At 43.5% G+C, this 72,089-nt stretch overlaps 1 long non-coding RNA gene across 1 annotated transcript; it reads left to right on the top strand.

Moving 5' to 3' along the window:
* The first annotated feature begins 27,865 nt into the window (after positions 1-27,865).
* Positions 27,866-44,075, top strand: LOC148774552 (uncharacterized). Its single transcript, XR_016035726.1, has 3 exons — positions 27,866-28,014; positions 38,154-38,254; positions 43,300-44,075. It is a non-coding gene; the product is annotated as an uncharacterized LOC148774552 (long non-coding RNA).
* The last annotated feature ends 28,014 nt before the right edge of the window (positions 44,076-72,089 follow it).

Raw genomic sequence — 72,089 nt, 5'->3', positions numbered from 1 at the left:
GGCAGGAGGAGAAGGGGATGACAGAGGATGAGATGGTTGGATGGCATCACTGACTCGATGGACATGAGTTTGAGTGAGCTCCGGGAGATGGTGATGGACAGGGAAGCATGGCATGCTGCAGTCCATGGGGTCGCAAAGAGTTAGACACGACTGAGCAACTGTACAACAACAACAAAATCTAACTCCATATTAGATTTGTTTCTTTCACTTTGACTTTTGAATTCATCCCCAAGTCCAGGACTTTTCAATAATTTCACCACATAAACCTCCATTTTTTGAAAAATAATTAACACAAGAAATTACTTGCTTGCAGTAAGGTGCCTCATTCTGGGACGGAGCAGGGGGAGGTAGAGCCCGGCTTTTCTTTCTAGTTGTGTGGCTGGCAGTGTGTTTATTGAAGACAGCCATCTTTGAAGTGCATGCCTTGGCAAGCAAAGCTTAAGTCAGTCATTTGTATTACAAAAACAAAAAGAAAACCCAGCTGTCAAGGCTGCACTACACTCCTTTCTCCTTTAGTTGCCTCCTGGCCGCCGCCCCCCCCCCCCCCCGCCCCGCCACCGCCCCCGACTGCCTGCTCTCATGTTTGTTTCATCATGACAGTGAAACTGTTCACAAATATACCAGTGACTTCCTCAGTGCTAGGCATAACTGACTCTCAACACTTTAGCCTGCTTAACACTTCTCAGCATTTGACCTTGTCTGCATTCTTGAAGGTATCAGCTAGTTTGAGAAATCTCAAGAAGAGTTCTTCTGTAGCAGAGGATGGAGACTCACCATCCACTGCTCTAGAAGGCTAAAAGTTTCAGGGAAGCAGGTTCTCTGTTAATGTGAGGAAGAAAACACACAAATATAAATGCTCAGAAAAGACTCTGTGACAGTTTGTTCAGGTCCAAGAGAGGTTTTGTTTTTCTAAATGTTTGTGTTATTATCATCCATGCTGTTGGCATCACATGGAAGAGATGAAAAGCAGGTGGAAATTGGGAATAACATTGCTACTCTTTAGAAAAAGAAGATTGATGAGATGGCAGGAAGATTGGCGGGTAGGAAATAGCAGTGCCATTTCAAAGCAAAATCTAACCATCTTCATGGCCAAGGAGAGGAGAAAAACTTGAGGACCCCTCTTGAGATGTCATTTTCTCTCTGTTTTCTTAGGGGGAAAAAAATATCTTACTGATTCAATCAGAGAAATCAAAGACCTGCCTATACAGCTTGCCTGTTTTAGTTATTTTAGAATCAAAATACTTTTCTTTGGTAAGTAAAGGTGGAGAAGTTATGGAAAGGAACCTGACTCTAACTATAAACTGAATAGATGGAAGAGTGGGAATAAAAACAAATTTAAACAATATTGCAATGAACTTTCAACTTTCATTTTAAAAAATATGATGATGTTTTTCAACTTTTCACATTCAACATATCAGTTCAGTTCAGTTCAGTCGCTCAGTCGTGTCCGACTCTCATGACAAAAATGAAAAATCAATTTCAGCTGTGTATATTTTAAACATTTACCTAAAATGTTTGAACTCACCAACCTAAAAGCCCAGATGAATGTATTAAACTGCTTATTGTATTTTTTATGAATTAAAACTTTATTTTATATTATGTTATAGACAGGACACAGTTCTGTTTGGTGACATTTGGCATAGAAAATTGAACTGAACAGTGGTCTAAATAGAACAGTAAATAATGTGGGTTCAATTAGCCCTTATTCCCGATGATAGACTTGGTCAGTTGCCAGATATTTATACTTTCTTTTCACTTGACTCTTGCTGAAATATTGCCTCTAGTAGGGCTGCTTCAGTTCAGTTCAGTTCAGTCACTCAGTCGTGTCCGACTCTTTGCGACCCCATGAATCACAGCACGCCAGGCCTTCCTGTCCATCACCAACTCCCGGAGTTCACTCAAACTCATGTCCATCGAGTCAGTGATGCCATCCAGCCATCTCATTCTCTGTCGTCCCTGTCTCCTCCCATCCCCAATCCCTCCCAGCATCAGACTCTTTTCCAGTGAGGGCTGCTCACTGTGCTATAAATAGATGACTTGGTAAGAAGCCAGAAAACCGCTGATGGTGAGACGTGGGTAAAAGTTACTGGAAAACCTCCTCCTTGCTAGGAGTCATTATTTCTTCATTTCACATTTGAAGGTCCTTTCTACAGATCCCGCTCTTGATTTAATTTGTTTTTTTTTGTTGTTGTTGGATGAGGTAACTTGGCCTAAAGGCTTAAGGAAATCTGTGTAATATCTTAGGGGAGTCCCTTGCTTCAGTTTATTAGATGTCAGGGTTTCCGGCATAAACTCTCCTGGCCTATAATGTAGAACTCACCTATGAAGTCCTGTCTGACTTGACCTTTTCTGTATATCAACAGGATGTGATTTTGTTTGTTTGCTTGCTTGTTTTCAATTAAAATATTAAAGTGTTGGCTTTACAAAAGAACTTAACAAAATGCAGAGACACCAATACAAAAGAAGTAAAAGAGCTCAGTATCCTTCCACGTAGAGGTAGCGGCTGCTAACATTTTAATTAACCTCTGATTCCCTTCCTAGACATGGACACACTTACCTGCATTAAATGTGGTAAGGCTTACATTCTTCTCTGATTATTGCCTTTTATACCCAAATTTTTAAAAACAAATTTCAAAATCCATAGAAATTCGGAGAAAACTAACATCCATTCTGACTTCATCACCACCTGACTTTATCAAATTAAATGTTTTGTCATGTTTGTGTCAGATTTTTTTAATGGGAGGGGTGGGAAGAGAATAAAATGTTCCATTGGTATTCCTTTTGTGTTTCCCCAACAGCCTTCACTCCTCATCTTGTTCTCTCCATCCTTAGAGGCATCTTGGTGGTTTTCTTCCAGACCATATGCTGTGCTTTTACTACTGCATTTTCATGTGGATATTCACATTTGTTGGTGTTATTTAGTCACTAAGTCATGTCTAACTCTTTGCAACAGCATGGACTGTAGCCTGCCAGGCTCTGTCCATGGGATTTCCCAGGCAAGACTATTGGAGTGGGTAGCCATTTCCTTCTCTAGGGGATGCTCCTGAGCCAGGGATAGAACCTGCCTCTCTTATGTCTCCTGCATTTCAGGCATAGATTCTTTACCACTAGTGCCACCTGGGAAGCCTGGATATTCACATACTTATCCCTTTATCTATAGGTGAGATAGAAAATGCTATGTGCATTTCTATTTTAATGTAATTAAATCTGTCAGTCTTTTCCTTTAGGATTTCTACCTTGGTTGATGTATCTAGGACAATCTTTGTTGCATCAAGTCTGTGTGACTTTTAATATATAACATTTTTTTTACTATTTTACAGTGGTCAAACAACTCCATTTAGAAAAATTATGCCCATTTGTTTTATTTAAAAAAAAAAAAAAACAAATGGGCATTTACAAGATATATGATTTTCTAACTAGACTTTATCATACTTCAGCAACCTCTTCCTGTCTGGAAGGCCTAGATATAGCACAAGTTTCCTTTTGCAAGGTTGAGTGAATAGTTGAGAGTAGCTTTTTCATATTACAGACACAGGCTTTCCACAAATGGACAGTAAGTCTTCCCAAAGGGCGATGGGCAGTAACTATTGGCTGCATGCGGTAAATTATTCCACCATTTCTATTAGTATCTTTCGACGTCAGGGTCTTGGTAGAACCACCACCAACTGCCGAACCGTTAATTTCTAGCCGTTGCCCATCGCGGCTCCGCTCCCCTTCCGAGCCGTTAAGGTCTTCGTCAGTCTCCACGCGTGAGCGGTCACCTCAGGTACCAGATCCGCGCGGCTCCAAGGCGTCCACACCCACGGGTGCCTGGCGGAGGCCTGGCCTAAGCCCTGCAGCCTTGGGCCAAGAAACCGGGCGGGTGGTCGGCGAGATCCGGGCTCTGAGCGGCCGCCGCCATTAGGCTGCGAGGTGAGGGTGAGGGTTAGGTTTGCTGCGGCTTCGTGGGTGGCGGTGGTGAGAGCTCTGAGGCCCCGCAAGACACAGCCAAGCTGCCCGAGTGAGTGCGCCCCCAGTTCACCTACCCACCTGGGGTCCCGGCCCAGGGGCCCCGGTTCGCCCGCCCGCAGGAGGTCCCGGCCTGCGGGCCCCTAATTCACCTGCCCACCGGAGGCCAGAGGACCTGGAGGGCGCCAGGTTGAAGGCCGCCATCCGCTTCTTAACGCGCTCCCTGCGGGAACTGTATGTAATATTCTTGAAATGCAAAGATTACAGACGTGTAGAACACATCGGTAATTGCCTGGTATTAAAGAAGAATTGGGGGTGGGTGGAAAGGAGATACGACTGTAAAAGGCAACTTGAGGGATCCTTGTGATAGAAGTGTTCTGTATTGACTGAATTAATGTCAGCCATACCGCAATTTAAAAATTGGTGGAGAAAGGATGAACATTCAATACATGGGGTTCAAATATGATTATTAATATCCAAAGGGAAAATATTAGAAAATGTCAATCCATTAAAGAATAAATTCCAGTTGGATTAAAATCTACTTATGAAAAGTAAATCTTAAAAAATTTAGAAAAAGAATATATAGAATATCTGTATGATCTCTGGGTGATGTTTGTGTCCTTAACTAAGATACAAAGGGCACAAGTTACAAAGGAAAATATTTATAAATTCAAGCAGGTTAAGCAAACACCTTTGTGTCATACAAATGTATACTATGGGGACTTAGCCTGGCCGTCCACTGGTTAAGACACTGTGCTTCAACTGCACGGCTTGGGGTTTGATCCCTCGTGGGTGAACTAGGATCCTGCATGCATGCCCTGTGGTGTCAGCAAAAAAAAAAAGGAAAAAAAAGAAAAGCATAGAGTGGGAGAAAATCTTAATAATAAATATAACCAATAAGGAATTAGTGTATGAGATATTGAAATACAATAAAACAAAAGCAAAGTGAACTAATAGAAGAATGGGAAAAGGATATAAACATGAAATTCACAGACGGGGAACCGGCATAGTCTAAAACATAAAAATATTAACCTCACTAACAAAAATGCAAAAAATACAAAGATATTTCATATTCTTCAGAGTGGGAAATTTTTTAGTTTAAAAATGCCAAATATTGGCCTTGATGTATAAAAACAAGAACTCTTCTGCACTACTAAAGGGAATGAAAATTGGTATTCCACCTTAAAATGACAGTTTGTCAGTATCTGGTACTAGTGAAGCTCGCAACGTCCACAACAGAGCAGTCTCACCAGAGTACATATCCCAGAAAATGAGTGCAAATGTACCCTTTGTTGTAGTTGTTCAGTTACTCAGTTGAGTCCTACTCTTTGCAACTCCATGGACTGTGGCCTGCCAGGCTCCTCTGTCCATGGATTTCCCACTCTAGAATGCTGGAGTGGATTGCCATTTCCTTTGGGGATCTTCCTGACCCAGAGATTGAACCCATGTCTCCTGCATTACAAATGGGTTCTTTAACACTGAGCCACCAAGGAGGCCTGAAATTGTAGTACCGTAGGTGACAGTATAAGATTGCTCATTGCAGAACCAACGTAAATCTTCATAGGCTTTTAAGAAAATTGATCAATAAAAAATGAAAAGAATTGATGAATCAGGCTATATTTATAAATTGGATTACTCTGGAGTCATAAGATTGAATGGGTTAGAATTGCATCTATCAACATGGATATTTTCAGAAACATAGTGTTGAGACAAAAAAAATCAAGCTGTGAAAGGTTAGGCAAACTATGATACAGTTTATTTTGTTACTTCTCACCAAGGGGAGGGAGGCAGGGGAATAGGATTGAAGAGGTTTCGCAGGGGGCTTCCACCATATTTGTAATGACACATTTCTTAAATCAGAAGAAAACTTTTAAGAAATGATGAAGCTTACTGGTGTGTACAAGAGTTTGCATTGTCCTCCTGACCTATTTTGGGTCTAAAATATTTCACAGTAAAGTAATTGTAGGGATCCCAAAACAGGTCTGTCCTAAATATTGCTACTATATTTAGAGTCACCATTCCTGAAGAAGTCCCTTTTTTTTTTTTTTTAGTATTTATGCAGTATTATTTAGTCTGTTTTGTCCATATCTTAACCTATATTTTAAATTTACTTTTGGGCCCAAGAATCTCCAAATTTTTTCTTGCTCCCTGAGCTCATCTAATTCGAATATATATTTGAAGATAGGGAAGATTCTATACCAAATATAAGAAAAAAAATTAAGTGGAAGTGTAGTGTGTTCTGAGGTATTTACAGGAAAACAAGTGTGTGGTGGAGGCGATCTATGTTCTTAGCTTAAAGCTCCTGGTACAAGGTCAGGCCTGTGATACACCCTCTCTTTCCATGATTCTGATAAGAAACAGGGGGAGTAACTTTTTTTCTCTGCATAAAAATTAGATTATTTCAGAGGAAAGGCATCAAGATCATTAATAATTCTCTCATCCCTGCTCCCCATCTTTTAGGCAGCCTTACGTGCCCACTCCCAAATTGAGATGTTTCACTGTAACTTGGGAAGTACTCTGAGTTTATTAGGAAGGAAATCTACTTCCCCTCGAAAGCTTATTAGGTCTCCTTATCGAACAGCCTTGAAAGTGAAAGTTGCTCAGTTGTGTCCAGTTCTTTGCAACCCCATGGACTGTATAGTCCATAGAATTCTCCAGGCCCAAGCCAGGGATCGAACCCGGGTCTCCTGCATTGAACAGCCTTAGAGACTCATTGAAAGTGAAGTTGCTTAGTCATGTCCGACTCTTTGAAACCCCATGGACTGTAGCCTACCAGACTCCTTCCTCCATGGGATTTTCCAGGCAAGAGTACTGGAGTGGGTTGCCATTTCCTTCTCCAGAGGATTTTCCTCACCCAGGGATCGAACCCAGGTCTCCTGCGTTGTAAGCAGACGCTTTACCGTCTGAGCCACCAGGGAAGTCCTATTAAATCTTCACAAATATTGAGCTTTTGTGATCAACTTTTCTTGGAAGAGGTATGTGGAGGGAGATTACATAAAAGCCAAGGAGAAAGCTATTCCAAAGCTTTAGAAACCTTTTCAGTGCTTTCTCTTTTTATCGATATGCTCCTTTAAATTCATGATTTAGGAGACGGCATGAGCATGGCTATTTTGCTCATGTATTTCTTTGTAGATAAAGTTATTTCAGAATTTGATTACATTTAAATCCACACTCAGTTCTTTTCACCGTGGACCATACACCAGCCAGAATGTCTCTTTCGGTTGCAGAAATTTGCAATTCGGTACTCTAGTCAAGTGCCAGCATGGGAAAGACAGGTTAAAGTTAACTACTATTTTAAAAGATTAATATATTTCTTTTCTTCAAAACATATGCTTCTCAGTTTTTAAGACACTAGTATTTGAGTCAATATATCAGCAAGTGAATGCAATAAATTATAAACTCTAGGGAAAAATTATTAATGTATTCTCATGTGGAATCAACATGTTTTTTATATATTTATAAAATTTATGGCTTCAAAAATCTTTGATTTCAGGGTATTATGAATGTTTTAATAGAAAATATATAATTATGAAATGATGTTCTTGAATTTTCATATACTACTGATAATCATTAGCTCTTGCAAATAATAATTAGAATGAAATTTAAAACTTGTAAGTCATATTTCTGCAGCTCAGCTGCTTTGAGCCAAAATAATTATTTCCACAATAAGCTGGCAGGTTCCTACTTGGAGAATTAGGACTTCAGTGTCCTTAGCTTTAAAATAACTTGTGTTTCATTTCATACATGCTTCATAAAGTGGCCATTCATTTTTGTGCTAATTTGTAAGCAAAGCATGCCACATCAATAGAGGCTAGTCAGTGGGTTCAATGTGTGTTAGGTTGGACAAAGTGAAGTAGGACGTGAAAAATGTCTGCCAGATGCTTGGATTAAAAAACCCCTTACTACTGACTTATTAAGGGAACTGAGAGATAACCTTCCTGTATCCTTATATCCACATTCTAGTACATGATAGGTTCACCATAAAAAGTCATTGGAGAAGGAATGTGTCCAAAATGGCACTTTATATTTTGAGAATTCATGAAATAAAATGCTCTTTTTTTTCATATAACTTTGCTGCAGTTGTAATGGGACTTTTAGTAGAGATATATTTACATTTTAGGTTTAGATTTTCAGGCCCAACACTCAAGATGCAAGTTAGTGCTTCACAGTTAGGATATAGCAGATGGTATTGCTCAGTGCTTATGAGACATAACCATAGCTGCCCATCAGCAAATATATGTTTTCCTTTTAGTGTTAAGTTTTTCAATATTAGTTTTGTTTTTCATTTAAATCATTAAAATGAAACAATTACTAAAAATGCATCTGAAAAATTATTTCTGAAGTTCTAACACACTTTTTAAAAAATATTATTCTAAGTTTCCACAGTTTTTGTGTTCCTATATTTAGATTAACTCAAATACAGTCTTAAACCATGTTTTTGTAATTTGCCTGCCTTTTGAAATTAGAATCAAAAGCTTTTTAGGGTTATAAGTCAGCATGATACAAGAAGATTTTGGTCATCACTTCCCTAAACTGTTAGTTGCTTTCCTCAGTTGGGGCCTTTCCAGAAAATAGCAGAGTACTTCAAATTACCCTTTCACTTTTCTTCCTTTATCCACACATAATAAGCACAATGAAATAAGTCATGTAGATAGATGACCTTGTCCACTGGCAAGGCTGTTGTTTCCCAGGAGAATGGAGCTGTATCCTTCTGACCAAGAGAGAGAGTTCTCCACCCTCATAAATTTCCCCTGCCAGACTCCCAGTTTGGTGCTTCTGGAATGTTTAAAATTTAATGTAGCCTGGCTGGGAGTTTAATAAATTTTAATTTATACCTTTGATGAGTCACAAAGATGGAACTATACAGTGTTAGAAAATACTAAGTTTGAGTCAGCCTATTGTGATAATATAGGAAGATGTTCTCAGTCCAGAGAACCTGGATACTTGTTTCTATAGGTCCCATGTAAGCTTATCATTCTTGCCTGGAGAATCCCAGGGACGGGGGAGCCTGGTGGGCTGCCCTCTATGGGGTCACACAGAGTCAGACACGACTGAAGTGACTTAGCAGCAGCAGCAGCAAGCTTATCATTAAACTTGCCACATCAATTTGGAGCTGTATCTTTGTATCTTAAAACTAATTTGCATTCATTTCTGTATCTCCAGCACTCAGCCCTGTGCCTGATAGTTTTGATTAAATGAATGATTGTATAACTCAAAAAATATATATCCTAATTCATTGTTTAAAAACTGGAACAGACATTAATACTCAGGAGTGCCACACTAGTTTAATTTGTTGCTAGTTTTAATTTGAACTAGTTCAATTTGTTGCCTCCATATTACCTCAAGGACAAGTAAATCTTACCATTGTTGAATTCTGCTATTTGGACCTTAAATTGGTGATTCTCAACCAGTATGAAGTCTGTAACTCTAATGTTATGGGTTTAGTTTTATAACATTCATCTTCATAATGTATAAGGGAATTAACACATGTATAAATTTTTAATATAAATATTTGAATATATTTTATATATTATATTTATATTATATATGCATATATGTTTTATATATTTTGTATTTTATTTATATAAATATTTATATATATTCAAATATAATAAATACAAAAAATTTTAAAAATAAAAAGAGGAAACTAATCTGTATTTCAGTTAAGAAATGTAACTATCATTTAGGTCATGCTTTTGGAGGCAGCCATAATGCTGTTCATTTCACTCCAAAAAGTCTTTCCTCCTTTATATTTTCTAACTCCCATTAGGGATTGCACCGCCCAGAAAATAGTTATGAAGAGACTAGGATATAAACTGCAATTGGAACAGAAAGTAAGGTGAGGATAGTTTGAGATGGAGATGGAGAAGGGTGAGTTCATGAAGGATTGCAAAGAAAGAAAAAGTGTATCAAAGTTGTTCCCTGGTGACCTTGCAGTTAGGATTCCAGGCTTTCAAGTTCACTGCTGTGACCCAGGTTCAATCCCTGGTCAGGAAACTGAGATCCCTCAAGCTGCACAGTGTGGCCAAAAAAAAAAAATGTATCAGATAATAAAATACAATATAGCCACTACTGCTGCTGCTAAGTTGCTTCAGTCATGCCCGACTCTTTGCGACCCTATGAACTGTAGCCCGCCGGGCTCTTATGTCCATGGTATTGTCCTGGCAAGAATACTGGAGTGGACTGCCATGAAGAAAAGCAGTCATGTGGAGGGATAGCTGTAGGAAATTTCTTGGAAGTATAAGAGAAGGTCAAATGAATGAGATATAAATTAGAAAAAAATCATAGATCAATAAATAATAGTAGCAGAGAAAAGGAACTCTAATTTAAGAATTACGGATATTCTTGGAACAAGAGCAGTAATCAAAATTATAATCTGAGAATAATATACAGTGCTGAAAATAAAGACCTTGAGTATCCAGTCAAAAAGGCCAACTATTTTAGTCAAAATAGATGAAAATAAACAACTATTAACAGGTATACCCTGATTGCAGTTTTTACTTCAAGTGCTAACAAAGCAAAGCCCTATGTTTCCATGCAGAAAAATAAAATACATATTAAAAAGTATAAAACTCAGACTTCTCTTCTGCAAATTTAAATGTCAAAGGTCAGTGATGCCTGTCTACAGTTTTGAGGGAAAAGGATCATAAAAAAAAGTAATGTATCTTGCAGCGTTGCATTTCCTCTGTGAAGTACAAAGGTCAGTAATGTTGGAGACATTTTCCCTTCTTGAAGAAACAACCAATCAAATAATACTTAGCCAACCAAGAGTTAAAAATGCATGCATGAAAAAGTCATAAGATAAAAAGACTGGTATTTGTTATCCATTTCTAGATATGTATCCTAAATTTGAACAAAAATGAAAGCATAAAGATGTTTAGCAAAAAGTTATTATGTAAAATAAGGAGACTCAGCAATCCCTCTTCTGAGTATTTACCCAAGAGAAATGAAAAGTTGTGTTCACACAAAACCCATGTGTGAATGTTTATGGCATTTGTGTTTATAATTGCTAAAAGCTGGAAACAACCCAAACATCTAGCTGGTGAATAGGTAAATAAACTGTGTGATACACACAGTGGAATACTGAACTACGAGTACACACATCAACATGAATGGATTTCACATGTATTATTTTAAGTGACAGGAGTCAGTCTCAAAAGACTATGTACTGTATGATTTCATTTACAGGACAAGGCAAAATTAATGGGCGCAGAAAACAAGTCAGTGGTAGCCAAGGACTGAGGGTGGAGAGAAGTTGGCTACAGGGGGGCAACCTGAGGACATTTATGGGATGAAGGATCTGTTCCACATGTTGATTGTGGTAGTGCTTACACAACTGTATGGGTTTGTTAAATCTCATGGAATTGAGCACCCTCCAAAAATTTACGTAAATTTTAAAAGTAGAGAAAATGAACAGACAGCACAGGTGCCCACAAAAGGTAATGTCTGTGTATGTGTGTGTGTGTTAGTTGCTCAGTCGTGCCCGACTCTTTGCAATCCCATGGACTGTAGCCTGCCAGCCTCCTCTGTCCATGGGATTCTCCAGGCAAAAATACTGGAATGGGTTGCCATTTCATACTCCAGGGGATCTTCCCCACTCAGGGGTCAAACCTGGGTCTCCTGCATTGCAGGTAGATTCTTTACCATCTGAGCTACCAGGGAAGCCCAGTGTCTGTACAACAATGTGAACATACTTACAGTCTTGCATGAAGAAGTGAAGTGAAGTCGCTCAGTCGTGTCCGACTCCTTGCGACCCCATGGACTGTAGCCTACCAGGCTTCTCCGTCCGTGGGATTTTCCAGGCAAGAATACTGGAGTGGGTTGCCATTTCCTTCTCCAGGGGATCTTCCTGACCCAGGGATCGAACCCTGGTCTCCTGCAATGCAAGCAGACGCTTTACCCTCTGAGCCACCATAGTATACTTAAAATTGGTTAGGATGGTAAATTTTATATGATATGTATTTTACCACAGTTTAAGAAAATTCAAAACTGTAAGACAGTTATTATATATTTATAATGGATTATTGTGAAGGCATTAAGCAATTTTTTCCAAGGAATTATTAATAAAATGGGAATGTGGTTATAATTTTAGATTAAATTGAATACAAAGTTGAATGGGCTATAAATAAATCTGTAAATAAATCATGGCAGAAACACTGGAAGAGGAAATGCTAAATTATTAAAGGTAAAGGTCTTGATGATGGGATTTTTTAATGATAGATTTTCCTCCTTTATACTTCTTGGCACATTATTAGTTTTCACTTATTCTTTTTGTCAGTTCAGTTTAGTCTCTCAGTCATGTCCAACTCTTTGTGACCCCATGGACTGCAGCACATCAGGCTTTCCTGTCCATCAGCAACTCCCAGAGCTTGTTCAAACTCATGTCCATCAAGTCGGTGATGCCATCCATCCATCTCATCCTCTGTTGTCCCCTTCTCCCACCTTCAATCTTTCCCAGCATCAGGATCTTTTCCAATGAGTCAGTTCTTCACATGAGATGGCCAAAGTATTGGAGTTTCAGTTTCAGCATCAGCCCTTCCAATGAATATTTAGGACTGATTTCCTTTAGGATTGACTGGTTGGATCTCCTTGCAGTTCAAGGGACTCTCAAGAGTCTTCTCCAGCACCACAGCTCAAAAGCATCAGTTCTTCAGCACTCAGCCTTCTTTATGGCCCAACTCTCACATCCATACATGACTATTGGAAAAACCATGGCTTTGACTAGACGGACCTTTGTTGGCAAAGTGATGTCTCTGTTTTTTAATATGCTGTCTAGGTTGGTCATAGCTTCTCTTCCGAGGAGCAAACATCTTTTAATTTCATGGCCACAGTCTCCATCTGCAGTGATGTTGGAGCCCCCAAAATTAAAGTCAGCTACAGTTTCCACTGTTTCCCCATCTATTTCCCATGAAGTGATGGGACCAGATGCCATGATCTTAGTTTTCTGAATGTTGAGCTTTAAGCCAACTTTTTCACTCTCCTCTTTCACTTTCATCAAGAGGCTCTTTAGTTGTTCTTCACTTTCTGCCATAAGGGTTGTGGTATCTGCATATCTGAGGTTATTGATATTTCTCCAGAATATCTTGATTGCAACTTGTGCTTCATCCAGCCTGGCATTTCTCATGATGTACTCTGCATATAAGTTCCTTCCTAGCTGCTTTCTGTTAATTAAACATAGCTGATTTTGTAAAACTTGATTGGTTTAGGGGGTTTAAGATGTTCAAGAGTCAGACAGCTAGCAGTTGAAGTTCCTGGAGCATGCTTTGGATGATAAGTGAGCCTGATGCAGGGGAAGTTATTTTTACCCTGCTCTCTTATACCCTCTGGTTTGGATTTCAAAGAATCAATATCGAGAAAATTGACCATGGTTGAGAAAAGTGGAGGTGAGATAATTTTATTACTGATAATCTTCTCTATGGCTATATGGAAGACAAAGCCTGTATTCCAAGAGAAAAATGTCATCCAATTTTAATCCTCTTTAATTTGATCCTTTCTTCCATAGGTGTGACCTTGGTTACGGGTTAATCTTGCTAAAACAAAGAAAAATGTGGACACAATATAAGATTTTATTTGTTTTTTTTTTTTTGGCGGACACAATATAAGATTTTAGATTGATTCACAATAAAGAAATACAACTAATTCCAGGGGAAAGTTTTTTAATTATATTTAATTTATTCCCTACCTACATTCAAAAAGGACTTGAGGTACTTTATGAAAGCCAAAAGCAGAAACACAGTAAAATAAAAATATCAAGTAGGAAAAGGGGATAAATAAAAGAAATTATATTTTAAAATTCTGCCTGGTAATCTGTTAATAACTATTTGCAGAAAAATAAAGTTTGAGTTCTACCTTAAAATAAATTAAAATAAATTCCAAATGGAATAAAGAGTTACACTTAATCACTAAACTATAAAAGAACTAGAAAAATATATTTAAGTATTTATCTGTTTTCAGGTCAGGGTGGGAAAAGCATATCTCATTAGTAAAGAAAGCTTAAAAGGAACTGACTACATAAAAATGTAATACTTCTTGACTTCACAAAGCACCAAAAATAAAAATTAAATGGGAAAAATATTTCCAGTACAGATGACAAAGAATTGATAATTTCACTATGAAATGTAATAGCTTTACCTGTTAAAATAATAAAAGCACAAACATTCCAATAAACAAATGAAGGGCAGAAAACAAGAAAATTTTGAAGACTTAATGCAAAAAAGCAAATTTCATGGAAAGATATTAAACCTAAGTAAGAAAGAAATGCAAATTAAAGAACTGAAATTTAAAAAAAACTGAAATTCTAACACTTATGATTAGAAAAAATTTTAGAAAATTATATCCAAACTGAGAAGAGGTACTGAGAAAAGGGAATTTAGGTTGCCTAATGATAATAATAAGACCTTCTTGGAGGGCAGTGAGGCAAAAAGTTGAAAAATCTTATGAAATATACCCTTTTTCTCAGAAATTTTATTTCCAGGAATTTGTCCTTGGGAAATAAAATGTTTATTCAAAGATATATGTATAAGAATCTTTGTTATTCTTTTTTTTAAATAGAAACTATTCAAAGAGTTTTTACAGTGAACATTTATTTCTTTTACAATATGAAAGAAAATATTACCTTTCTGTATCTGTTTCAATTAGGAAGTGAATTCATTCCTATTAATTGGGAAGTCTGTGCTCAGTTTTGAAGAGTAAGGTGATGTTTTTGTCATTCAGTATCTTACTTTGGAACTATCTGATGAGATCGGTTAGTAATTAAAGAAGATCTTTGAGTTATCAAGCCTTGTACAAACAAGTTTTACTCTTAGTATGAGAGCTCTTTGGGTGTGTTTATTTGCTTTTGTTGCAGACAGGATTTGAAAAAGCTATGTCATCTCTTTATGTTCTAGAGCCAGTGCCAAGCAGGCACTGAGTACCAGTAAAGAAAGAGTGATGGCTGGAGGCCTGAGAGCCAGAGAGGAAAGGCGATGAACTAGACAACAAAAACAGTGAAACAAACACAAGTTCCCGCATTAGTGCAGCAGTTTGGGGCCAGTTAAAACAATGGCTAATAATCATTTACATTGAAATGACTCCTGAGAGCATGGATGATGATTAATATTTCCTATTAAGACCTTAGGTCACCTAGAAAACTCAAAAAACATCTCATTTCCCCTTGTTTCAAAAAGAAGGAGGTTGTGTAATATGTTTGAAAATTAATATTCAATATGTTTGAAATAGAGCAGAATTGGCATTTATATAGGGTAAGCTTTAATTATCTGGAAAAAACTACCTGAGTGGAAAAATAATCAGAATAAATGAGATGATCCCCTCCGTGATCAGAGACGTACCAGTAGAATTCCACAGTGAAGTTTCTGTTTTGAAGTTAAAAAAATTGAAGGAATGAAGTGACTTTCAGAGAAAAGCAGGTGGGGGTCTGCTCTCATGGCACTCGGGGAAACTTGCTCAGCCTTGCGCTGGCCCAGCTCACCTTACGATGTGCCTTTTTCTCTGACTCCGGACTACCTCTGGATATGGAAGACTTCCGAGCCCAGCAGTGTTCAGCCTACAATGATGTTCAGTACCAGGGATGTTATTATGAATGGCTTCCACAGTACAGCACCCTGCCACCCACTGTATGCTCAGGTGTCAGGCACGGGGACAAAACTTCGTCTTGGATGGGACTCAGTGCACCACTGACTCCTTGGACATGTGTATCAGTGGCATCTGCCAGGCAAGCCACACCTGCTTCCTGGACCCCTGGCTCCAGCCAGTGCTGCAACCACTGTCAGTAAAGATAACCTTTCTCTTCTGTACTTCTGTTCATGCAGACGAAATATTGCCTTTGAGAATTTTAATGTAAAATGTATTTTAAGGAGTATTACTTACCTGAAGATTATGTTTTACTTATTTAAAATTCCATGATCAGAGAGGTAACAGTAGAATTCCACACTAAAGATTTCTGTTGCGAAGTTAAAAAAAAGGCAAAGGAATGAAGTGACTTCTGGAGAGAAGCAAGTGGGGGTCTGCTCTCATGGGACTCAGGGGAACTTGTTCAGCCTTGTGCTGGCTCAGCTCACCTTGCAATGTGCCTGTGGCCGTTTTTCTCTGCCTCAGGACTACCCTCTGGATGCAGAGGACTTCAGAGCCCAGCAGTGTTCAGCCTACAATGATGTCCATATTTTGGACATCATTTTGCCCATATAAGGTCAAGAGATTGTAATGTATAACTTGTGGATTTTTCTAGGTCAGTGGTTCTCCAACTTGAAAGTACATGAGAATCACCTGAAGGACTTGTTAAAAGCAGTGTTCTGGGCCCTAATTCCAGAGCTTCTGACCCAAAAGTTCTGGGAGAGGGTCTCAAAATTTGCTTTCTAACAAGTTCCAAGGATATGCTGCTGATGCTGGCCCAGGGACCCCACTTTGAGAACCACTGGTTTATTGGTATTGACAGGTTCTCTGAATTCTCTTGTTAAATTCATCGTTTGAGGCCTGTGGGAGCAATGACTTATTTACTAAGTAATCAGTGTGAATGTACTCCAGTAAACCTTTCAGAGTGGACTTTGTAGAGCTGTGATGAATGTGGCTGAGGTATAGCCCCCCACAGCTAGTAATGGGGGTGAGAACTCAGAGCACTATGACAGGTTGCTGAGACAGTGTGGGGATTGTAGGAAAAAGATCAAACTCTACTCCATTCCTTTGGTCACTGGAAAAAATTGTAAACATAGTGAATGCTTACTATTTCATCTACCCTATTATGTTCGTAACAAAAACAGCAGTAACAGTAGCAAATGACCCTAACCATCTACTAAGTATCAGACCCTGCCAGGCACCTCTGACTTCATATGCTTAGAGGAAGTCATGGTCTTGCTCATCAGATGAGCTTCTCTTTCCTGCATCCCTTCATCTAGAAAACAACCTCCAGTTGCTCACCACAAAACCTTGGAGTCATCCTTTTTTAAAAAAAAAAAAACCAAAAAACTTTTATTGGAGTATAGTTGATTTACAATGTTGTGTTAGTTTCTGCTGGACAACAAAGTGAATCAGTCATACATGTACATATATCCCCTCTTTTTTGGATTTCCTTCCTGTTTACATCATACATAGCATTGAGTAGAGTTCCCTGTGCTAGACAGTAAGTTCTCATTAGTTATCTATTTTATACATGGTAGTGTATATGTGTCAATATCAATTTCCCAATTCACCTCACCCCCTTTTCCCCAGTTGGTGTCCATATGTTTGTTTTCTATGCCTTTATCTCTGTTTTGCAGATAGGCTCATCTGTACCATTTTAAAAATAATTCTTGATTTCTTCTCTTTCAATCTACACATCTAATCCATTGCTGAGTCAATTATGCCCTCAGACAACATAGTTGGATCTTGTCTTTTGAACTACTGTGACATTCTTTATCTTTTTAACTTGTGCATTTCAGCTCTTCTCCAGTACTCCCACAGTGTCTGTCCCCATCGAAGATTCTTGGTTAAAAACTGGTTGAATAAATGAGTCTTCAGTTCAGTTCAGTTCAGTCGCTCAGTCGTGTCCGACTCCATGAATCACAGCACGCCAGACCTCCCTGTCCATCACCAACTCCCGGAGTTCACTCAAACTCATGTCCATTGAGTCGGTGATGCCATCCAGCCATCTCATTCTCTGTCATCCCCGTCTCCTCCCACCCCCAATCCCTCCTAGCATCAGACTCTTTTCCAGTGAGTCAACTCGTCACATGAGGTGGCCAGAGTATTGGAGTTTCAGCTTTAGCATCAGTCCTTCCAATGAACACCCAGGACTGATCTCCTTCAGAATGGACTGGTTGCTTGCAAATGCAAAGGTTGTTCATATCTCTTGATCTCTCTTTTATTTCTGTCTCAACCTCCAATCTTGAATTTTCTGGTTCAAGTTTGATTACCATTCTGGGAGATTCCACAAATTCCTCCAATACACCATGGGAATTCCTCCAGTCCCCACCCCTTCTCAAATGAGCTAGTGTGGTTCTTCCCAGATCCACTAGTTATTCAAACTGCTATCCATTCATTTCTGTTTATGACACCACAATTCTCAGTGTCACCTTCCTGAATTCACGTTGTGGTCCCCAAGTGTATTTGCTTACATGTCCTCTATCCTGGTACTTCTATCAGATTTCTCACATTTCACTTTTCTTCCCCCTCCCACTTTCACCTTTTTACCCCCAAACTAGACTAGCCAATCTCCTTTGGTGGCCTAAAATCGATCTTCCTTTCTCTTCTACTCTTAAATCATCTTATTTGATGTTTACTGTTGACTAATCTTCCCAAAGGTCGCAGTTTGACTTTATTATTTTATTGTATGTGCTGTCAGTAATTTCCCTTTATAATCACCAGTTAACTTTTGGGCTCTTTCACAAAATAATAATAATAGCATTTTTGGTCAGTGAGATTATGCTTTTTAGTTTTCCAAGTTTTTGACAGTGAATTGTTGATTCACTAAAAACAATTTAGTCTGGGCTAAAGAGGAGCAATGCAATCCAGGTAATGTTTGGACACTGAGGCTTTGAAAACTTGAGAAAAGTTATGTAAACAAATATGAGGAAGAAAATCCCAGGCAGAAGAATAGAGTTTGTAAAGAGATGTGACAGTAGGTATGTTTAAGCATCTTTGACTCATTCTGTAGAGTTGAGGTGAAAAAATACCTGTGGGACAATGCTAGGAGTTGAGGCTGCAGATGTAGGTGGAAACCAATCATGAACTGATTCTCAAAGTTGTAAGAGGAGCCAGTGAAGAATTTTATAAGAAATATCTTGGTTGGAATTATCTCTGGGAAGGTCACTCAACTGGCAGTGTGGCGGATTATCTGGGGAAGATGGGATCAGAGCAGATAATAATAGGTTAAGTTGGGATAACAAGAGGGCTTCCCAGGAGGCTCAGTGGTAAAAAAAAAAAAAAAAACAAAAACCCGCCTGTCAGTGCAGAAGACCTAGGTTCAATCACTGGGTCAGGAAGATCCCCTGGAGTAGGAAATGGCAGTCCACTCCAGTATTCTTGCCTGTGAAACGCCATGAACAGATGAACCTTGTTGATTACAGTCCATGGGGTCACAAAGAGTTGGACACGACTGAGCGACTGAGCAGGTGCATAGGATAAAGGTTGTTTTCAATGCTGAATTAGTCCCTCTAGAATGTGTGCTTCCTGGGACTTCCCTGGCAGTTCAGGGGTTAAGACTCCATGCTTCCAATGCAGAAGGCAGGGCACAGGTTTGGTCCTTGGTTGGGGAACTAGGATCCAAAAGGAAAAAAAAATAAGGTAGAATGTGTGCTTCCTAACATGTTTTTGTTAGTCTGTTGGACAAGCAGATTTTTTGGGCAGGTGGTACCTTGCTGAAAGCTGAGTGCTCTTCTGGCAAGGCCATTCAGGTCGAAAGAATTGTATGCACTTCTTCAGAAGTGACACACATGCTTCTCAGTTGAATTCAGTATCTTTCCTTCCACGGGATAATGTTCACATAAATTCCCTTTCCTGGACAGTGTGGCCATCCACAGTTGTCAGAATGGGAGAAAATAAACTGTGTGATTCTCTCTGATTGCCTCGGGATCAGTGAACTGAGCCCTGATGTTCACTTGGCAGAGACTGCAAACAATTTTTGCAAGTGTGTTTACAGTTTGCTCTTTTACATGACTGTGTCACCATGCTCCTAGGAACAACCTACCGTGAGTCTGAGCACAGCCTCTAGCATGAGACAACAAAACTCAATGAAATTTGCTTCTGCTTTTTACCAGAAACAGGACCTGGTTGGAACCAGATCTGCAGAACAAGTCCGTTGTATCTTTCAGGTTTATTGAATTCCTTGACAACTGGGTAATTGAAGAAATCACTCTGTTTCTAGTAAAAAGAATACCATCCAACACATACTGGATGCTTACTCGGGGTCAGGCACTGTCTAAGCCCTTGGCTGTGTTAGCTTATCAGACACTCTGAAGCCAGGGTGGTCATTATCCTCACTCTGTTCATAAGGAAACTGGAATTTGAAGAGACTAAGTGATTTGCTCTGATGATACAGCTAGAAAATAGTAGAGCTGGTATTTGAACCTAGGAAACTGAATTCCAAAATATATTTTCTTAACTGTTGTGCTGTATTGATGATATTTGTACTTTTTGTGTTGCTAGAAGTATCACTGAAGTTTGTAACTGGAAATGAGATGCAATTCTAGTAGACAACAGTCAGCACAATAGGTGTGTGATGCTTAGACAGTTTAGGAAAGAGGTTGAAACTCAAATATCTACACCCCCCTCAGGGAGGAAGACTGCTCAGGTGTAGTCATAGTGAGTCATGAGGGCTGTCATGAGCTGGAGAATATGCTTGTTGATATGCTCAAGGGATCAACCATGTATAAACATGTCAGGGTTTTTGTCAACAGGCGCCAGAAATCTAGATTTTAATGTGAAGTGTCGAGTTTCAAACACCATGATGTTAATGACCTTGCTCTGTCCATTAATAGTTAAATAGAATTCCAATATAATACAGGTTAGGTTTTCCTTCCGTAATAAGCAACCCCCCAAAAACTCTGAGCTTAAAACAACTAAAGATAACTTTTAGCTCATGCTACTTGGTCAGTGTGGGTCAGCAGGGGTCTCTGCCCTTGCATGTCTCAAAGACCCAGTCTGAGGGAGGCTTTATTTGCACACACGTTTTGCATCATAAGTACAGTAGCGAGGAGGGGAACGTGTGACTTACACACTGACTCTTGAAGCTTCTAACAGAAGTGACAGAGACACTTAGACTCATATTTCTTTGGCCAAAGTTAGTCAATGATCACACTTAATTTCCAAGGGAATGGGAAAATATAGTCCTCCATGGGCTGAATATTTATGAATATTCCTAATGACTAGCATAGCTTCATATACTTTGATTTTTCAGGCAGAAATGTTAGAATTGTTTGTAATGTAGAATTCAATTTTCAGAGATCTCAAACAGAAATTGACTCAAAAAATTATTTGTTTCTTGAAGGATTAAATTTGACTGATCTGGAAAATTCACACTTTGCTTCATCTGGAGTAAAGACCCTTATTTAAATATTGACTTCTATGAACAGATTAAGACATCATAGACAGGAACTATGAAATAATCCTTCACTGAAGTGACGATTTATATATCAGTATTTATTCCTCAAAGCACTGCTCATAGAGCTTAAATTTGTATTTATATTATCCCCTATCTTGTGTAACTTGTCTCATCAACTACACTGCAAAGTAGGAATCCCATCTTATTAATTTAGACTCTTTTATGCCTGTCTCTATATAAATTGGCTATGTGGATGTTAATAAATTTTATTGATGTGTTGATATATCAATTAGTGATTTTTAAATCATTACAGCTAGCAGTCTTGACTTCAGGAGAAGTTACCGAACTTGAAAATACTTCTAGCAATTCTTAAAAAGTTGCTCATCACTGATTATGATGAGATCTGAGAGCCAATATTCAGTAGTCTCTCAATTTCAAGGGCAGTTTAGGCTTATCCCCTATGAATCACAAGGCAATCAGATATTTTCAGATATTATTTTCCTGTGAGGTTTCACATGCTTTTTTTTTGGCTGCAAGATTTGGATGAACTGTAACTTTAAAAATTATGAAATAAATGTCAGTGCTCAGGAAGTTATTTGATTGCCCACTATCCTCCAAGGCTCTAAACACCCTTCAAAACAAGCCCATCCTAGCTCCTAAACCCACATCCTTCCGGATGACCAGATAAAGAGGGATTGTCATTCTTATGAAATGCAAAGTGCTTAGGGACTCGCGTGTATGAGGACAGAGCTTGGCCCAGGAACAGTCTTTCTATAATTTAATGGTAGAATTACTCCCCTTGGAGAAAGTTGCTTGAACACAAGTTACTCATTGATTGAATATCAACCATGCAAGTATGGTTCCAGGCTTTGTTGTCAGTTCCTTAGACTAGATGCCTGCCGTCATTCTTTGCCTCTTGCTCATATTTCCCGTCTGTAATTAACTACTGAGTTGTGAAGTCATATCTACTAAAATCTTTCTCCGTTGCAGCTCCTTCTCTCCATCCCCACTGCCATCCTTGTTCAGGTCCTGAGATCACATACCAGGACACCTACAACAGCCTTCTGATTTGCTCCCCACCTGACTTTGGCGGTGGCTCTTCCTGTTCACATTCACTGAGCAAAGCTGATCCGCCCTCTCCTTCTGTGGGACTGCTTCTTCCTCCCCAGCACCTGTTCCTGGGCCTGAACGGCTGCCTGTCCCCACCTTCCCCCTCCCTCCCTCTGTGGTCTCTCTGCGATTTTCCTTTATAAGTCACGCTGCCTGGCGGTTTCTGCCCTGTTCCCACGTCTAGCGTGAAGTTTATGGTTTCCTCCCACCACTCTGACTCTAGTCATTCCCTTGATTTCCAAACAAAACCACAGCATACCTCAGCTTCTGAGTTCATCCTTTTATTCCCCCTGTCTTTGTGGTTTGGGGATGCTTGCTTGTTGTTAGTGAGTGAAAAGATGAACATAGCTGTATTTCGGATTCCTTGAGGAATGTCTGCCAAAGCCGTCTGGAGAAGGTAAATATTTCTGCCTCTGTGGTTTACCATGACCCGAGCTCTGAATTTACAGAGAGAGCAGATGTTCAAAAGGCTTTTCTTTTTAATTAGGAAAATAAAAATTACAGCTTACAAAGCAAAGCCAGGGGAACTGCAGTTTTAACCTTCTTAGCTTTCAACTGTAGAATGTGTCAACAGTTGATATGGTTCATCATTGTTTAAAAAACCCTTCCCTGGATCCTTCCTAGCTTCTATGGGATTCAGAGTTTCCTTAGTCATGCTGCCTTCCCTCCTGTTTTGCATGTATAAGAACCAAGGAAATGAAACAGATTCAGAATACTTTGTGTAATTTCTCCACTGCCATTTTAGCCTCTTCATTTACTTGCTCAAATTGAATCAGGTTATATTTTAGGCATGCTGTTTTTCCTCACAACAAGAGCAGTAATAACTAATATTGTGGACTTTGGGCCAGACTGTGTCCTCAGTGTTGTATGTGGATTAATTCTGATTTAATTCTCATTCCCCAAGGAAGCAAAGGTGTAGATTAAGGAATTATCTCCCAACATTTCAGATCTACTAAGTGGTGGATGGTGATGCTCTGGCCTGTGATATGAGGAAGAGCTCCAATTTTGTGTTAGGAGACCTGAATTTGAGGCTTTCCCATCCTTGGGTTGGTCTCATAGGGCAGACAGAGAAGTTAGCAATTAGATTGCTGTTTTGTTAGGCTTAAAGCTCAGGGATGGCTTCCTGGGAGAGCTGGTACATGAAGTCATGCCCTAAGATGTATATGGGTGTTAAAACAGCACGTCAGGCATTGAGGTTGTATGTAGGCCAGCTGGTCCATGGGGGCCACCACACCTGGACACTGGGGGTACTGAATGTGGAGAGGGGGCTGGAGGCTAAGGAGGTATGGCAGCCAGGAAAGTGGGCAAGTCTTGGAGGCCTTTCATGGCTCATAAAGGAATTTGGACTTCATCTGGAGGCAGTGAGAGTCATTTAGGGATTTTTAACAAGTGATATAATCATGATTACAGTTTTAGAAAGTTCTTTCTGGCTGTCTGCCATTTGTATCTAATCATTCACTATGATAAGTTGTAGCAAATCTAAAATTGCACCTCTTTACATCTCTAATTGTCTGCTTGGGACACATTTGCTGGGCTGGAAGTTGGGGACCAGAAGATGGGTTCATTGAAGGCATTTAATTTCCATCATCAAATTTCCTTTTTAAAATTTAAACAAAAGATAATACAGTGTTCATGCAGTACGGAATCTTGTTTTGTTTTTGTTTTCTTCCCATAGTAATTTTAAAAATTAAATTCTCATTAAATGGGAGTGTATCTTTCTGCATTTTTTTCTGGGAGATTATATAGATGGCATAATCTCTAAGACTCTGTATTTAAGAATGCCTTTCGTATACCCTCAAGTGAGCAGAAGTATGAACTCTTGTTTAATAAACTGTCTTCTTTTTATCTTAAAACTCTGAACACATGGCTCTGAATAATGAAAAGGAAATATTTGTGCCTAAACTGTCCTTTATTCTTTTGTTGTGAGCCTTCCCCGCCCCCCCCACCCCCGCTTAGAGGTTAGGTTTTTCTTCATATACTTAAAATTAGAGGGTTTTTCTAGAATAAGTCCAGGTATTATTTTCTTTTCAAAAATTTTGGTAAACAGAATTTTTAGGACATAGATTCAAATCTTTCTTGGGTGCGTGAAAGTTTTCTTCTGTTGTACGAGTGCCTCTTTTCTATTGTTTTTCTATTTATTTTAAAGTTTCACCAACTCTCTGTATTGACTCTCTTCTCTGTTTTTAACACATGATACTTCCCTTGCCTGTTTGTGTTTTTTTCCTCTGTTTTGGATGCACATCACCCCTTCAAACAAAACCACTTGCTGTCCTTATCATGAATGTATTTTCTGCTATTCATTTGGATTTTCTTCTGTCGTAGAGCAAACTTTGCATTATTTTGTATTTTTTTAGTCTTTTCTCAGTGAAGTCAGAGATTTTTTTTCCTGCCATGTTTTGACTGTTTTTTTTTTTTCCTGCCATGGTGTCTGTTGCTGTGTGCTCTTTCTCTGGTTGCTGTGAGCAGGGGCTACTGTCTAGTTGTGGTGTGCAGGCTTCTCCTTGCAGTGGCTTCTCCAGTTGTGGAGCACAGGCTCTAGGTACACGGGCTTCAGTAGTTGTGGCACGTGGGCTTAGTTGCTCTGCAGCATGTGGGATCCTCAGGAATTGAACCCTTGTCCCCTAAAATGGCAGGCAAATTCTTAACTCCTGGACCACCAGGGAAGTTCATGTTCTGACTTTTTTAGTCTCATCAACATATCTTTTGTTTTATAGAATGTTTCCTTGAATTTTATTGTCATTAAATTTTAAGGAGATGCTGTAACATTTCCTTCTGTTTCTGATAATATTTTTCCTAAAATATGCTTTCCTTTTACTTATATATGTTACATTCTTTGTCTTTAATAGCAAAGAATTATTTTAACAAGTGAATATTGGTGTTTATTTATGCATTTTTGAAATCAGAAAAATAAATGCTCCAAAATATTATTTTTGAATTTTCCTAGAATTCTTTCATTGTCACCTTTCAGTTCAGTTCAGTTGCTCAGTCGTGTCTGACTCTTTGCGACCCCATGAATCACAGCACGCCAGGCCTCCCTGTCCATCACCAACTCCCGGAGTTCACTCAAACTCATGTCCATCAAGTCAGTGATGCCATCCAGCCATCTCATTCTCTGTCGTCCCCTTCTCCTCCCACCCCCAACCTTTCCCAGCATTAGAGTCTTTTCCAGTGAGTTGGTACTATTACTGTTCCTATATGACAGGACATTATTGCCTTTGTATTTGAATAACAATTCGACTGGACATAATATTCTTGGGACCCCAATTCTCTCTCTCAAAACTTTTGTTCCATCTTTTTATGGTTTTGAATGTTGCTGAGTCTGAAGTCCACCTGACTTTTTATTCTTATAAGGTAAGGGACTTGATTTTTATACCTAGATGCTTATACAATTCTTTTTTTCATCCTCAAAGTCTTAATTTTTGAGTATATTCATTTACATAAACTTAGTGCTTTAAGACAGCACAAATGTATTATCTCACAGTTCGGTGGGTCAGAAACGCAGTAGATTCAGTGATTTCTATAGGTCCCACTAGGCTAAAGTCATGGCATCTGTCAGCCTTAATCTCTTCTCTGGAGGCCCAGTGTGGAATCCACTTCCAGGCTCATTCAGGCAATTGGCAGAGTGCAAATCCATGCAGTTGCAGAGCTGAAATCTCCATTTCCTTGCCAGCTCTTGGCCGGGAGCTGTTCCCACTTTGGAGGCCTCCTGCATTCCTTGGCTCCTGGCCCGTTCCATCCTGGAGCCAGCCACAGCGGGTTGAGTACCTCTCATGCTCTCACTCTTGCCTCTTGTTCTGCTGCATAACTCCAGCCAGAGAATTCTTTCTGCTTTTAAGGATTTGTGTGATTAGGCCCACTGGGATAATCGCCCTATCTTGAGGTCCATAACCTTAATCACATATGCAGAATCCCTTATGCCATGTAACAGTATATTCATATATTCTAGGGGTTAGGGTGTGGGCATCTTTAGGGAGGGCATTCTGCTGAAAGCTCGGGGTTTTTACGTTAATCATTTTTTATCACTTTTTCTTGGAAGACAGTGTAACCTTTCCAGGCTGTATTTTAAGCACATTTTTCACATATTTTATTTATCAACATTTTTTTCTGCTTCATGTGTTGAAACCTCTACTTGAATAATCCAGCTATCCTCAATATTGGACTCTGTCTCATTTTATCTCTAAATACTACATTAAAAATTGATTTTAGAGAGGTATTATTTACAAAGAAAAGCTGTGTCAGTCTAAAGTGATGAGTTTTAACAGGTGGACCTGACCACAGAACCCCAGTCCCATTTGTGATACAGGACATCTCCGTCACCCAGAAGCTTCCTTTGCAGCCCAGTCCTCCTTTCACCCCTCTGATTGCTTTAAAACTTTTCTTTCTCTCTCTCAACATTTTCTCTCTCTCAACACTTCCAAGTCTTGTTTCTGTGTCATTAATTGGACCTTCAGCCATGTTTCTTCTATTTTTTCTCTTGGTTCTGAGTTAGTTTTTAATGATGTTGTTTCACAGTTTGTTTCCTCAGCTCTGTAGTTTTCCATTTTATTCTGTGGTTTTATCATCTCGTTCTTAAGCTCTCATATAAGTGAATTTTTGATGTTTTTTTGTGTTTGGGGGCTTCCCTTGTGGCTCAGCTGGTAAAGAATCCAACTGCAATGCGAGAGACCTGGGTTCAATCCCTGGGTTAGGAAAATCCCCTGGAGCAGGGAAAGGCTACCCACTCCAGTACTCTGGCCTGGAGAATTCCATGGACTGTATAGTCCGTGGGGTTGCAAAGAGTCAGACACGACTAAGCGACTTTCACTTTCACTGGGGTGGGGGGCAGCTAAAAATACATTCTGTTCTACTTTGCAAATGATATCATATGCCGCTTAGGACAAATATTCCAAAATCAAAAGGAAGCACCGGAAAACAGTTTAAGTTAAAGGCATAGGTGTACTCTGTGGAATACAGCTGGGGACGCAGCTGGTAGCTATTACTTACTTGATTATTACAAGAAAATCTGGCACTTTCTGTGACCATACACAAATCCGTCTTTGTCATGTCCTACCTCATCTTTTTACCCAGTGTCAAAAGGGAAGGGAAAGGCTGCTTAGAACGAGGACTAAAAGGGAAACAAGCCAGGATTATTGGAGGTGGTCAGCTTCAACTTTTCTAAAGGAAACTCCCATTTTCACCTTTCCAGAGGGCTCCATGACAAATTATTTATTCAGCTTCAGAACTCACCTGAAGTTGAGAAAAAGAATGAGTGGAGAAATAAGAATGGAATTGAAATATATCTTGAACCTGTCTGCTTAATCCCTAATCCCTGCTAAATCATCTTTCATCTCTCTCTCGGTTTGATCCACTTTTGAGAAAGAGAACCCACTAGGGCATCCCCTGGGAAAACCCTCATCTTCTGTTCTCTTGTCTCTGCTTGGAGAGTCCTTAGGAGCTGGCCCACTGCGAGTATCTCCTCCTTCTCTGGGATGTTTCTGGCAGATCCAGCTGGTCTGCGACAGCCCCCTCCCAGGCTATGGTCCAAGGGCTCCATCCCGGTTGCCCACCCACCACCCCCGCCAGGTATTACAATGAGCTAGTCAAGGGAAAATGAGATAAAGAACCCCTTTGTACCGTCTGATGGCAGATTCTCTGTGTGCTGCTCAGAGAGCCTGGCGGGCAGCTAACCAGAGAGCAGCTCATGGTGGTCTTTGGCCAGGTCGTCTCAGGCCCATCATTCCTTCTCCTCCGGCGGCCATCTGTGACATTCCTTTTCTTTCTGCAGAGACTCTCTGGGAGCTTGGCAACTGGACTCATTGTTCTGACACGTGCGGCCACTTGGAAGCCCAAATTCAGAGACCCCAGTGCCTGATGGACAATGGGCAGGAAGTGAGCGAAGCCTTCTGTGACAAGCTTCAGAAACCACAAGCTGCGTTGCAGTCCTGTAACATCCGGGACTGCTCCCCAAGGTGTGTGCAGTCACTCTTCTCTCCTTGCTACCAGGGTTTTGCTGTTTTAAAATGCATATAATTTGGACTGAATAACTCAACCACTAACATTTGTTTTACGAGGACTGTACGAGCTGCTCAGCTAAGTAGTTTATGTGGATCACCTCACAGTCACCTATCAAGTTGAGATTATTCATTCTTTTTTTAAAAATTAAAAAAAAAATTTTTTTGGTTGTACTAAGCTGCATGCGCAGTCTTAATTCCCTGACCAGGGAACCTGAGCCCCTTGCACTGGAAGCTCAGAGTCTTAACCTCTGGACCTCCAGGGATGTCTCCAGTGTTGTTCATTCTCTATTATACAGTTGGAAAAAGGTCCGCTAGGCCACACAGGTGTGAGGGCCAGAATTCAAGTTGGGTTAGTCTGATTTCAGAGCTGCTGCTCTTAATTGCCACTCTCACCTGCTCTCTGCACTCACAATGGACCTTAAGAGCACAGGGAAACTTCAAGGGTTCACCTAGGAGATATGGCAGTGGGCCAGCATCACAAGAGGTGCTTGTGAAAATCACCATTCCTTAGACTCTACCCCCAGGGTCTTGTTGTTTAGTTGCCCAATTGTGTCCAACTGTTTGTGACTCCAGTTGGCCCAAGTTCATGTTCACTGCATTGGTGATGCCATTCAGATATCTCATCCTCCGATGCCCTCTTTTCCTTCTGCCCTCAATCTTTCCCAGCATCAATCACTTTTCCAATGAGTTGTCTGTTACATCAGATGATCGAAACTGGAGATTCAGCCTCAGCATCAGTCCCTCCAATGAATTTTCAGGGTTGATCTCCCTCAAGATTGACTGGTTTGATCTTACCGTCCAAGGGACTTTCAGGAGTCTTCTCCAGCGCCACAGTTTGAAGGAATCAATTATTAGGTGTTCTGCCTTCTGTAGGTCATTTCTCACAACTGTAGGTGACCACTGGGAGGACCATAGCCTTGATAATACAGGCAGTGTAATGTCTGTGCTTTTCAACACTGTCTAGGTTTGTCATCGCTTTCCTGCCACAAAGCAATCATCTTCTGCAGTCACCATCTGCAGTGATTTTGGAACCTAAGAAGAGGAAATCTGTCACTACTTCCACCTGTTCTTCTTTGTCATGAAGTAATGAGGCTAGTGGAGAAGGCAATGGCAAGCCACTCCAGTACTCTTGCCTAGAAAATCCCATGGATGGAGGAGCCTGGTAGGCTGCAGTCCTTGGGGTCGCTAAGGGTCGGACACGACTGAGCGACTTCACTTTCACTTTTCACTTTCACACATTGGAGAAGGAAATGGCAACCCACTCCAGTGTTCTTGCCTGGAGAATCCCAGGGATGGGGGAGCCTGGTGGGCTTCCATCTATGGTGTCACACAGAGTCGGACACGACTGAAGTGACTCAGCAGCAGCAGTGAGGCTAGATGACACGATCTTAGTTTTTTTATACTTTATTCTTAAGCCAGCTCTTTCACTCTCCATCACCCTCATCAAGAGACTCTAGTTCCTCTTCACTTTCTGCCATTAGAGTGGTATCATCCTCACCCCCAAGAGTAAAACCATTAATAACCTTTCAGTGTCATAGATGACACAAATCAATAGTTTTAAAGGTATTCAAAATCAAGCTCGTAATCTCCACCAAATCTGATCTGCCCCTAGTGTTCCCGATCACGATGACTACATCCTAAGCTACCCACTCCCCTTTCCTCTCACTTCCTTCCGTTCCTGTCAATTTCCTGCTGTCATTGTCATGCCTCATGAACGCCTCAGCGGGAGCCTCCGGAGTTTCGTCTCCTTCCTAGAGTGCCTTCAGAATTCCCTGATAGCTCAGTTGGTAAAGAATCTGCCTGCAATGCTGGAGAACCGAGTTCGATTCCTCAGTGAGGAAGATCCCCTGGAGAAGGGATAGGTTACCCATTCCAGTATCCTTGGGCTTCCCTTGTGGCTCAGCTGGTAAAGAATCGCATTACAATGAGGGAGACCTGGGTTTGATCCCTGGGTTGGGAAGATCCCCTGGAGAAGAGAAAGGCTACACACTCTGGTATTCTGGCCTGGAGAATTACATGGAGAGTGTCCATGGGATCACAGAGCGTCAGACAGGACTGAGAAACTTTCACGTAGAGTGCCTTGTTCACTCTATAAGCAGAGAAACATCTTTTATTTTACTCTTTTTTTTTTTTTTGAGTAGTTTTACGATGTTAGTTAGTTTCTGCTGCACAGCAAAGTGAATCAGCCCCATATACACATACATCCCCTCCTTTTTGGATTTCATTCCCATTTAGGTCACCACAGAGCACTGAGTAGAGTTCCCTGTGCTGTACTTTGGGGTCTCATTAGTTACCTATTTTATACATATCAGTGTATATATGTAAATTGCAATCTTCCAGTTCATCTTCCAAGATGGCGCTAGTGGCAAAGGATCTTCCTGCCAATGCAGGAGCTGAAGGAGACACAGGTTCGATTGCTGGGTTGAGAAGATCCTTTGGAGGAGCAAGTACCAACCCACTCCAATATTCTTGCCTGGGAAATCCCATGGACAGAGGAGCCTGCTGGCCTACAGCCCATGGGGTCGCAAGGAGTCAGACCCAACTTAGTGACTGAACAACAACAAGAAGGAGCAAATATGTGCTTCCTTTTTCTTCCCTTTGGTTTCAATGAGTTGAAATCCACCTTTTTGAAATTTCCACCTAATTTTGCCCTAGCTCTGCTCTCTGAGGCCACACAGATGATGACTTTTACATCCCTGAGGATGACTTTTCCTATTTGGACCAGTCTGTTGTTTCATGTCCAGTTCTAACTGTTGTTTCCTGACCTGCATATAGGTTTCTCAAGAGGCAGGTCAGGTGATCTGGTATTCCCATCTCTTTCAGAATTTTTGACAGTTTATTGTGATCCACTCAAAGGCTTTGGCATAGTCAATAAAGCAGAAATAGATGTTTTTCTGGAACTCTCTTGCTTTTTCCATGACCAGCAGATGTTGGCAATTTGATCTCTGGTTCCTCTGCCTTTTCTAAAACCAGCTTGAACATCTGGAAGTTTATGGTTCACGTATTGCTGAAGCCTGACTTGGAGAATTTTGAGCATGACTTTAATAGTGTGTGAGATGAGTGCAAGTGTGTGGTAGTTTGAGCATTCTTTGGCATTGCCTTTCTTTGGGATTGGAATGAAAACTGACCTTTTCCAGTCCTGTGGCCACTGCTGAGTTTTCCAAATTTGCTGGCATATTGAGTGCAGCACTTTCACAGCATCATGTTTCAGGATTTGAAATAGCTCAACTGGAATTCAAAAAGGAGTATGTCAAGGCTGTATATTGTCACCCTGCTTACTTAACTTACATGCAGAGTACATCATGAGGAATGCTGGGCTGGAAGAAGCACAAGCGGGAATCAAGATTGCTGGGAGAAATATCAATAACCTCAGATATGCAGATGACACCACTCTTATGGCAGAAAGTGAAGAGGGACTAAAGAGCCTCTTGATGAAAGTGAAAGAGGAGAGTGAAAAAGTTGGCTTAAAGCTCAACATTCAGAAAACTAAGATCATGGCATCTGGTCCCATCACTTCATGGGAAATAGATGGAAAAACAGTGGAAACAGTGTCAGACTTTATTTTTTTGGGCTCCAAAATCACTGCAGATGCTGATTGCAGCCATGAAATTAAAAGACGCTTACTCCTTGGAAGGAAAGTTATGACCAACCTAGATAGCATATCAAAAAGCAGAGACATTACTTTGCCAACCAAGGTCCGCCTAGTCAAGGCTATGGTTTTTCCAGTAGTCATGTGTGGATGTGAGAGTTGGACTGTGAAGAAAGCTGAGCACCGAAGAATTGATGCTTTTGAACTGTGGTGTTGGAGAAGACTCTTGCGAATCCCTTGGACTGCAAGGAGATCCAACCAGTCCATTCTAAAGGAGATCAGTCCTGGGTGTTCATCGGAAGGACTGATGCTAAAGCTGAAACTCCAATACTTTGGCCACCTCATGTGAAGAGTTGACTCACTGGAAAAGACTCTGATGCTGGGAGGGATTGGGGGCGGGAGGAGACGGGGACGACAAAGAATGAGATGGCTGGATGGCATCACCGACTCTATGGACATGAGTTTGAGTGAACTCCGGGAGTTGGTGATGGACAGGGAGGCCTGGAGTGCTGCGATTCATGGGGTTGCAAAGAGTCAGACATGACTGAGCGACTAAACTGAACTGAACTGAACTGAGGATGCTTTATCCCACCCCAATGCTGTTGTCTCTACATGGCAATTTTGTTGATTCTGAGTGAAAGGAAATCTGAGAATACAGATGGGAATTCATATGTGCTGCTGCCCATTCCCGGATACCTGTATGTAGGCCCTGAAACAATCATAATGCTAGGGTGGGCTTTCCCTTTGGAAGACAGTCCCCATCGGGACTGTCCTACTAAGCTCCTGTAGTTTTTATTCTTAGGTGGCTCACAGGCACGTGGTCAGAGTGCTGTGTCTTGTGGTGAAGGATTCCACAGTGGGCAAGTGACATGTCAGTGCACAATAGCCAACAGAACGGTGCAGGTGTTGCCACTGAGAGTGTGCATCCCCAGAGTCAGGACTCTGAACGAAGGAACTAGGTAGTGCTAAGAAATGTAGTGTTTTCAAATCTTCAGTCCCTGCAGTCAAACCCACGCATCAAAAAAGAGACTTCTCCTGGCAGTCCACTGTTAGGAATTTGCCTTCCAATGCAAGGGATGTGGGTTCCATCCCTGGTCAGGGGGCTAAGATCCCACATGCCATGAGGTCAAAACATCAAAACATAAAACATAAGCAATCTTCTAACAAAATCCCACCCATCAGGGCCCCTCCCCACAGGGGACAGGAGAGCGCCCAACTCCTGCAGGACATTCAGGAAACTCATCTGCACAGGGGGCTGACCACACCACACACCAGCTGGTTCAGGGGACTTACTCTTCAATCCTAGACTTCCTGGTCCTGATTAACTCAGGATGCAGAGATCAAAAGTTCCCCTCAGCCCTTCTGAAAAAGTTCAGTATTGTCAGTGAAGGAGGATAGCACACTCTTTCTGCATTTCTGCCCTGAAGTGCAGCAATTGTCTCTCTTGAGAATGACTGTGCTGATTCTTAGGTCATTAACTCCAAGTCCTACATGACTACACACTTCCCCAGCTGGAGAGGATGAAGAACTGAGGATGATGCATCTTTCTGGAGAAATGAAGTTTATTAAAACTATGAAGAACCAGGCAGTTTGCAAAAACTAGCTCCTTCACCACCAACATCGAAGGAGGATTGTGGAGGAAGGGGGACATGCTGTTGGGGATAGTTCAGTCTGTGAAGTTTTACCCAGTAGGGGACGAGGGGTGGTCAGGCCAGGGTGATGCCTCATGGTCGCCCAGGCCACTCCAGACCATCCTCCTACCTGGCCAGGGTTTCTGAAGGCCGTGGAGGTGCTGGATTTGAAAATCATAGTCCACTTGTCAGGGTCCCAGGGAGCTCGGCAGATCTGACCTTTTGTCTCCATTAGTCATCCAGGGGCATTTCTGGGACTATTGTATTTTTATGCCTCTCTGGGGAGCCTGAAACAGAAATGTTTCACAATAAAATTTCATATTCTCCCAGCCAGCCCCTTCTTTTTCTGGCTGAGGCTGGAGGGAGTGGCTGGGGAGTGGGGCTGCCCAGCTTGGGAGGTGCTTCTGATGCTGTTGGCTACACTCAGGGGTCAGTTGGTTCCCTCTGAGGCTTTGCTGCAGGTGCCTTGGTTGCTGCTGGTGTCACAGGTGTCATGGGGGTTGCGGGTGTCACAGGTGTTGCCGGAGCTGCTGGTGTCATGGGTGCTGTGGTGTCAGTGTCTCGGGTGCTGCTGGTGTCTTGGGTGTCGTGGGTGCCACAGGTGTTGCAGCTGTCGCTGATGCCACTTGTGGAGGGGGAGGCCCCAAGGTCTAGACTTGGGGTGATGGCCCTTGCCTCTGGGCAGGGTGGGGCGGTAGTAGGCTCAGTGGTCTTCTCCTGTGAATCATGGGTTGTCTCCTGCCTGGAATGGTCTCCTACAGGAATAGCCAGGCCAGTAGGAGGGTGGATGCCTCAGGGCTTGGAGACTGGAGTTCTCAGTTGCTAAGGTTCTTGGAAGAGGAGGGAGGGCCTCACAATAATGGTCTGGAATCCCACCTTGGGTCCCTTCAAGTGTAGGCTCTGGTCCCACTTTGAGCCCAGAATCATCACCGCTGTCACCCCCAAGTTCTCTTCACAGAGTGGCAGGAGTGGCTCCTGGCCCATCTTAACCCATGGATGCTTCCAAATATCAGTTAAAGTACCTCTGTTGACAAACCCTACAGGGTTGAGGGTCAGCGTATTTGCCAGGAAGCTTCTTATTTCAGATGATAGGTAGTGTGGGGCACATGATATTGCCCTATGAGCACTCTATGCCAGAGCGGCCAGAAATCTTGTCCCTGGAAGGGGAAGGACCCGGTTACCATGATTGCAGGACGACACCGAGGCTCCACACAGCAACAGGTGGGCCCATGTAGCTCTGCCCCAGGACTAGCTCAGGGGCTGTGTAGGCGGCAGTGCCACAGAAATTATCTAGCTTCTCTCTTGGGTTTTACTCGTTGCTCAGACCGAAGTCTGAAATCTTCACCTGGTTCTCATCAAGGAGCAAGTTGCTTAGTGAATGATGGTCCCAGTGAATGATGGTCCCAGTGAATGATGCCCCGACTTGTTTGCAACCTCATGGACAGGACTTTAACCCACCAGGTTCCTGTGTCCCTGACCTCTTCTCTTTGTACACACAGAAAGAGAGAGTTCTGGGTGTCTCTTCCACTTCTGTATGGACACTTCCTATGGGATTAAGGCTCCACCCTTTGGCCTCATCTAACTTGTGACCTTCTTGTAGACCCTGTCTCCAAATATAGTCACATTGGTGGTTAGGACTTCAGTATATAAATTTTGAGGGGATACAGTTTGGTCCATACATTTTGCCTTTTGCCCCCCAAAATTCATGTCCTCCTCATGTGCAGAATACACTCACCCCATCTCAACATCCCCAGAATTCTTAAGCCATTCCAACATCAATTCCAAGTCTGAAATCTCATTAAAATGTCACCTGATCAGGTACGGGTGAGAAGTGACATACAAAATTAATCCTCACAGAATCCATAAAGAAAAATGCAACATAGTGTTGAAACAGATAACAGAAAATCTGTACAAGTAAAGGCACTCTGAGTGCTATAAAGGAGCCCATTCCCTGAAATGAACTGGAACACATACTTCCAATTCAAATTGCTGTCAAATTCTTTTTTCAGAACTTCATATAATTTTGACATTCATATGGGAGAGTAAGGACAAGAGATTTTTTGAAAAACAAATCATTAGGAGTATAGAAAGACTTTCCTTATCTGATGTCAAAGCGTCTTGCTAAGCTGTTGTAAGTAAAACGGTACAGCATCAGTGCAGAATAGACATGAGTTGTAGAGTATAATAAGAGTACAGAAACAGACCCACGTTAAATGAATTTAAAGTCCAAAATCTGTTAATCATAGAGGGAAGAAGAGTTTTTAAAAATGAACAGTATAAAACTACAGAAAGTCTTTTTTGAGGACATTAAATAAAATGTGTTAGTCAGTCATGTCCAACCCTTTGTGACCCCATAGACTGTAGCCCATTAGGCTCCTGTATCCATGGCATCCTCCAGGCAAGAATACTGGAGTGGGTAACCATTCCCTTCTCCAGGGGATCTTCCTGACCTGGGGATCAAAAGCAGGTCTCCTTCATTGCAGATTCTTTACCATCTGAGCCACCAGGGAAGCACAAGGACTATTAAAGAAGACCTAAATAAATGAAAAGGCATTGTATATTTATGGATCAAAAGACTTAATATTATTCACGTGACAGTAAATTGATCTACAGATTCAACACAATCCCTATCAAAACCCCAGCTTCCTTGCAGAAATTGGCAAGCTGATCCATATTTCCTATATGGAAATATAAAGGACCCAGGATAGTCAAAGCAGTCTAGAGAAAGAACAGTTAGAGGGCTCAGACATGTCAGTTTCAAAACTTACTACAAGACAATAATAAGACAGTGCAGTACTAACATGGGCTTCCCCAGTGGGTCAGCGGTAAAGAACTGGCAGATGTGGGTTTGATCCCTGTGTCTGCAAGATCCCCTGGAGAAGGGAACTGCAACTCACTCCAGCATTCTTGCCTGGGAAATCTCATTGACAGGATTCTGGCAGGCTGCAGTTCACTCTGTCCATGGGATTGCAAAGAGTTGGACATGACTTAGTCACTAAACAACAACAACAACGTGGTGCTAACATAGCATAGATGCATAGATTGATGAAACTGAGTTGAAAGTCTAGAGACAAATCCATGTATCTATGTCAGTTGATTTTCTACAAGGGTGACAATACTAATTCAATGGAGAAAGAACAGTTTTTTCATCAATGGTGAAGGACAGCTGAATATGCACATACGAAAGAATGAACTTGGACTCCTGGCATATAATGTTTACAAAGTATTAACTCAAAATTTATCAGAAACCTAAATTTAACTGCTAAAATAAAGCTCTTGGAAGAAACTGTAGCCATAAATCTTCATGCTTTGGATTAGGAGATGGTTTCTTAAATATGACACAAAAAACATAAGCTACAACAGCAACAAAAATAGATAAATGGGACTACATCAAAATTTAAAGCTTTGTTGCTATAAGGGATGTAATCAAGAAAGTGGACAGCCATAGAATGGGAGAAAATATTTAAAAATCATATACATGAAAGGGAAATTGTTTCTAGGCCTGTTTGTAAGTCCAACAAAGTTAGCCTAGGTACCCAACAAACACAATAGACTATATAGTATTGCACCGTAATAGGTTTATAATACTTTTCACACAAATAACACATAAGAAACAAACACAAAAAACATTTTTGATCTTAAAGTACAGGACCTTGAAAAAGTACATTAGTACAGTTATAATAGCTGACATACAGGGGCACATTCACGTCTTTGAAAGTTCTCAACTTGAAGGTTCATATCTAGGGGAGGGACTTACTGTAAAATGTATACATTAAGCAGTGACTTTTAGGGTATGTGAATTATATCTCAATAATGTGGGCAAATTAAAAAAAATGATTGTATGAGGGAAATTGTTCAACTGATTTAAGAAAAATAAATAGAGAACCCAAACTCACAGCATAGAACAGAATAAATCAGCCTTGATTAAAGTGCTTCAGTGTAAAAGTCATTAAACTGGAATAGAACTACCAGGATGCAAAGGATCTTTTCAAGTATAAAACAAACAGAAAAAATTGATATGTGTTATTAGTACAGAAAAATTTAAGAACTGAATGTCAATTTTTTTTTCTGTAATTGAACTCACCTGCTGCACACAAGCCTCCATTTTTGCTCTAAGCAGGAAAACCCAAACTTAGCTATAGCTTATGGTTTTAAGCACAGTGATTGCTGAACCTTAACCTGGTCAGTTAGAGATTGGCCCTGTCCTTTCTACCCCTTCTCCCCAAGGATGGTCTCAGCTTATGAGGAGGAAAAGAGGATGAAAAGAAACTTAGGTATCTATCTGGCTTTGAAGGTCTGATCCTCAGAGCTCGGCTTACATCCTACCTAACTTATCTGAATATTCACTGGAAGCTGAAGCTCCAAATACTTTGGCCACATAATGCAAAGAGCCAATTCATTGGAAAAGACCCTGATACTGAGAAAGATTGAGGGCAGGAGGAGAAGCCAGGTGACAGAGGATGAGGTGGTTGGATGGCATCACTGACTTAATGGACAGGAGTTTGAGCAAACTCTGGGAGACAGTGAAGTATAGGGAAGCCTGGCGTGCCGCAGGTCATGGGGTCACAAAGAGTTGGACACAACTGAGCGACTGAACAACAACTTCCCTTGGGGACAGCTGACCCCCTGTAGCTCGTCTCTGGCAATGCTGCCATAGCACATGGTTTTGGCACCCCAGCATACATGAGCTCACAAGGTGCTTTTTTAATAAGATCTGTCTTTATTTTGGCCACACTGCACAGCATGTGGAATCTTAATTCCCCATTAGGGATCAAACCCGTGCCCCCTGCATTGGGAGCACAGAGTCTTAACCAGTAAACTGATAGGGAGGTTGCTTACAAGGTTGTTTATAATGCACTTTGCTTTCATTTCAGTGTCCTGGATGTTTCCTGGGTCGCATTGTGAGGATGCAGCAGCATCACATAATTTGTCAGCACCCCAAGAGTTCTGAGTCCAGCTGTGATGACACCAAGAGGTACTGGCCCCACCCTAGGGCAGCACACAACCTCTCCCACCTCAGATAAGGACTATGATATCTGGAAATGGCATCATCCCTCCATACACCACCTCTCATAATGCCCAGTTCCTACTCAGTTATGATTTTTTATGGTGCCATCCTCTATGGTGTATGGTATACTGTTGCTGTTCAATCACTAAGGCATGTTCGACTCTGCAATCCCATGGACTGCAGCTTGCAGTCTGTAGGGAAGCCCTTTCCTTCAGCATCTCCTAAAGTTTGCTCAAATTCATGTCCATTGAGTTGGTGATTCTTTCTAACCATCTCATCACCTTGATTTCCTTTAGGATTGATTGGCTTGATCTCCATGCTATTCAAGGGACTTGTAAGAGTCTTCTCTTGAAAAGCATCACAATATGAAAGTGTAAGTTCTTTCTTCAGTGTTCAGCCTTCTTTATGGTCCAATTCTCACATCCGTACATGACTACTAGAAAAAACCACATCTTTGACTGTATGGACTTTTGTTGGCAAGGTGATGTTTCTGCTTTTTAATATGCTGTTTAGGTTTACCAAAGCTTTCCTCCAAAGGAGCAAGTGTCTTTTAATTTCATGGCGGCAGTCATCATCCTCAGTAATTTGGGAGCCTGAGAAAAGAAAATCTGTCACTGCTTCCATTTTCCCCCCTTCTATTTGCCATGAAGTGATGGGACTGGACGCCATGATCTTATTTGTTTTTTGAATGTTGAGTTTCAAGCTATCTTTTTCACTGTCTCTTATCAGGAGACTCTTTAGTTCCTCTTCACTTTCTGCCATTAGAGTGGAGTGGTATCATCTGCATATCTGAGGTTGTTGATATGTCTCCCAGCAATGTTGATTCCAGCTTGTGCTTCATTTTGGATGATGTACTCTATGTATAAAGTTAAAGAAGCAGGGTGACAATATACAATCTTGACATACTCCTTTCCCAATCTGGAGCCAGTCTGTTGTTCCATGTCCGGTTCTAACTGTTGCTTCTTGACTTGCATACAGGTTTCTCAGGAGACAGGTAAGAAGATGGCCTGGTATTCCCATCTCTTGGAATTTTCCACAGTTTGTTGTGATCTATTTGATCCACACAGTCAAAGGCTTTAGCATAGTCAATGAAGCAAAAGTAGGTGTTTTTCTGGAATTCTCTTGGTTTCTCTATGATCCAGCAAATGCTGGCAATATGATCTCTGGTTCCTCTTCCTCTTCGAAACCCAGCCTGTACATCTGGAAGTTCTCAGTTCACAGATTGCTGCAGACTAGCTTGAAGGATTTTGAGCATAACCTTGCCAGTATGTGAAATGAGCACAATTGTGCAATAGTTTAATCATTCTTTGGTATTGCCCTTCTTTGGGATTGGAATGAAAATTGACCTTTTCCAGTCCTGTGGCCACTGCTGAGTTTTCCAAATTCATCAGTTCTCTTTAATTTACAGATTAAATCTGGATCCTAATGTTTTCAATTATTCTAAACTTATTCCTCTGTTTAGAAACTGTTTGATTAGGGTGTTGGGACAGTGGCTTGGCAGAGAATAAAGTAAACTTTTATCTTGCTAAGGGGCTTACACAAGAAGAATGCTTCTGTCTTGAATAAAAGTCTAAAGTGGTAGATGGTTTAGAGGGTAGAAGAGCTCTGCTCCCTGAGGTCACTCAGAGACCCAGATGCCTTCCATCTGGCAGTTCCACCACCCTAGAGGAACGTGCTTCAGCCAGAGGAAGTGGGGAGAGAGCTGAGAGGGCCACCAATGGAATCTGGAGTTCTGTCACTCTCTTCTTGGTGTAACTTTGAACTTGCTAACTTCCTAATCGTCACATTGGAGTATTATTGTCCATGTCAAATTATGATTGGGAAGTTGTTTTTAATTGAAGTGTAGTTGATTTATGATGTGTGTTAATTTCTGCTCTACAGTCACGTGATTAGTTATACATATATGTACGTTCTTTTTAATATGCTTTTCCATTATAGTTTATCATAGGATATTGAATATAGTTCTCTGTGCTATACAATAGAAACTTGTTTATCCATCCTATGTATAAAAGCTTACATGTGCTAACCCCAGCCTCCCAATCCATCCTTCCCCCAACTCCCCTCCCTTGGCAACCACCAGTCTGTTCTGTCAGTGATTCTGTTTCTGTTCGTATGTAGGTTCATTTGTGTCATTCTTTAGATTCCACTCATAAGTGATGGTTTTGTCTTTTTCTGACATTTCACTTAGTATGATAATGTCTAGTTGCATCCATGTCACTGCAGATGGCATTATTCCATCCTTTTTTGTGGCTGAGGAGAAGGAAATGGCAACCCACTCCAGTGTTCTTGCCTGGAGAATCCCAGAGACAGGGGGGCCTGGTGGGCTTCCGTCTATGGGGTCACACAGAGTTGGACACGACTGAAGTGACTTAGCAGCAGCAGCAGCAGCAGTATTCCATTGTATATATGTACTACATCTTCATCCATTCCTCTGTCGATGGACACTTATGTTGTTTCCGTGTCTTGGCTGTTGTGAATAGTGATGCTATGAACATAGGGGTGCATGTATCTTTTTAAATTATAGTTTGTCCAGTATATACCTTGGAGTGGGATTGCTGGATCATATGGTAACTCTTGTTAGTTTTCTGAGGAACCTCCATGCTGTTTTCCACAGTGGCTGCACCAATGTACATTCCCACCAGCAGTGTAGGAGGGTTCCCTTTTCTCCACACCCTCTCTAGCATTTATTTGTTGACTCTTTAATGATGATCATTCTGACTGGTATGAGGTGGTTCCTCATTATAGTTTTAATTTGCATTTTTCTAGTAATTAGCGATGTTGAGGACCTTTTCCTCTGCTCATTGGCCATCTGTATTTCTTTTTTGGAGAAATGTCTGTTTAGGTCTTCTGCCTATTTTTGGATAGGCTTTTATTGTTGTTGTTGAGTTGTATGAGTTCTTTGTACATCTTGGAAAGTAAGCCCTTATTGCTTGCATCATTTGCAAACATTTTCTCCCATTCTGTGGACTGTCTTGTGTCTGGGAGGTTTTGATTAACTGGTTTAGTGTGAAGCACTCAGCAGCCTGAGTCATAGCAGATGCTCACTCTATGGCTCTTCCTTCCTCCTCCACATTGTGAGTTGCTGGGGAAAATGAGATGACCCTGACCATTGGCTCAGTTTCCATTGAGCCTTCACTAAGGTTTGTCAACGTAGTGTCAGCTGCATTTCCTATTAGCAGCACAATTCCAGCCAGAATCATTCTCCTTGAGTAGAAAACATTCAGAACAGGTGCCCTGATTCTCAACAGAAAACCTAGCTTCCAATTTTGTTTTAGTAGTTTGTGGTGGTGGAGAAGGCAATGGCAAGCCACTCCAGTATTCTTGCCTAGAATGTCCCATGGATGGAGGAGCCTGGTAGGCTGCAATCCGTGGGGTCGCTAAGGGTCGGACACGACTGAGCGACTTCACTTTCACTTTTCACTTTCACACATTGGAGAAGGAAATGGCAACCCACTCCAGTGTTCTTGCTTGGAGAATCCCAGGGACAGGGGAGCCTGGTGGGCTTCCGTCTATGGGGTCACACAGAGTCGGACACGACTGAAGTGACTTAGCAGCAGCAGCAGCAGCAGTTTGTGGTGGATATCTGGACCTGATTGAGTGAGAAATCTATCTTTTAAGATCACTCTTCCCTTTTCACTTTTGGGATCAATCTCAGTGAATCTGTGAAGGGCTTTCTGTAGTCTATCTAGGAATTTACCAGGTTCTTCCTTCTTTCCCTGTTTTATTTTTGCCAGTTTGGCATAGTTTAAAGTTTTAGCATGTGGTTGCCTGAGTCCTTCAAGAACACATCTGACAAAGTGACTTTGATCCCATCTTTTTTTAGCTGTGTAATAGTCCTAGTCTGGTTCTGTTGTCGGGACTGCCTGATTCCCAGTAGGGAGGGCGGCTATCTTGTCCTCTATCTTTCCTGCTGATTCATTACCAAGCCATTCATCTCCATAGGCAACAGCTTTCTCCAAAACTCAAGTTTTTGAGTCAGGATTTAGCGTCTGTCCCAATATATACATCACATCTTTCCAAGTAAGGCCATAAACAGAATAACACCCTTAAAGGCTCTAATATATTTCTCTGCATCCTCCAAATAGTTTCCCAGATCCTCCTTGATTCTTTGTATTTCTTAATAAGAAAAGAGGTGATTAACTCTCAGAGACTGGTTGTTCCTCCCAGTGGGTCCTTCCTGAAGAGGCGACAGCTTGTGTGGCTGACCCTCAGCCTCTCTAGCTGCCCTTTGCATATGACCCCGAGGTCTGTTTTTCCTTGACTCTGTCTCCTATCCTCTGTCTCTTCCTCCATCTCATCTCCTTTCTCATCCTGTATTTTACCCTTAGTTTTAGTTGCCTGAGTTTCCTTTATTTCAACTGAGTTTCTATTGAAACCACAGTAGTCTGAGGTCATATTGAAACAAGGATGGCCTGAACCTCTGCTGAGACTGGAGTAGTTTGAATTTCAGCATGAATTTCTGCCGAGACCAAGGCAACCCTTCCTAGTGGGGTGCCCTGACTTTCAGTTTGTTCAGTTGTGAGCCCCAGATACAGGGGCAAAGTAGGAGACAGGAGGGAACTGAAAGTTTCACACCCAAATCTATACCCTTAGGACATGTCTGGCATGTCTCGCAGAGAGAAAAAGAGCAGCACATATGTCACTTCTACCCATTTCTCTTGTTTTCTACAGAACTGGTCTAATTGTAAAATGGTGTAATTAAGAGACACTCCAACAGGCCATTGTTAACCATCCTCCAATGGATACCGTGGCCATGCAGTTTCACATAGGATGGTCAGGTGTGTCTTCTTTAAGCCCTGGGAATGGAATCTATCCCAGTTTTTCAGGATACAGTCCAAAGTAGTAAGGCTGTAACTGTTAGCTCCCGTTTGTAAAAGAGAAAAAAAGCAGTGTCCAGCACTTTGTCTCTTTCTACCCGAGGTGTACCTCCTTGCTGTAGATGGGAATGGAGATAGGTCTTCCACCTAAGCTTCCTTCCCTAGCTGAAGTTAACCTGTCTCTTACCGACACAGGTGTCGCATCACTGGCCTTCTCCGTTCTATCAGCGAGGTGGGAAGGAGATGAACCAGGGGTGGACCTGATGGCATCCCAAACTGATGTCCAGTTGCTCACCATTAAGACCTTTTCCTGATTTCTGCTCTTCCTCGGATGTCACCCAGGATGCAAGAGATTAGCCTTCCAGAATGCCTCCCAAGCTAAGACGACTAGTGGAAACGTTCGTCTCTTGGGTACCTATGCACAGTCCTGAATATATTCCTGACCACAATAAAACTGGAAAACCATAAAGGGACAAACATAAAACCCAAAATGTCCCTTCGGGGTGTCACGGCATCAGTATATGTCACAGTGAAAGAGGTGGTGAAGGGCCGGCCAGAGAGGAAAAAGTGTTGTCCTCGAGCTATTAGGGCCAATCCTTTCAGTTCATTTCCACAGATTCCACAGGAAGAATATCTAAGGAGCTGAGACACAAGTCACTGGAGCGCCTCCTCTGGTCTCCTAAGAGCTAGTGTTACCAAGGGAAGAAGCCCATGCACTTCCAGTCTTTCCAGATCCTAGAATTTCCGTGCTGTGTCCTCAGAAACCTCATGATCACCAGCAGCACCTCTATCCACTTAGACCGGAGGCACAGCTGTGACACGGACTCACTTTCAGGTTGCTGGCCCCGATGCAGGCAACTAGAGAGCAACCTCTAGCCTGAGAGACGTTCCTGGAGCTAGAGCTCCACCTCTCTCCTAACTCCTGTCTGCAGTACTTGAGAATACAACCAAGGTAACTTTCGGCTCCTAGAAAGGCAAGTGCTTCATGACTATCAATCCAAACTTGGGGTCTAAGTCAAAGTATGCAGTAACAGCATGGATCGCAAGTCCCTTGAAAGTCTATTATTTTATAGATCAGGTTCAGTTCAGTTCAGTTCAGTCGCTCAGTCGTGTCCGACTCTCCGCGACCCCATGAACCACAGCACGCCAGGCCTCCCTGTCCATCACCAACTCCCGGAGTACACTCAAACTCATGCCCACAGAGTCGGTGATGCCATCCAGCCATCTCATTCTCCGTCGTCCCCTTCTCCTCCCGCCCCCAACCTTTCCCAGCATCAGAGTCTTTTCCAGTGAGTCAACTCGTCTCATGAGGTGGCCAAAGTATTGGAGTTTCAGCTTTAGCATCAGTCCCTCCAATGAACATCCAGGATTGATCTCCTTTAGAATGGACTGGTTGGATCTCCTTGCAGTATAAGGGACTCTCAAGAGTCTTCTCCAACACCACAGTTCAAAAGCATCGATTCTTCGGCGATCAGCTTTCTTCACAGTCCAACTCTCACATCCATACATGACCACGGGAAAAACCATTGCCTTGACTAGACGGACCTTGGTCGGCAAAGTAATGTCTCTGCTTTTTAATATACTATCAAGGTTGGTCATAACTTTCCTTCCAAGGAGCAAGCGTCTTTTAATTTCATGGCTGCAATCAGCATCTGCAGTGATTTTGGAGCCCAAAAAAACAAAGTCTGACACTGTTTCCACTGTTTTTCCATCTATTTCCCATGAAGTGATGGGACCAGATGCCATGATCTTTGTTTTCTGAATGTTGAGCTTCAAGCCAACCTTTTCACTCTCCTCTTTCACTTTCATCAAGAGGCTATTGAGTTCCTCTTCACTTTCTGCCATAAGGGTAGTGTCATCTGCATATCTGAGGTTATTGATATTTCTCCCAGCAATCTTGACTCCAGCTTGTGCTTCTTCCAGCCCAGCGTTCCTCATGATGTACTCTGCATATAAGTTAAATAAGCAAGGTGACAATATACAACCTTGACGCACTCCTTTTCCTATTTGGAACCAGTCTGTTGTTCCATGTCCAGTTCTGACTGTTGCTTCCTGACCTGCATACAGGTTTCTCAAGAGGCAGGTCAGGTGGTCTGGGATTCCCATCTCTTTCAGAATGTTCCACAGTTTATTGTGATCCACACAGTCAAAGGCTTTGGCATAGTCAATGAAGCAGAAATAGATGTTTTTCTGAAACTCTCTTGCTTTCTCCATGATCCAGCGGATGTTGGCAATTTGATCTCTGGTGCCTCTGCCTTTTCTAAAACCTGCTTGAACATCTGGGAGTTCACGGTTTACATACTGCTGAAGCCTGGCTTGGAGAATTTTGAGCATGACTTTACTAGCGTGTGAGATGAGTGCAATTGTGCGGTAGTTTGAGCATTCTTTGGCATTGCCTTTCTTTGGGATTGGAATGAAGACTGACCTCTTCCAGTCCTGTGGCCACTGCTGAGTTTTCCAAATCTGCTGGCATATTGAGTGCAGCACTTTCACAGCATCATCTTTCAAGACTTGAAATAGCTCAACTGGAATTCCATCACCACCACTAGCTTTGTTCGTAGTGATGCTTTCTAAGGCCCACTTGACTTCACATTCCAAGATGTCTGGCTCTAGGTCAGTGATCACATTATCGTGACTATCTTGGTCGTGAAGATCTTTTTTGTACAGTTCTTCTGTGTATTCCTGCCACCTCTTCTTAATATCTTCTGCTTCTGTTAGGTCGGTAGGTGCCCAGTATGCTACTGGAGCTCAGTGGAGAAATAACTATAGAAGGAATAAAGGGATGGAGCAAAAGCAAAACCAATACCCAGTTGTGGATGTGACCAATGATAGAAACAAGGTCCGGTGCTGTAAAGAGCAATATTGCATAGGAACCTGGAATGTTAGGTCCATGAATCAAGGCAAATTGGAAGTGGTCAAACAGGAGATGGCAAGAGTGAACGTCGACATTCTAGGAATCAGTGAACTAAAATGGACTGGAATGGGTGAATTTAACTCGGATGACCATTATATCTACTACTGTGGGCAGGAATCCCTTAGAAGAAATGGAGTAGCCATCATGGTCAACAAAAGAGTCCGAAATGCAGTACTTGGATGCAATCTTAAAAATGACAGGATGATTTCTGTTCGTTTCCAAGGCAAACCATTCAATATTACAGTAATCCAGGCCTATGCCCCAACCAGTAATGCTGAAGAAGCCGAAGTTAATCGGTTCTATGAAGACCTACAAGACCTTTTAGAACTAACACCCAAAAAAGATGTCCTTTTCATTATAGGGGACTGGAATGCAAAAGTAGGAAGTCAAGAAACACCTGGAGTAACTGGCAAATTTGGCCTTGGAGCACGGAATGAAGCAGGGCAAAGGCTAATAGAGTTTTGTCAAGAGAATGCACTGGTCATAGCAAACACCCTCTTCCAACAACACAAGAGAAGACTCTACACATGGACATCACCAGATGGTCAACACCGAAATCAGATTGATTATATTCTTTGCAACCAAAGATGGAGAAGCTGTATACAGTTAGCGAAAACAAGACCAGGAGCTGACTGTGGCTCAGATCATGAACTCCTTATTGCGAAGTTCAGACTTAAATTGAAGAAAGTAGGGAAAACCACAAGACCATTCAGATATGACCTCAATCAAATCCCTTATGATTATGCAGTGGAAGTGAGAAATAGATTTAAGGGACTAGATCTGATTGATAGAGTGCCTGATGAACTCTGGACGGAGGTTCGTGACATTGTACAGGAGACAGGGAACAAGACCATCCCCATGGAAAAGAAATGCAAAAGAGCGAAATGGCTGTCTGAGGAGGCCTTACAAATAGCTGTAAAAAGAAGAGAGGCGAAAAGCAAAGGAGAAAAGGAAAGATATAAGCATCTGAATGCAGAGTTCCAAAGAATAGCAAGGAGAGATAAGAAAGCCTTCCTCAGTGATCAATGCAAAGAAATAGAGGAAAACAACAGAATAGGAAAAACAAGAGACCTCTTCAAGAAAATTAGAGATTCCAAGGGAACTTTTCATGCAAAGATGGGCTCGATAAAGGACAGAAATGGTATAGATCAGGTTAGTAGTTTCAATTCCCCAGGCAGTTACAAAATGGTCAAAGAGGCCAGGAAAAGTTGACTGAGAAGGAAAAGTCAGGTCCATGCGTTTCACCCATTTCTGGCTGCTCCCCTCGCAGGGACGTTGGATGGCTCTTGGCATTGGCAGGTCAGTATAAACCCCTGATTACCTTCAGTCATTATGAGGCACCATGGAGCCACAAAGCCAGCCTCAACTCTTGCTTCACACTTGTTTGTGCATCTCTTCCGTATGGCATTCACACAGACCAGGCACACTATGTTAGTAAATAGAAAACGTGTTTACTAGGAGGACCGAAGAACTAGAGCTCTGAGTGTCTTTACCATGTCCTGAAGATCCTGGAAGAGCCCCCAAGATGAAAGGTTGTGGCTGTGACCCAAGAACGACACCGGAATTCTTGGCCTGCGGATGAGAGTATTTCAATCTGGGGCCAGAGACGAGGCTTGATCACTCAGAGCTTTTGTGTAGCAAAGTTTTAGTAAAGCACAAAAAGGATAGACAAAGCTTCTGACAGTAGACAGCAGAAGTGGACAGAAAAGATAGCCCCTTGCCAGTTTTTAGCAAGGCATCTTATACCTGTTAGCAAGCTGTTGATCATAGATAGAAGAAACACTTCAAGATTGAGAGTCATACCAGGTTTCTCTCCCACAACATACATATCTGCACAAGGGGAGTCCTCTCAGGACTAGAAGTCTCTGGGTGAGATACATTGTATCCACAAAACAATTGATTTAAGTCTTGAAGGAAAACAGACCTCCAAACAAACATATAGTTTCATTAACATAGCTTAAGAAAAACTTTTTCATGAGTAAGATGTATTGTTTCTTTGGGCAGTTAGCAGCTGAAGGTTTGGGAAAAAGGTACTTTCAGGTAGAACCCACTGTCATCATAGCAATACAGGATTAAAAGAAGCCTCCTATTCACGTGACTAAAGCAGGAGCACAGGAATGTAGGAAAAAAGGTCCACCTCTTGCCATTCATTTCCTCCTGCCGCTCGGGGACCTCTGGGATCCCTAGCATAACTTGTCAAACGGTGGGGCCTTAATACGATAGGAAGTGTCCTTATAAGAAGAGGAAGAGACACCCAGAACACTCTCTCCTTCTGTATGAACACAGAGAAGAGGTCATGTGAGGATGGAGACAGGATCCTGGCAGGCTACAGTCCTGTCCATGGGGTTGCAAAAGAGTTGGATACGACTTGTGACTAAACAACAACAACGATGTTGGAAGAGGGCTATCTACCAGCCAGTAAAAGAAATCTGACTGAAACCAACCCTAACAACATCTTGATTGTGGACTTCTAGCCTCTAGAGTTGTGAAAAAATCAATTTCTGCTGTTTAAGGGATCCAGTGTGTGCTTTTCTTTTATGGTGCCCTGAAGACTACTGGGGCTTCCCAGGTGGCGCTAGTGGTAAAGAATGTGCCTGCCAATGCAGGAGATGTAAAAGATGTAGGAGACATGGGTTCGATCCCCTGGGTTGGGAAGATCCCCTGGCAGAGGGCATGGCAACCAACTTCAGTGTTCTTGCCTGGAGAATCCCATGGACAGAGGAGCTTGGCAGGTCACAGTCCAGGGGATCGCAAAGAGACGGACACGGCTGAATGACTAACGCTACACAGACTACTACTAATACAGGGTCCTACACATTACTTTAAACGTTTTTGTAGATTTCCTCTATTGTAATGTTCTTCGGGGTGGCATTTGGAACAGGGGGTTCTGAGACTTTTGTGCCTCTATTAACTGTGGTCCTCGGTTCCTTTTCCTAAAGCCTGCTCTCACTGTTATTGCCTCGCATCTGTCTATCTTGTAGCTTCTCTTACTGAGCTGCTGTATTGAAAGGGACCTGACTCTGGCTTCCCTTCGTATTGGAGGGCAAAGACACTATAGTTTCCAAATGCTATCCTTGAGGTCAGACACATACATTCATTTTTAGAGACCAATCAGATTTTTTCTTTTCCAAAAAAGTATTAGAACAGGTGATTTTTGTGTGTGCATGTTTATTACATATTAGTCTCATTCAAATTTAAAACAAAAAGTGGAGCTATAAACCCAAGTTACAGTTGTACTAACTTTTCTTTTTTAAAGCTTCTAATTTTATACTGGAGTATAGCTGATTAACAATGTTGTTGTAATAGTTTCAAGTGGACAGCAAAAGAATTAGCCAGAGTCTAATACATATATGTGTATCCATTCTCCCACAAACTCCCCTCCCATCCAGGCTGCCACACAGCATTGAGGAGAGTTCCCTATGCTGTGCTGGTATCCATTTTAATTAGAGCAGCGTAGTGTTGCTGCTGCTGCTGCTAAGTTACTTCAGTCGCGTCCAACTCTGTGCGACCCCATGGACAGCAGCCCACCAGGCTCCTCTATCCCTGGGATTCTCCAGGTAAGAATACTGGAGTGGGCTGCCATTTCCTTCTCAAATGCATGCATGCATGCTAAGTCACTTCAGTCATGTCCGACCCTGTGCGATCCCATGGAGAGCAGCCCACGAGGCTCCTCTGTCCATGGAATTCTCCAGGCAAGAATACTGGAGTGAGTTGCCATTTCCTTCTCCGAGCAGTGTAGCACTAGCTTTTCTAAACACCCACTACCTATGGACCTCATGGCCATCTCTGCTAACAAGGATGCTTGCACTGAGGTTTACAAACTCCTCTACACAATCAGAGAAGGCCACTTTGCCAAAATAAAGTTGGTATGGCATGTTGTGACCAGGGGAGAGGTGGCCATTAAGGTCATAAAGGAACGTCAACAGAGCTTTTCCAGTCTCCAGGAGCTCCTTCCCGAGGTCAGCAGCATGAAAGATCTGAACCACCCCAACAGTGTGAAGCTCCTGAAAGTCACTGACACAGAAGAGAGGCTCTCCTCATTTTGGAATACCTCCGTGGGGGAGACATGCACACATGCCTGGATGAGCAGGGCCGCATGAGGAAGGCAGGGGCCCGAGGCCGCTTCCGGCAGCTGCTCTTGGCCCTTCAGCACTGCCACCAGCGGGGCATCATTCACTGGGACCTGACATTGAGCACCTTGCTCCTCTATGAGAACCAGAAGGTGAAGATTTTGGACTTCGGTCTGAGCAACAAGTACAGTCCAAGAGAGAAGCTAGATACTTTCTGCAGCATTGCCGCTTAGACATCCCCTGAGCTCATCCTGGGGCAGAGCTACATGGGCCCACCTGTGGACATGTGGAGCCTCAGTGTCATCCTACAGTCATGGTAACCGGGTCCTTCCCCTTCCAGGGACAAGATTTCTGGCAGCTCTGGCAGAGTGCTCATAGGGCAATACATTGTGCCCCACACTACCTATTGTCTGAGATAAGAAGCTTACTGGCAAATATGCTGACTCTCGACCCTGTAGGGTTTGTCAACAGAGATACTTTAACTGATATTTGGAAGCATCCATGGGTTAAGATGGGCCAGGAGACACTCCTGCCTCTCTGTGAAGAGGACTTGGTGGTGACAGTGGTAATGATTGTGGGCTGAAGGTGAGACCAGAGCCTGCACTTGAAGGGACCCAAGGAGGATTCCAAACCATTATTGTGAGGCCCTCCCTCCTCTTCCAAGAACTTCAGCAGCTGAGAACTCCAGCATCCAAGCCCTGAGGCATCCACCCTCCTACTAGCCTGGCTATTCCTGTGGGAGACCATTCCAGGCAGGAGACAACCCATGATTCACAGGAGAAGACCACCAAGCCTATCCCCCCCCACACCCAACCTGGAGGTGAGGGCAGGTACCCCAAGCCCAGCCCCCTCATGTGACTTTCGGCCTCCCCCTCCATAAGCAGCATCTGTGACAGCTGCAACACCTGTGGTACCCACAACACCTTCGATCCCAGCAGCACCTGAGATCCTGTGACACAAGTGGCTTCCACAACACCTGCAACCCCAGCAGCACCTGAGATCCTGTGACACAAGTGGCTCCCACAACACCCGTGACAGCAGTGGCACCTGTGACACCTGCGGGACGTGTGATACCTGCAACATTCGTGGCACCCAAGACACCCAAGACACCAGCGGGACCCATGACATCCAAGACACCAGTGGCACTCAAGACAGCAGCAGCATCTGAGACACCAGAGACTCCAGCTGCACCACTGACACCCCAGACCCCAGTGGCACCAGCAGCACCCGTGACACGAGACAGCAGCAGCACCTGAGGCACCTGAGGCATGCCTGACCCCTGGAACACCCCAAGGCACGCCCACCACCCACCACACCCAAGGCACCCCAGACATCCAGGGTACGAGTGACACCCACGGCACATGGAACACCAGTGACATTCCCGGCATGCCTGAAAAACCTGCAGCAGAGCCCCAGAGGGAACCTGCTGTCCCCTGAGTGCGGCCGACATGGTCAGAAGCTCCTACCAAGCCAGGCAGCCAGAGTCCTCAGCCACTCCCTCTGGCCTCAGTGAGGAAAAGGGGCTGGCTGGGAGAATACAAAATTTTATTGTGAAACATTTCTGTTGCAGGCTTCCTGGCAAGAGGTGCAAAAATACAATAGTCCCAGAAACAGCAACTGTATGACTGCCTGAGATAGAATGTCAGACCTGCGGAGCTGCCTGGGACCCAATAGGGTGGACGATGGTTTCAAATCCACCTCCATGGCCTCATAGGGCATTGCCATGTGCTTGACCCTCAACCCTACAAACAGAGCTGATTTACCATGTCTTAGTCAGCATCCTTGGGTCAAGATGGGCCAGGAGGTGCCACTCCCACCACTCTATGAAGAGGACAAGGAGGTGACAGTGCAGATGCCTCTGAGCTTGATGTGGGACCAGAGCCAGAAGTCAGAAAGCCTGTGTGTGAATAGACCCAGGGTGGGGCCTTGTGCCCTGACTGTGAAGCCCCTCCTCCCATGACAAACGCTAGTACCCCAAAACTCCAGCCTCCAAGCCCTGACGTGGCCACCTTCATTTCGTTCTGGCTATTCCTGTGGGAGACCATTCGGATGCAGGAGACAACCCACGATTCAAAGATCACACACACTATCACCCCCTCACCTACGGCATCTGCCTTGAGTGACCCTGGGGCCACTCCCTTCACCAGTGGCATCTTCCCCAACTGAGGCACCTGACACATCCCCAACACCCACGGCACCCGCTTCACGCCCAACACCCTGGGCACTGGCGAAACCTGCGGCACATGTGATGCCCACGACATTCGCAACACCAGACATACCAGCCACACCCCAGACACCCACGGCACCCATGACACCTGTGACACCAGGGGCTCCCGAGATGCCTGCAGCAAAGCCCAGGAGTATACCCACTCCTCCCCCCACCCCCCAGTGGCACTGACACTGTTGGAGGATCCTCCCAAGTCAGGCAGCCAGAGTCCCCACCACTCCCTCTGCCCTCAGCCAGATAAAGAAGGGGCTGGTTGGGAAAATACAAAATTTTGTTGTGAAACATTTCTGTTGCAGGCTTCCCGGCAAGAGGCACAAAAATACAACAGTCCCAGAATCAACCCCTGCATGACTGACTGAGACAAAGTTTAGACTGGCCGAGTTCCCTGGCGCCCAGTCAAGAATTCTTTGGGATTCAAATCCAACACCTCCACAATCTCATAGGACATTATCATGTGCCTGACTACTTATCACACGAAATAAGAATGTGATCGCAAGCATGCTGATCCTCACCCCTATAAGCAGGGCTTCTTTACCCTGTCTTTGGCAGCATCCATGGGCCACAGTGGGCCAGGAAAAGCCACTCCCACCACTGTGTGAAGAGGATCTGAAGGTGAAGGTGTGGATGCCTCTGAGCACGACGTGGGACCAGACCCAGAAGTCAGAAAGCCTGAGCTTGAATAATCCCAGGGTGGGGGCCCGTGCCATCACTATGAAGTCGTCACCTGCCATGAAGAATTGCAGCACTCAAAAACTCCAGCCTCTAAGCCCTGAGGTGTCCACACTCACACTGCTCTTGCTATTCTTGTGGGAGAAAATTCGGATGGAGGAGACAACCCACGATTCAAAGATCCCTGACCCTACCACTCCCCCACCCATCTGCCTCGTGTGACCCTGGGGCCACTCCCTTCATTAGCGGCATCTTCTGTGCCTGAGGTATCCGCTCCACCCCTGACACTCGCTGCACACCAGTCACGGCCGACAGCCGCCAAACCCAAGGCAGCTCTGACACCTAGGGCACAACACCAACACTTTTCGTGACACCCAAGACACCAGCAGCACCCGAGACACCTGTGACGCCTGCAGCAAAGCCTCAGAGGGTGCCTGCTGTACCTGCTGCCCCCAACTGGGTCCCACACCGTTGTTGGAACCTTGTCCCAAGCCAGGCAGTCAGAGTCCCCAACCACTTCCTCTGCCTAGGCCAGAAAAAGAAGGAGCTGGCTGGTAGAATAATGAAATTTTATTATGAATCATTACTGTTTGCTGCTTGCTGGAAACAGGTACAGAATTACAATAGTCCTAGTAACAACCCCTGATGACTAACTGCAGCAAAAGGTCAGACCTGCCGAGCTGCCTGGGACCCAGTAAAATGGACTATGCGATTCAAATCCAGAACTCAGTGGCCTCGTAGGGAATTATCATGATAAATTTCATATTATCATGTGAAATAAGTACCAAATGGCAAGCATGCTGATCCTCAACCCTAAAAACAGAGCTAATTTACCACGTCTTTGGGAGCATCCATGGGTCAAGATGGGTCAGGAGGAGCTGCTACTGCCACTCTGTGAAGAGGACTCCTAAGTGAGTGCAGGTGTCCTTGGACTCAAGATGGGGCCAGAGCCAGAGCTCAGAAAGCCTGTGCTGGAATAGACCCAGGATGGGGTCCTGTACCATTAAACAGGAAAAGTTAAAATTTCACCTCCTTCTGCCTCTGTAACTCACCTTACCCCTTGCAAAGTCTGGATCATATAGGCCACGTAGTCTCAGAAAGTGGGGACTTGCAATACTTGGAACTGGAATTTATCTCACTCACCCTTGTCCTGCTCTTTGCAAGCCCAGCCCCTGCAAACCTGCTTAATCATGCCTGTCCCGGTCAGGCATCCCCCTCCTCATCTTGACCACTGTGCCCCGCACACGAAACCCCTTAGTTTAAACCAGCCTATAACAGCTAGTGTTGCCCACTACAGTCTGTCTATAAAATCTCTGTAATCCCTTTGTTTGGGGCTCAGAGCTTGAAGTGTTAACTCCTCTGGGCCTGCCGGCATAATAAACCTGAGTTCACCAACTCTCCAAGTGTGGTTCTTGGTTTCTTGAGTACTGGTTTCTGCAACACCATCACAGTGAAGCCCCTCCTGCCACGAGGAACTCCAGCACCAAAAAACTCCTGCCTCCAAGCTGTAAGGTGTCCACCTTCATTCCAGCCTGGCTTTTCCTGTGGGAGACCATCCGGATGCAGGAGAGAACGCATGATGCAAAGATCCCTGACACACCCGAGGCACACCTGACACCCGATGCACTCAGTGCATGCCCACTGACCGGCGCGCACAGGGCACGAGTGGCAGCTGCGGCCCCTCCCTCCACCCGCGGCTTCTTCAGCTCCCAAGGCACCCACCGCACCCGAGGCACGCCCGACACCCTGAGGAGGGGGTCATTAGCAACACCCGCTGCATGCGGGCCACCAGCGACATTCGCGACACCTGAGACACTGGTGGTACCTGAGACACCCTTGGCACTATTGACAGCCGTGACATCAGGGATACCCCCGACTCCTGCAGCAAAGCCCCAGAAGTTACCCACTGCCCCCTGAGTGCAGTCAACACAGTTGGAAGCTCCTACTAAGCCGGGCCTCCAGCCCCCAGCCACTCCCTCTGCCCTCAGCCAGAAAACGGTGGGGCTGGCTGGGAGAATGTGAAATTTTATTGTGAAACATTTCTGTTGCAGGCTTCCTGATAAGAGGCACAAAAATACAATAGTCTGAAAAACAACCCCTGCATGACCAACTGAGACTAAAGGTCAGACCTGCTGCGCTCCCTGGGTCCCGGTCAAGCGGACTATGGGATGCAAATCCAGCACCTCCACAGTCTCACAGGACATTACCACGTGCCCGACTACTCATCATACAAAACAAGAAGTTTAATGACAAGCATGCTGACCCTCAACCATACAAACAGCTACTTTAGTCCGTCTTTGGGAGCATCCATGCGTCAAGATGGGTCAGGAGGAGCCAGTGCTGCCACTTAGTGAAGAGAATTCCTGGGTGACAATGTGATGCCTCTGGGCACAGGGTGGGACCAGAGCCAGAGCTCAGAAAGCCTGAGCTTGAATAGACCCAGGGTAGGGCCCCAACCACCACTGTGAAGCCCTTCCCTACCGTGAAGAACTTCAGCCCCCAAAAACTCCAGCCTCCAAGCCCTGAGGTGTCCACCCTCATACTGGCCTGGCTATTCCTGTGGGAGACCATTCGGATGCAGGAGACAATCCCCAATTGAAAGATCCTGACTCTACCACTCCCCCCACCCATCCAATCTGCCTTGTGTGACCCTGGGGCCATTCCCTCCACCAGAGGCATTTTCGGCACCCAAGGCACCCACTACTCCCCCAACACCTGCCACACCTGAGGCATCCCAGCACCGGGGCACCAGTGACACCCGTGACACCAGTGGCACCGGGGACACTAGCAGCGCCAGGGCCACCTGTGGCACTGGTGACACCAGCTCAAAGCCCAGAGGGAACCCAGTGCTCCCTGAGTGTGGCCGACACCACCAGAAGCTCCTCCCAAGCTAGGCAGCCCCACTCCCCAGCCACTCACTCTGGCCTCAGCCAGAAAAAGATAGGGGTGGCTGAGAGATATGGATGTTTGTTTATAAGACAACATTTCTGTTATGGATTGCCCAGCAAAACCTGCAAAAGTAAAGTAGGTCCAGAAACAACCCATGTATTACTGACCAAGGCAAAAGTTCAGACCTGCCGAACTCCCTGGGACCTGGTCAAGTGGACTATGGAATTCAAATCCAGCACCTCCCTGGCCTGCTCAGAGGATGGTCTGGAGCGGCCTGGGGGACCAGAATAGGTGTCACCCTGACCCAGCTGCCCCTCCTACCCCACTGGGTGAAACTTCACAGACTGGACTGTCCCCCGGGGCATGTCCCCCTTCCCCCACACTCCCCTTCCATGTTGATGGTGGAGGGGATAGTTGTTACCAACTCCTTGGTTCTTCATAATTTTAATAAACTTAATTTCTCCAGAAAGATCACCGCTGGTGATCTGTTTTACCCTCTGTATCTCCCTCTGTTTCACATCATCTCCAGTTGGAGAAGTGTGCAGTCATGTAGGACTTGGAGTTAATGACCTAAGAATCAGCTCAGTCATTCTCAAGAGAGACAATTGCTGCACTGCAGGGCAGAAATGCAGAAAGAGTGTGTTATCCTCCTGCACTGACAATACTGAACATTTTCAGAAGGGTCGAGGGGAACTTTTGATACCTACCTGCAGCCTGAGTTAATCAGGACCAGGAAGTCTAGGATAGAATAGTAAGTCCCCTGAACCAGCCGGTGTGTGGTGTGGTCAGCTCCCTGTGCAAATGAGTTTCCTGAATGTCCTGCAGGAGTCGGTGCTCTCCTGGCCCCTGTGGGGAGGTGCCCTGATGGGTGTGGTTTTGTTAGAACATTGCTTCTGTTTTATGTTTTGATGTTTTGGCTGCAAGGCATGTGGTATCTTAGCCTCCCGACCAGGGATGGAACCCGCAACCCCTGCATTAGAAGAAAGGCCCTAACCACTAGACTGCCAGAGAAGCTCCTTTTTGGATGCGTGGGTTTGACCACAGGGACTGGATGATTTCAAAACACTGGATTTGTCAGCATTACTTGGTACCCTTGTTCAATGAGCCCTTGAACACAGGGGTGACTGGAACAGAGTCTTCTCCCCAGAGTCCTGACTCTGGGGACGCAGGCTCTCGGAGGCATCACCTGCACCATTCTGTTGGCTCTTGTGTGCTTACATGTCAGTTGCCAACTGCGGAATCCTTCACCACAAGACACAGAGCACTCTGACCACGTGCCCGGGAGCCACCTAAGAACAGAAACTACAAGAGCTTAGTAGGTCAGACCCTATGGGGACTGTCTTCCAAAGGGAAAGCCCATCCTAGCATTGTGACTGTTTCAGGGCTGACACACATGTCTCTGGGAGTGGGCAGCAGCACATATAGCTCCCAGCTATACTCTCAGATTTCCTTTCACTCAGAATCAACAGAATTGCCATGTGGAGCCAATAGCATGGGGGTGGGATTAAGTCATCCTAAGGGATACAAACGCCATCATCTGTGTGGCCTCAGAGAGCAAAGCTAGGGCAAAATTAGGTGGAAATTTCGAAAAGGTGGATTTCAACTCATTGAAACCAAAGGGAAGAAAAAGGAAGCAACTATATGCTCCTTGTTGCTCAGCCATGTTGACTCTTTGTGACCCCATGGGCTGTAGCCCTCCAGGCTCCTCTGTCCATGGGATTTCCCAGGCAAGAATACTGGAGTGAGCTGCTATTTCCTCTTCCAAGGATCTTCTCCACCCAGGGATCGAACCTGAGTCTCCCGCAGCTCTTGCAGGAGAGGCGGGCAGATTCTTTACCACTAGTGCCATTTGGGAAAATGAATTGGGAGATCGGGATTGACATATATTAACTACTATGTATAAAATAGATAACTAATGAGACCCTACTGTACAGCACAGGTAACTCTACTCAGCGGTCTGTGGTAACCTAAATGGGGAGGAAATCTGAAAAAGAGGGGTTGTATGTATACATGGGCTGATTCACTTAGTTGTATAGCAGAAACTAATGCAACATCGTAAAGCAACTATACTCCAATAAAAAATAAGTAAAATAAAAGATGGTTCTGCTTATAGAGTGGACTAGCCACTCTAGAGAGGAGACAAAACTCAGGAGGCTCCTGACGTGACCCTCATGAAGAATGACAATGGCTTGGACTTAGGTAGGAACAGTGGGAAACTGACAGGAATGGATGAAAGGGAGAGGATAGAGGGTTGGGTTGCTTAGGATGTAGTCATTGTGATCTGGAACACTAGGGGCAGATGAGATTTGGTAGAGATTATGAGTTTGATTTTGTATACTTTTATCACTGCAGATGCTGATTGCAGCCATGAAATTAAAAGACGCTTACTCCTTGGAAGGAAAGTTATGACCAACCTAGATAGCATATTAAAAAGCAGAGACATTACTTTGCCAACCAAGGTCCGTCTAGTCAAGGCTATGGTTTTTCCCGTGGTCGTGTATGGATGTGAGAGTTGGACTGTGAAGAAAGCTGATCACTGAAGAATTGATGCTTTTGAAATGTGGTGCTGGAGAAGACTCTTGAGAGTCCCTTGGACTGCAAGGAGATCCAACCAGTCCATTCTAAAGATCAATCCTGGGTGTTCATTGGAAGGACTGATGCTAAAGCTGAAACTCCAATACTTTGGCCACCTCATGCGACGAGTTGACTCACTGGAAAAGACTCTGATGCTGGGAGGGATTGGGGGTGGGAGGAGACGGGGATGACAGAGAATGAGATGGCTGGATGGCATCACCGACTCGATGGACATGAGTTTGAGTGAACTCTGGGAGTTGGTGATGGATAGGGAGGCCTGGCGTGCTGTGATTCATGGGGTCGCAAAGAGTCGGACACGACTGAGTGACTGAACTGAACTGAACTGATGACATTGAAAGGTTATTAATGGTTTTTCCCCTGGGGGTGAGGATGATACCACTCTAATGGCAGAAAGCAAAGAGGAACTAAAGAGTCTCTTGGGTGGGTGAAGGAGGAGAGTGAAAGAGCTGGGTTAAGACTAAATAGTAAAAAAACCTAAGATCATTGCTTCCGGCTTCATTCAGTTCAGTTCAGATCAGTCGCTCAGTCGTGTCCGACTCTTTGTGACCCCATGAATCACAGCACGCCAGGCCTCCCTGTCCATCACCAACTCCCGGAGTTCACTCAAACTCATCTCCATTGAGTCGGTGATGCCATCCAGCCATCTCATTCTCTGTCGTCCCCTTCTCCTCCTGCCCCCAATCCTTCCCAGCATCAGAGTCTTTTCCAGTGAGTCAACTCGTCGCATGAGGTGGCCAAAGTATTGGAGCTTCAGCTTTAGCATCAGTCCTTCCAATGAACACCCAGGATTGATCTCCTTTAGAATGGACTGGTCGGATCTCCTTGCATTACTGCATGGCAAATAGAAGGGCAAAAGGTGGAAGTAGTGACAGATTTCTTCTTCTTAGGTGCCAAAATCACTGCAGGTGGTGACTACAGCCATGAAATCAGAAGACCATTGCTTCATGGCAGGAAAGCGATGACAAACCTAGACAGTGTGTTGTAAAGCAGAGACATCACTCTGCCAGCAAAGATCTGTATTGTCAAGGCTATAGTCTTCACAGTGGTCATGCACAGTTGTGAGAGATGGGTGTACAGAAGGCAGAACACCTAATAACCGATGCCTTCGAACTGTGGTGCTGGAGAAGACTCCTGAAAGTCACTTGGACAGCAAGGAGATCAAACCAGTCAATCTTGAGGGAGAACAACCCTGAGTATTCACTGGAGGGTCTAATGCTGAGCCTGAAGCTCCAGTATTTTGGTCATCTGATATGAACAGACAGTTCATTGGAAAAGTCCCTGATGCTGGGAAAGATGAAGGCAGAAGGAGAAGAGGGCATCAGAGGAAGAGATGGCCGGACGGTGTCACCAATGCAATGAACATGAACTTGGGCCAACTCGGGGAGATGGTGAGGGACAGGGAGGCCTGGCATGCTACAGTCCATGGGGTCACAAATAGTCAAACACAATTGGGCAACTAAACAACAAGAAGACCCTGGGGGTAGAGTCTAAGGAATGTGCTTTTCACAAGCACATTATGATGCTGGCCCACTGCCGTATCTCCTAGGTGAACCCATGAAGTCAGTTTCCCTGTGCTCTTAAGGTCCATTGTGAGTGCAGAGAGCAGGTAAGGGTGGCAATTAAGAGCAGAAGCTCTGAAATCAGACTAACCCAACTTGAATTCTGGCCCTCACACCTGTGTGGTCTAGCGGACCTTTTCCAACTGTATAAAAGAGAATGAACAACACTGGAGACATCCCTGGAGGTCCAGAGGTTAAGACTCTGAGCTTCCAGTGCAAGGAGCTCGGGTTCCCTGGTCAGGGAATTAAGATTGCACATGCAGCTTAGTACAACCAAAAAAAATTTTTTTTTATTTTTTAAAAAAGAAAATGAATAATCTCAACTTGATAGGTGACTGTGAGGTTATCCACATAAACTACTTAGCTGAGCAGCTCATACAGTCCTCGTAAAACAAATGTTAGTGGTTGAGTTATTCAGTACAAATTACTGTGCATTTTAAAACAAGCAAAACCCTGGTATCAAGGAGAGAAGAGTGACTGCACACACCTTGGGGGGCAGTCCCGGATGTTACAGAGCTGGAATGCAGTCCATGGCTTTCGGAGCTGGTTACAGAAGGCCTCGCTCACTTCCTGCCCATTGTCCATCAGGCATTGGGGTCTCTGAATTCAGACTTCCAAGTGGCCGCACGTGTCAGAACAATGAGTCCAGTTGCCAAGCTCCCGGAGAGTCTCTGCAGAAAGAAAAGGAATGTCACAGATGGCCACTGGAGGAGAAGGGATGATGGGCTGGAGAGACGACCTGGCCAAAGACCTCCACGAGTTGCTTTCTGGTTAGTCCCCCATCAAGTTCTCTAGTAGCACAAAGAGTTTCTGCCATCAGATGGTGCAAAGGGGTCCTTTATATCATTTTCCCTTGACTAGCTCATTGTAATACCTGGTGGGGGGTGGGGTGGGCAACCAGGATGGAGCCCTTGGACCATAGCCTGGGAGGGGGCTGTCGCAGACCAGCTGGATCTGCCAGAAACATCCCAGAGAAGGAGGAGATACTTGCAGTTGGCCGGCTCCTAAGGACTCTCCAAACAGAGACAAGAGGACAGAAGAGGAGGGTTTTCCCAGGGGATGCCCTAGTGGGTCCTCTTTCTCAAAAGTGGATCAAACCGAGAGAGAGATGAAAGATGATTTAGCAGGGATTAGGGATTAAGCAGACAGGTTCAAGATATATTTCAATTCCATTCTTACTTCTCTACTCATTCTTTTTCTCAACTTCAGGTGAGTCCTGAAGCTGAATAAATAATTTGTCATGGAGCCCTCTGGAAAGGTGAAAATGGGAGTTTCCTTTAGAAAAGTTGAAGCTGACCACCTCCAATAAACCTGGCTTGTTTCCTTTTTAGTCCTCGTTCTAAGCAGCCTTTCCCTTCCCTTTTGACACTGGGTAAAAAGATGAGGTAGGACATGACGAAGACAGGTTTGTGTATGATCACAGAAACCAGATTTTCTTGTAATAATCACAAGTAAGTAATAGCTACCAGCTGTGTCCCCAGCTGTATTCCACAGAGTATACCTATGCCTTTAACTTAAATTGTTTTCCGGTGCTTCCTTTTGATTTTGGAATATCTGTCCTAAGTTGCATATGATATCATTTGCAAAGCAGAACAGAATGTATTTTTAGCTGCCCCTCCCAGGATTGCAGTTTATTTAAAACATTTTATAGAAATAGCTAAGTTAATTGAGAATTTTCCAGGTGATAGGTACTGATTTAAAGACTCACATCAATTTTCCATTTAATCTTTATAGCTATCTTGTGATTTCGATTATTTTTACTTGCAGAGGTAGAAATAGAAAAAAGCTAAGTGACTTTTCCAAGGTCCTGCAGCTGCACTGGAATGCAGTGTGTCTGATGCAGAATCTAATTGTTTTATTTATTTTTATTATTATTAAAAAAATTTTTTTAGATGTTTATTTATTATTATTATTTTTAATGTGTTTATTTTAATTGGAGGCTAATTACTTTACATTATTGTATTGGTTGTGCCATACATTGACATGAATCTGCCCCGGGTGTACATGTGTTCCCCATCTTGAACCCCCCTCCTGCCTCCCTCCCCATCCCATCCCTCTGGTTCATCCCAATACACCAGCCCCGAGCATCCTGTATCATGCATCAAACATGGACTGGCGATTCATTTCACATGTGGTAATATACATGTTTCAATGCCATGCTCCCAAATCATCCCACCCTCATCCTCTCCTAATTGTTTTAAAATACTGCATCACATTTCACAAAGGCCCCTTGACAGTTCAAGGCAAGACATACATGCCTTTCTTTTAAAAAATAGACCTCTTTTTTTAATTGAGGTATAATTCAGATACGATAAAATGCTCAGATGTCAAGCATGTAATTCTGTGAAATTTCACAATTATATGTACTTAGATGACCATGATCCAGAGCAAGGTATATAACATTTCATTCCTCGCAAATCTTCCTCTTGTCTCTTTTGAATCAATTCCCCCCTCCTCCCAGGCAACTACTTCTTTATTTCTGTCAACATACATCAGTAGTGTCTGTTCTTGGACTTCATACAATATGTACTCTTTTCTGTCTGGCTTCTTTTGCTTAACATAATGTTTTTGAGATTCACCCATATTGTTGTGTATATCAGTAAGTCCTTCTTTTTTATTGCTGAATACTATTCCATTAAATGAATATACCATAGTTTGTTTATCCATTCGCCTATTGATGGCCATTATGAAGTAAAGACTGCGATGAACATTCTTGTATGATTCTTTTTGTGTGTGTGAACATGTTTTCATTTTTCTTGGGTAAATACCTGTGAATGGAATTGCCAGGTCAAGGGTAGGTGTGTGCTTAACTTTATTAGAAACTGCCACATAATTTTCCAACATTGTTGTCCTCTTTTGTCCATTTATCCACAGCATATGGAGAGTTTCTCTTGATGCCCAAAACTTTACATCATCAGTCTGTTTTCACTATTCTGGTAGGTGTGATGCCGCATCTCATTGTGCCTTCAATTTTCATTTTCCTGATTCCATCTGCCAGTATTTTTTGTGAACTACAAGTCTTTTGCCATTGTCCTTCTCGGGGAGGGAGAGTTCGTGGTTTACCTGTAATAGTTCCTTATATATTCTGGATATAAATTCTTCATCAGACACAGTTACTGCCAATCTTTTTCCCAGTCTAAGCTTATCTGTTCATGTTCTTAATAGTGTCTTTGATGAGCAGATTTTAAAATTTTTGATGAGGTCCAATTTGATTTTTTTTTTGGTTTTATGATGAATGATTTTTGACAGAAATGAACTGGAAAAGTAGATCATATTTCTTCCCACGTAGAACTCAGTGGCGTCTCATGTTTTGGGAATAGAACTCCAGTCTTCACCTTGACCCTCAAAGCCTTGAATGATTTGGTCCTCAGAAGCTCTCCAACTTCATCTCACTCCCGTTCTCCTTCGACCCCACCGAACCCTCACCACACGAATCTTCTTTCTGTTCCTTGACCACGCACAGCCTGTGCTCACTTTAGAGCCCTCGTGTTCACTGTTCCCTTGACCAGAAATGCCCTTTCCACACCTCTTGGGATGGATGGCTCCACTCCATCCTTTAGGTCTGGATCATGTATCACCTCCCCAGAAGGCCTGTCCTGACTCTCTCCACTAAACTAGTGATGCCCAGTCACTGGGCATCTCACCACCCTATTTCCTTTTCTTCATAGCACTTTCCACAGAGAAACATCCTGTACATTTGTTTACCGGTTTATTATCCATATCTCCTACTGGAATGCCAAATCCTTGGAATAGACATATTATATCCTAGGTACTCAGGCAGTATTTGTTAAGTTGACAAATGAATTTCTTTGAAATGCTAACTACTGAAGGGTTGGCGTATTCCACAATGTACACACACACACAAACGTGTGTGTGTGTGTGTGTGGTGCATGTGTGTGTGTTCAGGAGGTGGTAGAACAATGTAGGTAGTTTCAATAAATCAAAGTTTTAAATATTCCAAAGATATCACCTTTACCAGCAATTTCAGCCTCATGAATATCCAATCTTTTAATTAACTGATTTGAAGGCTTTCATTTGATTTTCATGTTCCATTCCACATGGAACTTCTTTCTGCCTTTGCACATCCTGATTTCTCTGCCTGGAACGTTCTTCTTCTTCCTCCCAGAGCAACATCCCGACCTATGTGGAAGCCTGATTGGCTTCTCCAGAGAGCATTAAGGACCCCTCCTCAGAGCTACCGTGTCCCTTGGGGCCGACTCACTAGAAAAGACTCTGATGCTGGGAAAGATTGAAGGCAAAAGGCAAAGGGGGCGGCAGAGGATGAGATGTTTAGCTAGCATCACCAACTCAATAGACATGAATTTGACCTAACTCCAGGAGATAGTGAAGGACAGGGAAGCCTGGTGTGGTGCAATCTATGGGGTCGCAAAGAGTCAGACACGACTTAGTGGCTGAACAATAAACAACTATTATAGTGCTTGTCACTCTTCTTCAAAATATCTGTTCACATGAGCATCTCCTTCTTTAGACTATGAGTTTCTCAAGGGCTAGGTCATCTACGTATTCCCAGCTCTGGAAAGAGTAAACTGGGTAAATGTTTGTTGAACTTGGCCATGTTTGTTTCTGTCTATAATTCATGTGTCAAATCCTAACATCCAACATGATGGTCTTAGGAGGTGGGCCTTTGGGAAGTAATTAGGTCATTTGAGCCCTCACAAATGAGATTAGCGCCCTTATTAAACATCTTGTATCATGTGGCAAGCATAGCGAGCTGGAACTCCTGCATGGCTACACCTGAGGGACCTCTGACCCTGCTCCTGACCTCTACCCTTGGCTGATTTTAATCTGCATCCTAAGCAACTCTTTGCCTGCTGCAAAGAGAGGTAGCTTGTTCACATATCCCTCTCAGGGCACGGGTCTCACATGGGCAGACCCCTCCCAGGGCAGGGGGCTTATCTGGGCAGGCTCAGCACACAGGAACCGTGCACAGATCCCTTGTTGCAGAGCACCCCCAGCCCTCTTCCTGGGCAGAGCTGGCCCTGAGCACCTCAGAGCAGAATATGGACTAACTAACAGCTGCTCCTGGACAGGTTGGTGACCCTACACTTCACTCTATGTGGCCTCCAGAACTTCCACTGCACCTAGCGCCCTGGGCCTCTGTCTCCACCACCACTCCTCCTCTCCCTGACTCCAGGGTTCCTCTCCTTAGGAGAAGGTCTCCTTGAAATTCTGTCCCATTCATGGCCCAGAAAAAATGATTAGATATCAAGCCAGAGCTGCAGCCACATGTCCATCCAACCACACTTCTGTTTCTTGCACCTGGCCAGCACAACAAGCCCCATTTTCTGCAAGTATGAGCCCCTGATGGGTGAGGATTGACTGACCAGGACGAGCCTGCCAGCCCTTCCCAGCAATGCCTGGGTTGAGGTCTTTATAAACACCTGCCTCCAGGCAGTAGGGCTTCACTTTTGATTCAGTTAGAAAATGAATCTACCTGCAAGGCAGGAGATTTGGGGTCAGGAAGATCCCCTGGAGAAGGGAATGGCAACCCACTCCAGTGTTCTTGCCTGAGATATGCCATGGACAGAGGATCGTGGACTGTAGGTGGGCTACAGTCCATGGGATCACAAGAGACCAGCCTTACATTTAGATCTTTATCTTGAAAATCTGTCGCTAACTCGTGTCCGACTTTTTTGCGATCCCGTGGACTGTAGGCCACCTCCAGTCCACTATCCTCTGTCCATGGGATTTCCCAGGCATGCATACTGCAGTTGGTTGCCATTCCCTTCTCCAGGGAATCTTCCCAACCCAGGGATCCAAGCTGAGACTGTTGCATTGGCATGTAGGTTCTTTACCACTGAGCTATACTAAGGTGGGGACTTTATCTTATTTGGAGTTTATTTTTGTATATAGTGTTCAGGAATATTCTAATTTCTTTCTGGTTTTCACTGTTCAAGGAATCAGTGAGGTAGGAGATGGATGGGTTCCAGGTTGGAAATTCACAATCAGTCAGCCTCCTCTCTGCATTTCCTGAGGCAACAGATAGGTGGGTTCCAGTTGAGGAATTTACAACCAGCCCTGTTTGCTCTCGGAAATGGAAGTAACAACAGAAACAGAGTAAGTAGCCAGTCTTTGTCTCCTGTAAACACCTCCAGGGGATAATCTTGTCGAGGACAGTTCAGTTCAGTCAGTTCAGTCGCTCAGTCGTGTCCGACTCTTTGCAACCCCATGAATCACAGCACGCCAGGCCTCCCTGTCCATCACCAACTCCCGGAGTTCACGCAGACTCATGACCATCAAGTCGGTGATGCCATCCAGCCATCTCATTCTCTGTCGTCTCCTTCTCCTGCCCCCAGTCCCTCCCAGCATCAGACTCTTTTCCAGTGAGTCAACTCGTCTCATGAGGTGGCCAAAGTATTGGAGTTTCAGCTTTAGCATCAGTCCTTCCAATGAACACCCAGGACTGATCTCCTTTAGAATGGACTGGTTGGATCTCCTTGCAGTCCAAGGGACTCTCAGGAGTCTTCTCCAACACCACAGTTCAAAAGCATCAATTCTTCGGCGATCAGCTTTCTTCACAGTCCAACTCTCACATCCATACATGACCACGGGAAAAACCATAGCCTTGACTAGACGGATTTGTTGGCAAAGTAATGTCTCTGCTTTTTAATATGCTATCTAGATTGGTCATAACTTTCCTTCCAGGGAGTAAGCGTCTTTTAATTTCATGGCTGCAGTCAGCATCTGCAGTGATTTTGGAGCCCCCAAAAATAAAGTCTGACACTGTTTCAACTGTTTCTCCATCTATTTCCCATGAAGTGATGGGACCTGATGCCATGATCTTTGTTTTCTGAATGTTGAGCTTCAAGCCAACCTTTTCACTCTCCTCTTTCACTTTCATCAAGAGGCTCTTTAGTTCTTCTTCACTTTCTGCCATAAGGGTGGTGTCATCTGCATATCTGAGGTTATTGATATTTCTCCCAGCAATCTTGATTCCAGCTTGTGCTTCTTCCAGCCCAGTGTTCCTCATGATGTACTCTGCATATCAGTTCAGTTCAGTTCATGACAAATAAATGGGGAAAAAATGAAAACAGTGATGGACATTATTTTCTTGGGCTCCAAAATCACTGCAGATGTTTACTGCAGCCATAAAATTAAAAGATACTTTCTCCTTGGAAGACAAGCTATGACAAACATTTCTTCAGTCGCTCAGTTGTATCTGATTCTTTGGGAACTCATGGACTGCAGCACGTCAGGCTTCTCTGTCCTTCACCATTTCCCAGAATTTGCTCAAACTCATGTCCATTGAGTTGGTGATGCCATCCAACCATCTAATCCTCTGTCATCCCTGTCTCCTCTTGCCCTCAATCTTTCCAGCATCAGGGTCTTTTCCACTGAGTTGACTCTTCACATCAGGTGGCTAAAATATTGGAGCTTTATTTTCAACATCAGCCCTTCAAATGAATATACAGGGTTGATTTATTTTAATATTGACTGGTTTGATCTCCTTGCATCCAAAGGACTCTCACGAGTCTTCTCCAGTACCACAGTTTGAAATTCCATTCTTCAGGCTCAACCTTCTTTTTGGTCCAACACTCACATCTGTATACAACTGCTGGAAAAACAAGTAGTTTTTACTCTCACATATGGGATATCAAATTTGTCTTCACACATTGCCTGCTATATTTAGACTCTTGGTTCTTACTCCATGTAACTACATACTGTGGTAATTAAATACAATTAGAAACTAAGCTTTATTTTAAGGATGTGGTTTGCCTACCAGCAGCGTAGGAATGTTCCATTTTCTTCAGCTCCTGTTACCCTAGTATGACATCTCAAAACTCATAAACTCTTGCTTGTTTATATGATTATCAATTTCATTTTAGCTCAGTTTGAACAGAGAGGCAAAAAAAAATTAGGGGGCCAGTTTTTTCAGATTTCTTTAGGGAGACAAAGGTATCTGTTAGAAGACAAAATACATGCATCTTGGGGGCTCTTTGAGTCACTTAGTGTTTGCAGGAATTTTCTTCTAATTTTTTGTCAAGTGTGATCTTTCATTCATATAATAACAAATAACAGAATTAGAAGAAACTAATTTGAAATGACTGCTTGCTTCTACTCAGAAAATCTGAACACAAAGGAACCAATGTGAACCACAAAGATCAGGGCGCCAAGCTCTTAAGCATATTTTAGGTTTGCAAATAATAACTAGTATGCTTGTTTTTTCAAGAGTATATTTTTACTCTGATAAATAATAAACTTTTCCAGAAGGCTTCTAGTGGCCACCTCCTGCTAGAAGCCTGGGATGCTGGAATCAGGCCACTTCCTGTCTGTCTTTACAAGACACTGGGCTGCACTCTAAGAATATCTTGGCTCTCCCCAGGATCTGGACCATCAGGGGGCCATAGAAATTGGTACCAGTTTTGTTTTGCCTGTTGAAATGTTTAATGGCAAAGGTACTTTCAATTCCTGATGTGAGTGAAGTGTGGAACCCAGTGATGATTTCTTTAAGAAATGTACATCCTAGTTCCCACACGAGGGAGAGACCCTGCATGTGTGTGGCTGGTGCCTCATAGAGAGCAGCTTTACACTAGCGTAAATCCAACCAAGTTCTGTCTACATGGTAGATTCAGGCCTCTCTAAATCCTGCACTGCAGGGAGGATCCCCTGGAGAAGTGAATGGCTACCCACTACCAATATTCTTGCGTGGGCAATTCCATGCATAGAGGAGCCTGACAGGCTACAGTCCATGGGGTCACAAGTGTCAGACATGATAACACTTTTCAAGTCCTGTCTGCACTGATTATGTTTAATTAGACCGTGCGCTTTCTGCAGTGAGAACACTTAGACCTGACTATTCTGTCTGCACTGGGACATGGAGACCCAGGTAGAGACCCGGCTTGGCCTCTGTCCTGCGTCTGAACGTCAGTGCTCAGATGCCTGTGTCTGGGGCTGGGGTGGGCTTCTCTGGGTATCGTGCTCCCCTCTGAGTGGGCTCCATGGCCCTCCCGGGGGTCAGTGCTGCGGTGGGGCTCCTAGTCTGTCCCCTGCCAGGTTCACCTCCCTGGGGCTCCTGGAGACCCCTCAGGTGGCTCCCTGGTAATCATTCCAATTTTCCAGCACATTCAGGTTGAGTAGGGAGGCAGGTTCACCTGGTGAATTGATTCCAGGGCACAGGGATTGGGCAAAAAGTCAATGGGCAGCAAGTGAAGTTGCTGCTGTGCTCTGCTTCCAGTCGACTCTCCTCCGAAGAGAACAGAGCTGCCCCTCGTCTCTCAGCCCAGCTCTCCTGTTTTCTCAGCACCTCAGCGGGACAAGAAAGACAGAGCCTGTCAGAAACGAGGTACTGTGTTCACCTCTAGCATGAGCTTTCAAACCAGCACAAAATCACACAGAACCAAAGTGAAAACTGTAGGGGCCTGACTTCTCAGGGACAATTGAGGGGAGAGGAGATTGACCCTAGACTTCTTTCTAGGGTCTCCGGAGCTCCCAGGGACCTGGCGTGTTTACACACTGGGGGCCCTCCGACCACAACCATGGTGTTCTGACCAAGGGGACATAGACTCCAGGTTGGGTGGTCTGGGGACTGTGTGAGTCTCACCCCTTCTGCATGGGTCAGGATCACGTGTATGGGGAGACCACACACAAAGCTAAGAAAAAGGGAAGAATACATGAGCGCTTCACTTGTGTTTAGGAATTAATGCTTTATGGTGTTCACTTTATACAGGCCTGTTCCTGTCTGCCTCTTTACCCCTGCGAGGTTCACCCTCCCTGGGGCTCCTGGAAATGCCTCAGGTGTCTACCTCATATTCATTCCGATTCACTAGGATGAGCATGGCGAGAAGGGAGGCAGGTTCACCTGGTGAGTTGATTGCAGGGCACATGGATCAGGCAAAAGCCAATGGGCAGCAGGTGAGGTTGCTGCTGTGATCTCCTTCTGGTCAACCGTCCCTACTCAGCAGAGACCAGACCTGCCGCTTGTCTTCCAGCCTGCGTCTGGTATGTTTTCTCAACACCTCAGTGAAACAAGAAAGAACCAGGCCTGCCAGAATCAAGGTAATGTATTCAACATTCTCATGACAGCTGTAAAAACTGTTAATATAACACAGAACTAAAGGGAAAAGAGGAGGACTTCTCTGGGACAAGTGTGGAGAGAGGAGATCGACCCTACACTTCTACCATCCCAGGAGATTACAGGAACCCACTTGTTTTCACTTTAGGGGCCCAACCAGCAGAGACCTGGTGTCCTAACCAAGGATCGTGGGACGCCAATTGGAGGGTCTGGGGAGGTGGTGTCACCTTGGAGACTGTGGAAATGTGTCCCCAGGTAAAGGGTCTGGAGATTGTGTGGGTCTCACCCCCATCCACATGGGTCAGGATCCTGTACCTGGCGACCACATATCTGCTGTTTACCTGCAGTGTGTCCTGTCTTCTCGGAAATTGCCAGCGTCTGAATTGAGGGTGCTGCCCTGGTTAACCTGTGGTCCTTTCCCTTCTCTTCATCTTGTTGCATCCACATGAGGTCAGGCACCTTTGAGTGGGTTTCTGCTCTGTGTTCTGTGAGTGAAAATCTTTGCTGGTGTCATGTTAATCTCAGCATATTACATGTCTAATCATAGGGATCATGACTGTCTGGTTTCCCCTAGACTGAGCTCAGGTAATTTAATTTGTAATTTCACTGTTATTTTAAATTTAAGTAGAGTTGATTTCCAATGTTTTGTTTTAGGTATATATGAACTTCCTTCAGTTATACATAGACATATATCTATCCTTTTACTGTTTTTTGCCTCATATGGGATATTAACTTTTTTTTCAGTAGAGTTGCCTGTTCTATTTATTCCATAGGTCCTTTTTCATTATCAACTTGATATATATTAGTGTGTTTATTTTATTTATAGTGAGTTTATTCCAAACTCTTAATTTATCCCTCCCTTCTAACTTTGTTTTGATAATCATAATTTGGTTTTCTCAGTCTGTGAGTCTGTTTCTGTTTTGTACATTAGTTCATTGGTATGAATTTATAGATCCCACCTATACGTGGTATCTCAGGATATTTGTCTCTTTCTCCCTGAGTTACCTTACTTAGTATGATAATTTCTTAGTATGTCTATGCTGCTGCCAGTATTATTTTTTCTGTTTTATGACCATGTAGTCTTCGTTTTTCTGTCACTGGACATTTTGGTGGGTTCTAAGTCTTGCCTATTGTAAATAGTGCTGCCCTGAAAACTGGGGTGCATGTGTCATTTCAAATGATGAATGTCTCCAGATCTAAGCCTGGGAAGGGATTGCAGGATCATATGATACCTCTATGTTTAGTTTTTCAGAGAACTTCCATGCTGTTTTCCCTAATGGCTTCACCACGATTGTGGGAGGATTCCCTTTTCTGTACATCCTCTGCAGTATTATTCTTTGTAGATCTTTTTGACAATGACCATTGTGATCAGTGTGAGGTACTACCTCATTGTAGTTTGATTGACCTTGATTTAATAATTACTGATGTGGAGTATCTTTCCATGTGCTTTTTTTATTTTATGCCTTATGAGTACAATTTACCTCTTGAAACTTGGCCCTGTTTGGAATTCTTTTCTCATAACTTACCCCAGGACATTTTTTGAGGGCAGGTGTCATTTACAGCCCTGTCATACTTGTGACTATTAAGAGCTCTTCAGCACCTGTTTTATGGTTTCCCTGCTGGCTCATTGGTAAAGAATCCACCTGCCATGCAGGAGACTTGCAGGAGACATGGGTTCAATCCCTGGGTTGGGAAGATCCCCTGGAGAAGGAAATGGCAACCTACTCCAGTATTCTTGCCTGGAGACTCCCATGGACAAAGGAGCCTGGTGGACTACAGTCCATACGGTCACAAAGAGTCAGACACAACTGAGTGACTAAACAACAACAGCACCTGTTTTAATGTGTACATATTGATCTGAACCAGCTAATTACTCCCTGCTCCCCCTTTCCATTTTGGCACCCATAACTTTCCTTCTTAAGTCTGTGATGTTTCTCTTTTGTAATGAGGTTCATTTGTATCCATTTTTAGATTCCACCAGAAGGGGTATTCTATGATATCTGTCTTTCCCTGTCTCTCTTCACATAGT

This window comes from Moschus berezovskii, chromosome 21 (genome assembly GCF_049115385.1).
Source record: "Moschus berezovskii isolate FMDL1 chromosome 21, NW_MosBer_1.0, whole genome shotgun sequence".
NCBI lineage: Eukaryota > Metazoa > Chordata > Mammalia > Artiodactyla > Moschidae > Moschus > Moschus berezovskii.
This window is presented reverse-complemented; position numbering and strand designations above follow the sequence as displayed.